General features: G+C 40.3%; 1 protein-coding gene across 4 annotated transcripts; it reads left to right on the top strand.

Annotated features, from left to right (window-relative positions):
* Window positions 1–40,868: 40,868 nt before the first annotated feature.
* kita (KIT proto-oncogene, receptor tyrosine kinase a) lies at window positions 40,869–66,239 on the top strand. Of its 4 annotated transcripts, none has more exons than XM_008407472.3 (21): window positions 40,869–41,214; window positions 44,608–44,862; window positions 46,128–46,412; window positions 46,518–46,657; window positions 46,936–47,107; window positions 51,229–51,415; window positions 51,948–52,063; window positions 52,317–52,431; window positions 54,404–54,582; window positions 56,309–56,409; window positions 56,536–56,662; window positions 57,229–57,333; window positions 57,632–57,742; window positions 58,246–58,387; window positions 58,487–58,650; window positions 58,755–58,885; window positions 59,240–59,362; window positions 61,481–61,592; window positions 61,687–61,786; window positions 62,044–62,149; window positions 63,889–66,239. In XM_008407472.3, exons 1-21 carry the CDS (start codon window positions 41,160–41,162, stop codon window positions 64,069–64,071), a joined length of 3,009 nt encoding a protein of 1,002 aa, XP_008405694.1. In that variant the 5' UTR covers window positions 40,869–41,159; the 3' UTR covers window positions 64,072–66,239.
* Window positions 66,240–67,102: the final 863 nt, after the last annotated feature.

Here is a 67,102-nt window from a genome sequence, read left to right as displayed (position 1 = left end):
TGTATCAGGGACACAGACTTTCTGTACTTTGGAGAATTTATCTAAGAGATCCATGATCAGTTGAACATGTTGGCCAAAATATGTTGTAACTTTCAAATTAACTTAACGGTTGCTGTCTATGTGTCAAAACTCATAATTACTTCCAAAAATGCACATCTTTTGTTATATTTTTCAGCTATGGAGGTCGTCATTTTGTCAACTGCTGGGTTGATGACGTGGTTTGTCCAGTTCTGTACTGGAATAAGGAGTAAATACAGGAAGACTAACTTTACCCGAGTTGTCGTCTTATCATATTGCGTTTGACTGGTGTAATTTCAGATAATGCCACATTGTGTCGCTGTTGCCTGTGATTAAAAAAAAAAAAAAAAAAAAAAGGATACCTAGGTGAGACTGCATCGCTTCCCACATGAAAAAAAGAAGAGCGCAGGAGAGAGCCCAACACAACTTCTGAAGGATCTATTTGTGCTCTCAACATTTCTCTCCAGAAGACTTTGAGTCATTTGTAGAAGCAAAACTAATGAAGGATCCAACAGCTGGTTGTACCTTCACAAGCTAAAACCAAATGCCAGCCGACTGTCTTTATCCACAAAGCGCCTAATCTGCTGCCGCTGGAGCTGCAGAACTACTTAGCGGCTCACACTGAGGTACATGTCATTCATTGTTTAAAGTTATAAAACTAAAGGCGGCAGCAGAGGCAAAACACCAGCTTCTTCAGCTATTTCTATCCTCTTCCTCTGTTTGGTCCTCCTCGTCTTCATTACCTCTTGTGATTTCTACATTCCCATTAATTTCAACTGGTCCCAGTTCAATTTGAAAAGTCTTAACGTTATTCTTCGCTGTTTTAGCTGGACGGAGCTAGCGACGTCGGAACTAGCGTAGGTCTTTTATCCCTAATGCATTGTGGCGTAAACAACATGGCGTCGTCTGTGTGACAATAATAACATTTTATTAAAACAACTAAATAACCTACAGTGTTATTCCTGTATTGTTTTTACATCTAAATTAAATATTTATCAAAGTCTATTGTTATTGTGGATCCCAGAAAAAAAAGGATTACATGCACAAATTTAAAATGCTCCATTAAATTGATCATATTTACATTCATGTCACTGAAGATTGTTTGTAAACTGACTGGGATTTTACCTTATACTTTCTCTATAAAAGTCATCCATCCATTTTCTTTGCACCCTTCTCCCTTGGTGGGGTCAGGAGGTGCTGGTGCCCATCTCCAGCTAACATTCCGGGCGAGAGGCGGGGTCACCCTGGACAGGGCAACACAGAGACGGACAGGACACACACTCACACCTAGGGAGAATTTAGAGAGACCCATTAACCTGACAGTCATGTTTTTGGACTGTGGGAGGAAGCCGGAGTACCCGGAGAAAACCCACGCATGCACAGGGAGAACATGCAAACTCCATGCAGAAACAGGGAATCGAACCCAGAACCTTCTTGCTGCTAGTCAACAGCTCTACCAACTGTGCCACTGTGCAGCCCCTACATAAAAATAATAATCCGTTTAATTATAACTCATGTTTTATAAGCTCACTATGTTTATTTATGATTAATGCAATTAAAACACAAAATACAAGTTTCAGATAAATGTAATAAGGTATTTGTCCTATAAAAACAACATCAAATTTTTCTATCAACAACTTTATCAAAACTTTTCCAACATAACAAAACAGCACTTATGTGGAATAAGTTTGTTCCCTTCATCTCCTCAGTAAATGAAAGCAGAAGAAATTGCATTTTATCTGCATGTCAAGGTTGCCTTTGCAACAAACTTCAACACAAAGATCATCATTCTTTTACAGCAATTAGCTTTGTGGAGTAAACTCCTCTTCTGTGGAAATTTTAATATTTCCGATGCATTTTTCAGACCCCCAGAAAGCAGATCTTGTTATTACGTGCTACCTCCACTAGAGGGAGACAGTATACAGATAATGCTTACTCGGGGGTTTGGCAAGAAAGGGGATTTGGCAGACACAATGCAGAGATGAAACCAGTGGTCCCCATTCATTAAGCAGTCTCTTAGTTTTGACCTTTGTGCTGTGATGTGGATGAAGGAGGATTGTGAAGATGTAAGTTGGACACCAAAAACCAGCTAATCATACAGCTACAGTCTAACTTTACACTGTTTGCTGACATTAAAAGTATCTCATAACCTCTGGTTATTTTTCTAACCTTTCTTGGATTTTCAGCATATAAACATTTTGTTTATTTGTCCTGTTTATTTGCTCTTGCTGGGATGTTTTTGCCACGTTTTCTTTTAGATTAAACTCTCTGGTAGTCCTGGAATTGAAACATGTAGTGCGCTCTAAAGCATAAGTATTTCCTCCAAGCAACAGGTGGAACTCCGAAAAACAAGTAAGAAATCATCCAAGGCTGGATAAACAAGTAATAATATTCAATAGAGATGTGCCTTAGGGCTGTATTTTAAGCAGAGTTGCGCCTGAACAAAGCAGACGAGACGAGAAGAAAAAAAAAAGATCAGGTTTGTCTTTTATGTTTTCATAAGAAGCATCTACAGATGGGTTAAGAAAGCAACAAAAATCTTCACATCTGGCGTCCAATTACAGGCTGTTCAAAGTACACCTGGTCTGGACTTTATCAGCATGTACATAAAAAGGGAAGAAATAAATGTCATATCACCCAGCATTATTTCTATAATTGTCAGGAGAATATTCTGATGTTTTTTTTCTTTATTCGCAAACAGATAACCATGTCCAGATTAACCACAGAGAAAACTTTGTGTTTTTTTTCCCCCCCTTGCGGTATGCATAGTGGGGAGGAGTGTGGGTGTGGATGTGGGTATGGGGGGGTAGTAGTCTCTCCTCACCCCATAATGATAACAAATGTGGCATTCACTGAACTTTGCCTAATACGAGACGTGCATGCAAAGTGTTCTGGTGAACATAAAGCAATAAAATAACTGAAGCTTTTCCAGCGCGTTTAAGGCTATTAAACACGCAAACAACCTCCTTCTCACGTACCTGGTCAAATAAAACCCTCTAATTCCTCCAGATTTATTTCAGGAAAACAAGAGCAGATGCATTTTCTAAACATAAGTGGGATTTTTTATTACAAACCGGCTTCACTTTTAACATAAAAGCACCTCTGTGAGTGTCAGAATCGGAGTTAATTTGTTTTGGTTTCAATGTTCGCGTCAGCGATCATAACTCACAGCGGGGAGCATATTAAAATGAAATGTAAAAACAGCCACTGTGTTTATGGCAATTTTTCAGGTAATTTCAGGTAAAACAAAATGTAAGTTTGAATTTAGAGTAGATTTATTTTACATATGTCCGCTCTTGTATTTGGGAAAAAAATGTCCCTAAGTTGCAGTGGAACCACGTTTTATTTTTGGAGTCACCAGCGAGATCTGACTGGATATTTCACAAATCGTCTGATGAGAAATACCTGAGTTTATTGAAATTGGTGCTATTTCGTTGCACAGAGAGAAATTTTTAATCAGTCAATAAATAGAATAAAATAGAAAAAGACTTTATTGTCCCACAAAGTGGACATTTAGTTGTAACAGTGGCAACACGTTGAACGGTTCAGTTCTTGAAATGTTAACAGATAAAAATTTAGAAAACAAGCTCAACAGTAATAAGAATATACCATAAAATGATGTACAGTTATTAGAAATAGACACATCATCAATGGATGTCCAACCCAGTCAGATCAATCAATCTTTAATCAAGTCAAGATAAGAGCCATTATAAAAGCTAAATGTTTAGTCCACTTTATGCTTTCCAAAACCAGTTTTTATCTGTATTCTGGATCATTGTTCTGTCCTAAACACATATTTGCATCTCAACCTCTGACCCAAACTGCCTCCCAGATATGAAAAGGAATCGGACAGGATGTTTAGGAACAACCCGGGAACAACGCAAGCCGATTGGAAACTGGAAGTTTCTGACAGTGTTACTCTCCACCGTGCAATACTTCCACTGACATGGACAGAGATGGTGCAACAACAACAACAAAAAGAAATAGAATAAATTTTCAGCTGCTAATTGTCTCCTAGAGAAATATTTTATGGTCAGGCAAGAAAAATTTGGGGGGATTTCAGCAAACTGAAGCCAGGTTTATGTGGAGGCCATCAAGAGTAGGACTTATGTGATGCAAATGGTTTGCTTTGTTGCTGGTGGTACTGGTGTGTCACCAGCATATGATACATGGAGTGATGAAGACGAATCACCACATCCAAAATCCTCGACTTCACTTTAAATCCCACAAAAGTCGAACGTTTGACACAATTAGACGTTCCAAGAGGACAGTGGCCCCAAACTCTCATTAAAACTGGTTTTAAAATAGCAGTGGGTGAGACTAAGAACCTGGAATGGCTCTGACCTCCACCCTTTTTTTATTTTTATTTGTGGACTGTGCTTAAAAGCCATCCATGTTCCAGGAAACAAGCTAATTCAAATTATCTCTATTCTGGTCATTTCTTCCAAATACAACTGAGGCTTGTGTTTTGGAGACCATCAACGCTTTCTTTTGAGTTCTTCAAACGTCTTCTTTTGTCTAATTGGAGGCCACAACATTTCACCACATCATATTTAATACGTTTCTGATGAATGTGCTTTCAGAGCTCTCCAATTCTCTCTAATTACTTGTGTTATATAGAAGGCATTTTTAAAAAGTACGCGGTGAGCTGGATCCAAATAATTAAGGTAATCTCTTCCAGCATCGCTCTGCATTACTGTTTACACATATGCCAAACAGACAAAAAAACAACAAAACAACAGTCGGATGTATTGAGGCTAAGCAGATCCGCTGAACAGCGTATCCTAACCTGACCAATGTGCTCTAACACGCAACGATATCCATCTCTCTGAGAGGAGAGGGAGACGGCACAAAGACGTGCATTATTAACTGTGTCAACATTTGTTTATTTATTAAGCTGCTGATGTGCTTCACACTGTTTTCTTTATTTCCCATGGAAATTCAGAGAGCTTCTCAGAACTTTTATAGCCCTGCAGCACAATAATCTCTGTCAACGCATGTCAGACATACCTTGTGCACAACTGCCGCGCACGTTAATATGTCACAGCAGCGTGTAGCGACGCAAAGGACTTTTGGATGATCCTCCTTCTCTACCACTACTGCTCCTTTCTTTTAACCGGCAGACGAAGTTGTCAAGATTAGGGAGCTTATCCAAAGAAACGCAGCTCTGGGAAAAGTTTCAGTGAACCCCGTTGAAAACCTCAAAGATTCTTCCACCAAATATTGATTTCTGAACTCATCCTGAGTGAAAACAACAGTATTGTTGTTTCTAAATGAATGAATATTTCTTTGCATTATTTTGATGTCTGAAAGCACTGCACCTTTTTCGTTATTGTGACCATTTCTCAATTTCTGCAAATAAATACAAAATTTTTGCTTGGAATTTCAGAGACATGTTGTCAGTAGTTCATAGAATTAAAAAAAAGAATGTTCATTTTACTTAAACATAAACCTATAAAAAGTAAAATCAGAGAAACTGATCATTGTAAGTGGTCTCTTAATTTTTTTTCCAGAGCTGCATGTCACCATGGTTGGAGGAGAGCATTTCAGAGGTCAGGCACTGATGTTGGAAGAGATGTTTGTCAGGACAGATCCATCAGAGTTCCCCATCGTCAAACGTACGTATCTTGCTTCGTGCCGCCATTTTGGCGGTGACAATTGTTCCAGCACCTTGGCAAAAATAATACATGTTGTGGTAAACAAAAAACAACCCTATGAGAGCTTGATTATATGCTCTGAGAACCGCACTGACAGGGGATACGATTTACCACATCAAATCAAGATATCTTTAGCAATTTGAAAAGACTCAGCGAGGCCTTACCAGATCATAAGTCACAGAAGAGATTGAGGAAAATTTGATTGCGTTAGGTTTTACTTTGCGAGAGTGAGAGGGAATCTGATTTTGATATATTTGGCTGCGAGAGTGAGTGTGGGACAATTGGATTAGCAATCTCTTTGGTTTGTTTGATATGTAACATCAGTCTCCTTCGTGAAACCCGACGCCCCCGTTGCCGTCAGTGTGGTCTCCATCCAGCGCTCCTCTGGGAAATCGGGTCCAGGAGCAGCTCAAGGTTTGGACATATCTGTTGCGAAAGATATTTTCCTCCCCGGCCGCCGCGTGTCCTCAAGGCTGGTGTCTTGTTTCAGGTTCTCCGTGGAGCTCGCCTCGTTTGTGCTCCCCACGAGCTTTTTGTTTGACAGGCCAGCGTCATATCCAGATTAAAACGCCATCACTGAAACAGATACGGCCATTGATCTGTCTGCGTGGGATGGGAGCAATAAGCAGCAGTCACGAGAAAGTAGTTTTTCTAGCCTGACCAACGCATGCCAGACATATAGAACACATGCATCCTGCGTAAAAACCACAAACATATTGATCTCCTGGCCTCAAATTTATAGCTCTGATCACATAGGCCTTGTTGTTGGGAAATTGCTGCCAGCCAGCAAAACATGCTAACTCATGACTATGAGAAGCATTTGCTCTCAGGAATCATATGAGCCTGCTCTAGGCTGGGATAGTACAAGATCCCAAACAGCGTTTTTAAGAATTCCTTTTATATTTATTCTTTTAAGTAACCAAGACAATTTTTGTTTGCTCCCATTTTCCCCCCTCAATTAAAAAGTCTGAGACTGCTTCGTGTCATATCAGTCCGTTTAGTTCTTAACTGACACCAAAATATCCCTTTTATGGATTTCACTGTTTTTTATTTTGCACTGCTTTAAGTGGAATATCATGTGCCCTACATTACTGTAAGAAGATGTACATATTTAATGTTTTTCTTGTTGCCTTTGAAACATGGCGGCATGTATTTTCTTTAAGGTTACACACTTCAAGTCAGAGGTTTGCACGCAGAATCATTGCCGTCTCTTTAAACGATGAGAGAAAGTGTGGATGATGATGTCACGGCTTTGGAAAGTTCTGATAGGTTAACAGACACGTTTGAGTAGATTGCAGGCTCACCTGCAGGTGTGTTTAAGTCACACCCAGACCACACTGCTGTCTTGCTTGAGACAATGGGAAAGTTAAAAAAAATAAAAAATCAGTCAAGATATCAGGAAGATAATTTTTGGAGAGGTTCAAATATGGATCATCTTTGGAAACGGTTTCCAGATGCTTGAGGGCGTTCATCTGTTCAAACATTGTGCGAGTATGGACATGATGGGAATGTCCGACCATCAAACCGCTCAGGAAGGAAACAGGTTCTGTGTCCCAGAGATGAACGTGTTTGGGTCCAAAATGTGTAAATCAAACCCAGAACAAAAGCCAAAGACTGGCAAGGCAGTGTCATTATCCACTCTCAAACATTTCCTGTACAGATATGGACTAAAAGGCAAGAGAGACGTTATTATTTCAAAAGAAACATAAAAAAGCCGGATTGTAGTTTTCAAATGCAAAGATGGTCGTTTTTGTAGACGAGTCGTGTGGCCTGATGAAACTAAAGTGGAACCGTTTCTCCATAATGATCATCGTGACATTTGGAGAGAAAACAGGGAGGCTTGTAAGCCTGGAAACAGCATCACAACTGTGAAGTATGGTGGTGGCAGCATCATGTTCTGGGGCTGTTTGCTGCAGGAGGAACTGGTGCAATTTATACAACAGAAGGAATTATGAGGACAGAACATATTGTTCTTGAAATATCTAAAATCAGCAGCCAGAAAGTTAAAGCTCGGGCTCAAATGAGTATTCTAAATGGACAGTGAGATACAAGTCCAACTAAAATCTTCAAACTGGGTAAATGTTTTAAAGCCTTGGCCCAAGAAAACCCCAAGAAAGGCCTAAACAGTTGAGTAGTATGTTTCCTTCGTGTTACTGTGTGATTTATTTGACAGTTTGCTTCGTTGCAGTTGATAAAAGTGATTCCTGTGGGGTTGTAGAAACATTTCTCCACGTGGTGAAAATGGTTTCACCATCCACTCTCTGGAACTTACAACTTTTAACATCCAGTTCAATAAGTTTTAATAAGTTTTCAAAAAGCTGTGCAGTGGTGTCCCCTTGACAGACGCAGCCGTCAGCACACAGTCGATCCCTCACAGTCGGGAGGAATTTAACGTTTGGACCAAAAGAAAAGAGTAGAAACGACAGATTTGAGTAATCAAAGCCATCTCTCTACACTTAATTTTTTTTATGTGTGCAGCTTTTAATTGGAGTAAAACAATAAACCATATTTTAACACTATGATGCTTGAGTAAATATAAAAAGTTTTTTTATGGCTATTTAATCCAACTCACCAATAACAAGTAACAAGCCTTTCATAAACTCAGACCTTTCATGCAGTTTGTGCACCTAAAAGATTTAGTTTCAGATCATAAATTTCATTTAAATGGACATCTTTTCAGATTTCAATCACCAATGAGATCCATTTTAGTGTTTCCTGGTAACCGGTCTGAATTACAAAAAATAAATAAATAAATAAATAAATAGGATCCCAAACCACACAATCACCACATAATTTTAAGTGGGTTTTGTGCTGCATCCCACTGCTGCTGTTACACATATAAATGTGATTGTGAGCCATCTCAGTGCTCAGCCTTGTTTGCTCCTCAGCCATTTATAGCGAACAAGCAATCTATTGATGCTTCTTGCCTCCATACTTTTTTTTTTCTTACAAAGGAACATGTCCTGGGGCATCTGTATTACCCCCATCTCCTTCCCATCAACCCAGAACACACCCAAGTATCTTGGAAGTGCCGGACAGAGTGATGATTGTTTTAGTTGTTTTTTTATTTATATATATATATTTTCATTTCTTCTCAGGCCCTCCCTCGCCCCCTTCTCTCTCTGTGTTTTATGCCATTCAGTATGGAACATTGTGCCTCTTCTTGCCTCCCGGTGGTTTGACCTGGATAAATCAATGTTTACTCAGAGCAATTATTATGTGTGTGTATGTATGTGAAATCTTGCTTGTGCACAAAACGGTTTTTTGTGTTTTGCAATATCTTTAGTTTGCGTCGAGTGTGTCTAATGAGTGTTTGTGTGGACCACTGTGTGCTCGCATGCTACCAAACGACAGTAGTAGTCATGTGCTTGCTGACTTGTGGCCTTGGCCTGGGGATGATATCCTTCTGTTCATGTGATCAGTGGCAGTGGGCTGTAGTGGGATGTATTTCTAGGCCTTGGGCCTCGGTGGGCAGACATTTTATTTTATTTTTTCATGTGCCTGACTGACTGAAGTCTCCAAAGTCAGCAGAGTTCATTCGTCTCCCAGACTGCTGCAGCCTTAAACGCCCTATCTGACACCGGGCTTCTCCACCGGATCTGAAAGTGAGAGGTTCTCTTCATCTGAATGCGATGCAGAGACGGCAACTTGAGTGGAGGACCTGGACTTGTTACACGCAAAAACGAAGACTTAACAGCATAAGCAGATCTGGGAAAAAAATGAAGAGCCCACTTCACTGGACCCCACTGAAAACCTTATGGTTACTCCACCAAATGTTAATTTCTGATCTCTTCCTGAGTTACACTAACCAACACTAACATTAGTGTTGTTGTTTCTAAATAAATATGAACATTTTTTCTTTGCATTATCTGAGGTCTGAAAGCACCGCATCTTTTGTGTTATTTTGACCAGTCCTCATTTTCTCCAAATAAATACAAAATTTTTGCTTGGAGTTTCGGAGGCATGTTGTCAGTAGTTCATAGAATAAAAGAACAAAGTTCATTTTACTCAAGCATATATAAAAAGCATAATCTGAGAAATTGCTAATTTTAAACGGTCTCTTCCCAGGTGAAAAAAAAGTATACTTTAGTATATTTCAAACATACTTAAATTTGTGAAAGTACACTTTAAGTATACTAAGTATTAAGTGTACTACCTATAAATATTTCTGATTGGTACAATTTTGAAATTGTACCAATTTCAAAATTAGAACTTTAAACACACTTAAACATAATTGTACCAAAATACATTTCACTTTTCATATATTAAATACAAGTATACGTGAACAAAATATATACTTGCTCAAGTGTAAATATACACTTTCTCAAGTATATTTAAAATATATATTTGTGTATATTTAAAAATATATGCTCAAAATAGATTTTTTTTTTATTCACTTAACACTACTTTTGATTATTAATTTCAGTATGTTTTAAATTACATCTCAGTGTAAATTTTAGGCTAATAAAGTATGCCTTTTTAAAATTTTCTTTATTTAACCAGGTGAACCCCGTTGAGATCCAGATCTCATTTTCAAGAGGGACCTGGGCAGAAGTCTGCATCACGCAGCAACCGGATTATAAAATAAATCTAATTAATGCATATGCTGAAGTAGGTCTTTTAGGCACCTTTAAAGTGTGTTTAATGTAATATGTAGGCATACTTTTTAAGTACCTAAAAAGTATGAATTTTTAAGTGCCTTAATAATCTTTTACTATTTATTAAAATTGCATACAATAAAAAAATGATAATCATGATGTAATTATTAAGAGAGTACCCAATCCATTTTCAGATGTGTGATGTAAAACCTTATAATCAACGGCATTAGCTCCAGTTTATACTCCAGACCAGATGGTGGCGGTATTGCACACTTTCATTTATTTAAAAAACGCCACAAAGAGAAGAAAAAACTTGAACGCAGCGAAGATAACCATAGACATAATATAAGAGTAGACGCCTCATGGATCGCTTTCGCCTATTGTCGCTGACGAGATTTAGGGCGGCCATCTTGGAGCGGTCCACAACTCCACTCAGCGTTATGTGTTTAGCAGCACAATGACGTATAAGCGCATTTAATCGATCATAACACGCTTTTTTGTTACTGGAAACCATATTCAAACATCTATCAAAGCTACATTTATAAACAATTGTATTTTTAAAGTATGTTTTAATTCATAGTTCAGTATATTTAAATATGCTTAGTGGCTATAACAATAGAATAGGAATGGAATATTCTGATATTGATGTATGATGAGCATATTACAAAGCACAGCTGTTCATAATTTATTATTTAGTAATATCAATACATATTTATATAACTACACAAACACAAATAAATAATGATTAATACTGAATAATATATATTGGATACATGTATGTATGCATGTATGTACATATATATAGATATATGTATATGGTTTTCAGCCGACGAGTTAGAGCTTCAGAGTGATTCAGCAGCTGAGATCGAGTCCAAAATCCGATGTGAGATTCATCCATGCTGCAGTGAATCCGTCTCTCTTTAAAAATATCTCCCTCTTCTTCCTCACGTCGTGTCTTTAGGAAACCTTCAAAACAAAAACGGAAGATTTGGGATGTATCTTACTTTTGACAGAGTGAAAGAATTACATATAAATAATAGTCTTTACCACCTGTGTAAACTTTGCTGGTGAATGTTATAACACATAATATAAGTTTTATAATATATGTTACATTGTTTCATTTCTAATGTAGGCTCTTGTGTCAGATAATCTAAGTCAATGTTAGAGAATAATACATTTTTTTAGATTCACGGAATCTCAGTTAGCCTTCATAGCCAGGTTGAACCTCGGTATTAAACCAAGCACTATAGCTAATAACTGGTATTTTGCTGGTGGACATAAATACATAAAGTAATATTCTAATCACAAAATATACACAATAATATGTCCATCTTACTTGTGAAATGTTGTTTGTGGAGCCCTGACATCAATAGACCATTTATCCTACCAACAATATCCCTCAGTGCTGAGGCATCTTCTGCTGTTTTGGTTGAGCAAAGTAGGAGGGACGACCGCTCAATGATGGTCGCCGTATTTCCTGCGCCGGAGCAGCCAATGCGAGGTCTACTCTTATATTATGTCTATGAAGATAACAAGCGCTGCTCAAATTCGCCATTTTTACTAGCATAATATTGCCTTAAAAGTAGAGAGGGCCTTGACAATAGTTACTAATTTTGGTAAATTCAAGCTGGTGACGTTCTAGTCCGAGTTAGACGACAACACAACGAGACAACAACCGATAGAAATGAAATATATGTCACAAAAGGAGACTGGAGGGACAAAGGCTGCTAAGTGTTGCTAGCTGGTGGTAAGTTTGCTTATTAATTATCTTCATTTAATTATAAACAGTGCAGTAGAGATATATAACTTATGTCGGTTTCATAAATAATTATTTTATAAATTTTATTGTGACTTGTATGATTATTACTATAGCAATCATTCAGCTTCATGTAATAACTGCATGGAGGCTGTTTGTTGTGACTTATACTTTAATTCATAAACTTAACCTGGTTTTAATTAAGCTCCATAAGACAAAGAGACATTGATATTGTGAGGTTGTTGTTATAACTCGTTCATCATTGTTGTCATCTTCAACATATGTTTGCAGTCTAACTAAGCAAATGAAGATGAAAGAGGAAGCCAGAGAAATTAGGTGTTAGAAAACCTAAAGACTTCTGTCTCAGAAGAGGCTTTGGCTCCACCAGATCACCAACCAGCTCTGAAGATGAACCTCCACATTGTCTTCATGATGTAAGTTTGTTTTTGTTTTTTCAATGAGGAGAGCTAGCTACATTTTCAACAACAAAAACTGCTGTGTTACCAATGTGACCAATATGGCCCCACGCTTAGTTCGCGATACAAGGGGAGCAAACAACTCAAAAAGCCCAACCAACGGAACAATCAAATTTAGAATATTTTATTACAAGAAAAGGTCCCTTTCCAATAGTGACAATAAAAACAGTCCTTTTCCTCTTTATAAAATCCAAAGTTCAATAATTGTCCTTAAAAGAAAGTCACCAATTCGAGGCCATCAGTTGGGTTCCACTTATCGGGCTGCCCAAGGTGACGGCAATCTGCCTACAAGGCGCTCACTTGCTGATCCTCAGCTGACTTCTTCGACGCTCCTGTACCATTCCACTCTTTGGCGTACCACGCCCTTTTCAGTCTGACCCAGAGGCGCGGGCAGGTTCCCTTCTGCCCCGATCCTCTGCAATGAGCCATCGGCCCACCTCTCGGCGCTCCGCTCTTGGCGTGTGGATTCCTTCCGCCACGATCCTCTACGCCGTCTCTCCCTCGGTTACAGGATCAGTCTACAAACACACACTCCTTTCTCCTTCTTTCAGGCTCCTTTTATTCTGGCTTCAATCAGCCCCACCTGGGCGCACCGATTACAGAACACAATCAGTGGGCTCCGCCTCCTTAAACTGCCGCTTTCAGCCCAGTGTGTTTGGGTTGTTAAAGGGGAAAACAAAACACAAAACAATCCAAACATGCAAAACGCATCAAAAAATAAAATTAAAGAAATCAATATTTTCCACTGTGCAACACCAACACTAAGTGCTTAATAAACATGATTTGAATTAAAGGTAACTGGAAAGAATTTTTCTCTTCTTGTTAATCTAACATTTATCTTTCTTTTTTTTTATTTGTTGTTGACTTTCAGGGCCCTGTGATGGACTGGTGACCTGTCCAGGGTGAACCCTGCCTCTCATTTGATGGCTGCTGGAGATGGGCACCACCAGCCCCCCTCACCACCCTGCAAGGATCAGTGTGTTCAGATCATGGATGGAAAGATTTTAGGGTAGTTTGTCTCCTTAAGTCCACACTTAAAACAGCTTCATAGTTAATGCCAACATCAACTGATTCTATGACATTGCTGACTATTTTTTCTACTTCTAACATAAACAGGCAAAGAAGACACCCAGAAATGTTTTTCCACCCCAGGCATTCGGTCCCAATCATCATCAGTTCTTATGATGTCACATACATGGCGAGTCCGCAACGTCTTAAAATTGTAAGTATAATTTTTGTATTTGCCATTTTTCTGTTCTCTTTAAAATACAAATGCTTTCTCTGTTTAATTGCTCTATTGTTCTTTTTTGTAGGTTTCTGTAAAGTGCAGTGAACGGGAATGTTCTGTCGTTGATCCTCAGTTTCATGTTTTATTGTCACACTTAAATTTTCATGTTCATGTGTTCACTTTTGATGTGTAAAATGGTTAATTTATGTAAAGTTCATAAAGTTGTGAGTAAAATAGGACAATTTTAAAATGCTGGTAATAAAACAAAATATTTGAATTACCTTCGGTATCTTGTGTAATTAATATTTCCATGTAATTGTAGCCTAAAACAATGTCAGTACTGTAGTGTAGTTATGCATGTAATGTACAAAGTATGAATAAAGACTTACGAGTAATTTAAATTGTACTTTATTAGCAATAGCAGTAAATCAAAAATAAAAATTAAGTGTAATTTAAATGCATTACTAATATATTAGTAGTATATTAAAAATATATTAAAAGTATATTTTTTATGTAATTCTATAATAGAATTAGTACACTCAATATGGAATACTTTTGGAATATTTCTCTTGAATACTACATAAAAAAGTATACTTAAAGTACACTAAGTACAACTTTAAGTTGTTCCAAAAAAGTACATTGAGTATACTAAAATATACTAAAAGTTGTAATTTAATACTATTTAAATACTACTAAAGTATACTAAGCACAAAACAAGTTGTTCCAAAAGAGTACAGTTTAAGTACATCAATCAAAGTATGCAAAAGTATGTAAAAATTTTGTATACTAAAGCATACTTTTGTTTTTTTTTTACTTGGGTTATGTAAAGTTCATAAAGTTGTGAGTAAAATTGGACAATTTTAAAATGTCGGTAATAAAACAAAATATTTGAATTACCTTGAGTATCTTGTGCTGTACAGACTTGACTTTATCTCCAGTTCTTGCATTTGAGGCTTGAGATTATATTTTTGTGCATACCAGGGTTATGCACAAAAATCTAAACAACTATACACTTTGACCAAGACTTGTTCAGAAGGTCTTCATCATCACCATGGAGCTGCTTTGTCCTTGTGCGACTGTCTCCAGGTTGAAATGTAACACTCGACTCTCTGAGACACAAACACAAAAGTCTTAGTAGAGACTTGAAACTTGATTTGGATTTTCCTTTCAAAAACTTTTGGCTTGACTTGAGTTTGGGGGGGGGGAAAGCAAATTGCAAGTGTCTCACTGCGATGAAGGAAAGCCTACGGACATAAAATGTATGTTTGAGCAAACCCAAAATTTGGGTTTGTTACATTTGGACGTAACAAAATCTGTCACCAAAAATGACTAACAGGAAAAAGACACTGACATGATGGTTTCAAAATATACATCTCATTCCTCTTTTCCAGTTTATTTGTTTTCTAATTTGTGCCAAAATTTAAAAAAAAACTTATCAAAAGATTCGTCGCCCCAAAAGCTGCAGCATAATTAACATAATCTTGATTCTGACATCACAGACAAAAGCAATATTGTCAAAATGTTTCAACTTTTTGTTTTAAAAAAACCCCCAAAAACCTTAAATTATTTTGTGTAAATCGGCTTATTAAAAAAACAAACAAAAAAACAAGTATCATCTAATATTTGTCTCACAAAATCCCATCTGAGACGTTCAGTCAGAAACAGTAGTCAATAAAATTCAATCACAGTGAAGAGGAGCCCTGAAATTGTTGGGATATCAGTGTTATGCATCTCGTTTAGTTGCAGTCAAGGTCAATCAGGAACATAACAGATGAACCTTTTTTTTCCTGTCTTCATGCTCTCATTTCATTCATCCATTCATTCATTTATTTCTCCAGCCCAGCGCACTGTTTCAAAAAGCAGCGCAAACAGATGACTACTCCATATCGGCGTGACTTTTATTCTGTCTTTAGTATGTGAATGACAGGTTCCACACATTCAGAGACACGTTTATCGTGTCGAGAACATCACAGATGAAGCATCCTTAAAAGGTTTAGTTGCGAGTGCTGGTTTTAGAGGTTCTAATAATTGCAATTGTCTCAGCCGGATCACTGGGAGCGAAACAATAAAAAGTGTGAAATGAGCAAAGAGAAAAATCGTTTTCAGGCTTCGAGGATCCAAGCGTGACGATTGTGTCAGCAGTGGGGACAGAGATAAGTACTTTATGTTTCCCTGCAATCATAAAAGTTTTTTATGAGTGGAAAAAAAAAGTATATGTATTTATATATATATAAAATCATCACGGTTGATCTCAGAAGGAGTTGATTTGTACTTGTCTTTCAAGGCTTGATAAGAGGGATTTTAAATAGCACCACCTGCTTTCCAGTTTCCTCAATTTATTATTTATGGAAAGACGACTGAGGGAGCAATTTGCTGTGATTTAAGACTTTGTTTTTTTTTTGTGGGGGGGATCAGGACCAGTCGCAGAGAGGAAGCTGCGAATAGCCACATGTATTTTATGTAGAATTTTAAATGTACATTAATGGAAAACACTGCTCAACAACTGCTCCACTAACACTACCAGTTGGTCAGCTGTACTGTGAAAGAAAGAATAAGTAAATGTTATCAGTTACATTTTTAATTATAAGCAGAGAAATGCAATGGATCTCATGTTAATAAGCCCACATTAAATGCACTAATTTGTGTCCTATGTTGTTTACCTGGATATTTAGCAGACCTTCTGAATAAAGGGAAGCACAGTTTTGCTGTCTGCCAAGTTTTAAATGCATTATGCTTGAATTTTAGGGACGCGGTTTGGGTTAAATGGGGATTTCAAATAGTTTTAGTTACATAGCTGAGTGTCTTTTCAGAAGACCATTGCAGTATTTCACTTGCAAGCTGAGAAATCTTCCAGGTCCTACGTGACAGTGAGGAGAAAAAGGTATGTGTAGCCACTGAACGGTTGCAATTTTATGTCAATGTTCGCAGTGTTGCATTATAGCGTTGCAATTTAAAATGAGATGTTCTGCAGGCATTACTGTCCTCTGTGTTGCAGACCAGTCCATATGTTTTCACTTGAATAAAACTGGGAAAAATGAATAAAAACAGTAGATTTTTTTAAATTTTATTTTTGTTTAAGCAAACAAATTATGACAGTGAATGTAGCATCTTGCAGTTGTTAGTCACAGATTTACGGTCTGACTGGGGAAGTCACGCTACATAACAGGAACGGGGCTGATCTGCCCATGGAAGGAGACGGGTAACGCCGCACGCTTCCTCAGACCCGATCGTATTGGAGGAGACGACGGTAAAATCTGAGCCACAACAAAACTGTTGCACAAAGCCTTCGTTTGAGCCAGTGGAGATTTTTATTAGGTGGAGTTGAGCGGGCGGTGAAACACGTCAACTCGTCGCTTCGGCGAGATCGTCAGAGTTGTCGTTCTCAAAAACATGCAATCAGTGCGCGGTTGAAACCAGATGTGTTCATACAGTCCGATATTCGACCAGGCCGAACTGTTCTTCTTTCGCCTGGGTCAGTTCGAATAAAAAATAAATATATTTCCATTTACTGGATGTCACAAGAAAGAGAGAAGGGTTCTTCCTTCCGGGGCCTCTCAGCCATCATAGACTTTTGGTTTTTCTAACTGATCGAACACAGGCAAGGAAAATCACATTCAAATTTAGATTTAAGAGGTTTTGTGTTTTCCTTACAAGTTGCACGTAGGAAAAACTTACAACAAGTTGCATGCTAGCAATGGTCAAAGTCATTGACCATTGCACAGATTAGAGCATCTGCAGGTTGTGCCGTTACTTTCTTGTACTTTATGAAGACAACAAGCCCCACCTATCAGACATGTTGTTTTTAAACACAGTGCTCAGAGACTGCAGTCGGAACCTCAGGACGGACTCTGGTCTTAATGCTATTCTTTATGATTCTGGATGGTGGGAAAAGAACAGAAATGTAAGCAGTCTTTCAAATTCATGAATAAAAATGGTTCAAAGATATTTGCTGTGCAGCTTTTGGCAGGAGGTCAATGATTTTTTCCACAAAGTGTTTAAGAGTTCCTCTCATTTCCCACAAGCCAGCAGCTTCATCATACCGCTGTCAATCACATTAAGCATCGCTACTGAATCTTTGCCTTCCACGTCTTTTTGGTTTTTTTTCCCAAAAAGAAAATGAGAAGAGAAAGCGTAGATGAGGATGATCAAGTCCAGTTAGCTGTAAAACTGTGACCCACATCTTCTCAGAACGACGCAGTCTTCTCCTCAAATCACCTTTGCACTGTGTTTTCCTAAGATTTCGCACCTGTGACGACACCTTTAATGTCAAAACGAGATTACTGCACGTGTTGTTGTTCTGAGCGGGGCTGCACAGGTTCCACAGTGGGAGGAACCGCCACACCTTTGTAAACTGCTGCAGGTAGATAACAGCGTTATCTGCAGCAGGGTCGCTTTACTGGTCGACGAGAACACGGCGATTTTCAAAAGTACCGATGCGCCTCAACCTTTTTCACAGTTTGTCGCACTACAACCTCTGATTTACCCACTTTCAGTGATAGGAACACAGAGTACATGCAAAAAGGAAGAATCAGAGATGACTTTTAATATGTTTTACTACGAACTTTTTTTTTTTTATGACAAACAACAGACCTCCTCAACTTCCTGCTCAGAAGATCAATTAAAGGAAAATCTTTAAAAAAAAAAATCACTCCATCTTTGTCTCATTTGGGGCTGTAATGTGCAAACACAACAATGAACCCTGCAGTTTGTGTTTATCATCTTTTTTTTTTTTGGCTGCCTGAACTCGGCCAATACGTGCTTGAGTCAATAAAAACATTGCGGTGGGGATCGTAAAGCTGCGCGACCTTCTCTGAACAATACCTGGAATTAAAAACTAGAGCAAATAAACTAGCGGAATAAATAATACTTCCACCATAAAAACGTCTCCTTCCTCAAAGCGCCCTGTTCCAGTGCATGTCAATATTGTAAACGTGTCAGGGGCCAACGCGCTCTCGCTGGGAAAAAACAGATTTTTATTATTTACATCATGACAGCTGCGCCCTTGTATGAAGTCGACTGCACTGAAATGTACGGTTGTGTCAGGCTCGCAACTTCCTCTCTTGTGACTCGGAGGCTTGCTGCAGCCTGTTTGTTTCATGTTGATAGTTTTATGGCAAATAACAAACAAAGTATTATATTTGGAACAGATTGCAACAAGTTCATGTGATGCATATAAAATTGAAGGAGTTCACTCATCAGAGGAGGAGAAAACGGCAGAGGAGAGGAGTGGGGAGGGGAGGAGTGGGGAGGGGAGGAGAGCTTCATTTTAATCTATAAATGTTTTTAAATGCAACCTTGTGGCGAATTCCAGGATGTGAAAGTTACCCATAGAAAAAATAAAAAAGACTTCAAGTGATAAAGGGGGAAAAAAAAAATCACATGAGCTGTACATGTGAGGTGCAGAGTGTGTGTGAAAAGCCAATTTGGTAAAGTAATTATCTAAAAGACAATGAGAAGTAAAGAACTTCAAAGCTGATCAAATATATAATCTAAGTTGGGAACTTTGGTGGGATGATTTTCCTCTCACTCACTAAACCTTAACCTGATGTATAACATTTGATCCTCTACTGACTCATAAGAGAAAGTTAACATCGCTACGCTAACGCTGAAAGAGCTTCCACAGGATTTCAGACAGAAAGTGAGATCCTGGTACCGAATCTGAATAAATAATCACCAGCAACTCTTTTACAAGCAAACGTTTGGACAAAGTCACCATGACAAAGTCATCATCAGACCTAAAAAATGAAGAAAAAAGTTTTATTGCAAACTTTGCTCCAATTTTCAACTGAAGATACCAAACTCACAAGTTGACTCATATATATTGTTCAGAAGGGTTGCTAGGAGACAGCTTATTGTCTCTAAAAACGGCAGAACAATCCGAGTTTGACAACTTTTACAGCTTCTGGTATGACGTCTTTTGGCAGATGAGAGGCCAAAGTTGCGATGTTTTGCCCATGATTGGTGGTAATCTGATTGGAAAACGCAAAGCGCATCTGGACAAAAAAACAAAAACAAAACCAGCTGTTAATTGTGATGGTGGTAGGGTGATGATCAGGCTTATTTTCCAGGCACAGAAACTTTCACTTTCATTAACAAAATTGCACAAACATTCATCCCAGGAACACAAAACCTGCTTCACTCCTCAACGGCATGACGGCCCCTTCAGGAAAAAACAAACAAAAATACCCCCAGACTTCTAGAGGTAGATTAATCTTAATAGATTTGCATGATGCAAAAAATAAAAAAAAACACACACTGTGTTTTTTTTTATTTTTTGCAGTGTGTTTCTTCATAAATTCACAGGTGTGCCTCAAATGAAACATTGCATATCAGCCTATTTTACATTATCGTCCGGGTTTCTCCGATTAATTGAAAGCACGACAACCTTAATGTGTGTGTGAAACCCTGCATTTGGAGGAAGGAATAAAAACACCTAATATTCTGGCGTTTTTGCAAGTTGAAATAATTGTGGTTGTTTGATTTGACCTACAAAACTATTTGATGCCAGGGAGGGAGACGGATAAAGACAGGCCTGTGTCTCTTTGGTAACAGTGGATGTAAACGTTTCGTCTCAATGTTATGCTGCTCAGAGGCTTCCTGCCCCTCTGGTGCAGAACAGCCAGAGGTCCCATCACACTTTGTGTCACATTATGGTTTTTCAAAGCCACTTTTGTCTTCGGGTTCTTCTCCCAAGGCCATTCTCCATCAGCTCTTTTCCCAGTGTGATATGGACCAAATATTTAACTTTGGTTTTCCTGTGTGTGTGTGTGTGTGCACGCGTGTGCGCGTGTGTGCATGTACTCGCATGTGTGCTTTGTCTAAACGCCAAAGGGTTTCTGCCTGTACCCTAACAAAAAACTTCCATGTTTTATTTATTTTTAAAATCTTTTTTGCTCTAAAGTTAAACTGCCGGCGCTCCGGCGGCCGTAGGTTGACCTTGCTGTCGACTCAGACGCTCCCCCATCGTCGGTCGCCGTGCCGTCCTGTGGGGACCCGTGGGAAAAATCGTAACATGACTGAAAAATGTAAAAAAAAAAAAAAAACTTTTTTAAATGTGCACAATAGGAAAACTTTTTCTGTTGTTTCGACTTTTAAAGGACGCCTAGTTTTCTCTGGTTGCACCACATCCTTCTTTTGTGCGGCGCATTTGATGCGGCGCGTATCAGATGCGAGCAGACATTCAGTGAGATTGGTTTTATTTATTGAGCCCCCGCTCACAGCATGAATGCAGTCAGAGTAAATTTAGACCAGTTAAACTCTTTCGTCCTGCTTTAGTATTTTTCCGCACGCTGTAAGCTCTTTTAGTGTAATCTATTCCAATTCAACCAACTAAATTATAACTAATCGTTTGAGTTAAAAACAGCTAAATCGACTACAATGTCTATGAAATACCAATTTTAATAAATTGGCTAAAAAAAACCAAATTGCCATTTCAGAATATGAACAAATTATTAGCTGCAGTGTTTGGGACCGTTGTCCAGTCGCATGAGCAGGACAGATTGTGAAGCACTTTAATACACAGAGCCCAAAGCTGCTGCTAAGTTTGATCTCGTCTTTACTGGGGCTTTTACATAATCGACACAATAATATTCAAATGACCTGCCAGCCAAAAACGACATTAACCTGTGGAATAAAATTCATTGGCACAGTAAATTCAGAGCAGTTCGCATAAAGATAATAACAAACATTAAAAAAAAGAAACAAAAGTCCTGGCGACTTTGTTTTTCTTTCAGCCAGAATTTCACTTTCTTGACGCTTCAGTTCAGAAGTTGATTTTACTAAGTTGCATTTTTCAAAGTCAGCAGCCCCTTATTAAGAAAGCGAATAAAGTTCTTCAAAGCGATATTTTACGTCTGCTGTTCAACATGTTCCTGGCTGTTGTCTGTTATTATTTGCCTGGAAAGATTTTCTTTTGTTGGACTTTGAACACTTAAAATAAATTTGTGAAAACAGAGATAAATGAACAGCTACGGTGATGCTAGCTAATTTTCAGAAATCGACTACACTGAGCTGAGACTCATCTGGTGATGGACCTGTTTGCTCAGGCCATTTTTTAAAATGTATTCACTACACATCTTCTGTGTCTTACTGAAATTGAGCTCTGTTGTTTTGTTTTGTTTGTTTTTTTGTCTCGGTTTGGCCTCGACTTGAATTTAAAGGAAGATTCATTCCAGGAACGACAGTCAGTTATGCACTTGTGAATTATCTTTTAATAATTATTTCAACTGGACAGCATCCAAGCGGCCAAAACACCTCCTTTGATACAGGTAGTAACTTTCTGACAGTTGGGTAAACAGGAGGGTTTTTATTAGCAGCACCTGCCTGGTAGCAGCCGCTCCGTATTTTTTTTCCCCATCATGCGTTGGCAGTAATAGGAACTTTTATTTTCCCACGACTCCAGCGACAGAGACGGGATTAAAGGAACAAACTGTTAAAGGATGAGCTGTTGTGTAAAGTCAGGGTCGTGTCCGCTCCCGTTTCAGATCACTTCCTCAGCTCCCATTCAGCCAAACTCTGGGGGCAAAAGCAACACTCGGAAAAACGTTTTAGATTCTGCCACAACATCTGCCGACAGGCGCTAAACTGGCAGTGGTTGTTTTACAGTGTTGGGGAGAAATTTGACATTTATATTTGCAAAATTGTTTTGAATTCAGTCACAGTAAGGAGTTTTGAGGGATATTGATCAGTGATCATTTCGATCAGTGACCATTGTCTGATTCGTATTGCTGAACAACCATAATTGAACCGTTAAATCATTTCTCTCCTTGTCGTTGTTGGCCTCTGGAAATAAGCATTAATATTCTTTAGTAATCAATTCAGCATTACTTTCCCATTAACGCCATGTTTTCTCAATCTCTTTCTTATTGTTAAATCATAAACACTAAATGGGGCTTTAAGTCCTGCGTCGGTTTAGATTTTGATCTTTCTTCTTTTATGAGTTTCTGGACAATTTTCAAAAAAGTGAGACTAATACTTGAAACGCAGATCGCCTACATGGGGAAAGCTGATTGTTTTCAGAAAAAAAAACTGTGATCTTTGTAAAAAATTATTACTTTACAACTACTATTTTTTCCACTTTGTAGAGAATCGTTACCACTGTGGGAAAAGATTTTGAGAAGCGATTCAGCGCACAAATACCTGAAGAGAACGTCAGAGAACTTTCCATATAGGTGGGCTCCAGTCGCCTTTCAGCTTTCCAAACACACAAACACACACATATCTTTGCATAACAAAAACTCAAGAGCCAAAACATAAAACCTAAACCATCTTCAAACAAGATAAAAGAAAAAAAAATGCTATCTGTATCTTTCTGCCGAGCTCGGCTGAATGTTATCTGTGCTACAATCCGCTGAACTGTTACTAGCAAAACAAAACTACATTCATGTTGATTTAAATCGCTTTAGAACATTTAGGCAGCTTCTCTCTCTCTCTGGACTTTTGGGCCCTTTTCCTTGCATATCCTACCTTACTCCACACCACACGGTTCTTTGTCACAAACTTTAACGCTGTACAGACACCGCAACATACCGTTCCTATAGCGAAGTCGACAGGAGGCCTATGGTTGCTATGGCAATCAGCTGAAAGGACAACTAGCAGTTTTGACAAAAACCATTGTCGACAGAAAGACAGAGGGGCTTTTTGAAGGAAAATAACAAACAGAAGTGTTGTGGTCCACATGCTGTGTGGAGAAACATGATCCTGCTCAAATCGTATAACCGCAGTGGCAAGCTGCCAGTGGCAGCATCATGCTGGAGGACTGATTTTCCTAACAAGAAAACCTGTTAGGAATTACTCAGAAGTTGAGAACGGGGACAGCAGATCACCTTCTGTCGTAAAAATAGTTAATTTCTCAGCCGGAACGACAATGAGATGAGTTTGATCAAAGCATGTTGGTGTGTGGAACAGTCAAAGTCCTGATTTAAACCTGAGATTTTGTGTTTACAAATGCTGCCGTGTCTCGGCTAAATGAGTTTTGGCCAAACACAGTAAGGGTGAACTGTTCAGTCTGTAGATGTTTAAAGCTGAATCTGAAACTGAACCTAAACTTAGATCCCTTTGCTACATTGACAAGGGAGCTGAATAAGAAAACGCAACAAAAACAGGTTTTAACTTGTAAATGACTTTAAAATCATTTAGAAAATATGTAAACATTCATGGGGTATTAATACCTTAGCAAGGGACTTTCATTAGGAAATTTAATGATGTTTCCTCTCAGATGGTTATAATATTATAAATACCCAATTCACTGCAAGACACAGGGAACTGTGTGTTTCTTAGATGCTTGCATATTGCTAACATTTTATCTGTCATTAAAGTTTTGCAAGTTTCTGTACAGTAACCTTGTTTTTTTTTCACTGTGTACCTCTGAGGCTGCACTCGAAAATGTAAGTCATGATTATTTAGTGTTTATGACTTGTTGCCAGAAAAGCAAAGCCCAACATCTTCTGGTGTGTGCAGCTCTGGAATCGCTCTGTTTACTGAGTGAATCCATTCTCTTTCCCTCTAATGACACATTGTAAATTATAAAGATTTTTTATATATATATAATCTCAGTTATGTTATTTATTACATTATAAAGACAAGTTCCTTTTTTTTTTTTGCAACACCAGCAAACGGCAAATCTTTCAAAGCCTTTTAATTTGAACTTTAAACTAGAAATTTTAGACTCATCTTCTCCAAAAATGTTTTTTTTTTTTTTTTGCATACATCCTGTTTGCACATTTACACAGAGGTTTTATCGGAAATTAGACCCAAAAACCTGCCAGAAGTCTGAGGGCAATTATGAATCAAGGGTGCACTGGGAAAAAAAATAAAAATAAATAAATAATAAAAAAGAAGACTTTTATTGTGAAGAAGCTGCAGGCATGTGATGGTCTACATGGAAGTGTTTAGCTAGCCGGAGGTCTAACTCAGAGTTTGACAAAAGCTGGTCTATTTTTTATGTCGTTTTGAGAGATTGCAGGAGCAGCATCGGTCTCTCCAATGAACAGAGCCTGTGCGCTCCGTTTATCTGCTTCTTTTTTTTCCCAGCAGGAAACACATTCTGCTGCCAGAAAGCATAATGCAACGCTGAACGGACAGCTCTCTGTCACTTCCCGGTTTGGTGAAGTCCTCTTTGTTAGACATGCAAACCGCGACTCCCCCCCAAAAAAATTTCTGAGGTCACAACTCTTAAAACGCACGAGAGTGGACTGAAACACTTCTGCCACTTACAGTTCTGAAAGTGACACACATGTAAGCACTTATATCGGGTTACGCAACGCTTGCCTTGACCAGCGGAGAGTATAAAACATTAAAACTTTTGCGATTTCACAATGCAGAACGAATAACGTCAAACTTAGAGGAGACGCAAAGACGTGATAGGATGCGACTCAAGCAAATTTATGGTGCGTGTCTGAAATCATGCAGCATGCGAATCTGGGAAAATCGAATAATCACATCAAAAGTTACTGAACCAATCAGGCCCTTCGCCTTGGAAAACTACTAGCTTGACCCCTGTTTGTCCCATTTCGTAATCATTACCTGAGAGGCATTCAGCCCCCATGCGTGAAGACTTTCTGGACATTTAGCGATTATTGTTGAGATGAAGCTCGTTCAGATCGAACAGCTGGGAGAATTTAAAGTCCCAGCACGGATCCTCGACTGGCTTTTGGTCCGGATGTCCTACTGGACCCCTCACGTGGTTTGAGCGGCATCCCGTTCAGAGCTCAGGTTCAACTTTTACAGCCACACCCAACTTTAAACTTGTTCACCACTTTCTCTCCGCCCTGGCTGCTGTGCTCCTTTGTCTCCACCATGTTTGTTTAGCGATAATCTCCAGCAAACCGCCGAGGCTTTTTCACAAGGCGGCTTGATTTATACCGAGATGACGTCACGCATAGGTGGGGTCTGTTTACTCAGGAGACACGGTGATTGCTACCACTTACTTGATTAAGAGTGTTGTACAGTAATTTATTTGTGGTATCAGAATAAAGGGGGCTGAATCCAAAAGCGCGCCCTATTTTGAAATGTTTCCACTTCTTAATTTTCGCTCTAGTTTGTGTCGACCTATCAGACTAAATCGCGGTAAACTGTGTTGATAAAGTTTCTGTAACATGACAAAATGTGAAAACGTAAGAGTACAGAGTCAGAATCAGGCTGCTGAAAATTAAATGGTGCAAACACCAGAAAACACACATCTAAAATTAAAAGTAAGAGTAGAGCTGCTCCAAAGCAACCAAAGAGGAATCACTGATGTGTTGGTGAGTCACACTTGCTCAGAATTGACTTTTATTCTATTAAATTACACAGCACAGAAATGAAATGTATATAAAACTAAAAATTATAACAGGAGCTGGACTCGTTCTCTGAATGCTTCAGAAAAATGCTTCAATGTGCGTTACTTAATGTTTCACAGAATTATTCTTTAGAAAAAGTGTAGTGGATACATCCATCATATTTGTTAATTGTGACAAATTAAGCCTCAGTTCATTCAGATTGCTATTGTAGCAAACAGTATGTCCGAATAGGTCAACACAGAGCAGAGGAAATGACGGCAGAGAGAATAAAGCATAAAGCAAATCTCCAAATACTAAAAAAAAAAAATCCATCAGAGACAGTAAGGCCAAAACAGAGAAATCAAAAAGGTTCAAGACATAGAAAAGAAAAGTAGAAAAAAAATATTGCAAACACCATAAAATAATTTTGTCTGCTCTTCAGAGAACATTTTGTACGGTCTGCATTGAATGCTCAGCCTGTAAATACTCAAATGTGTGTACAAAAGTATAAAAAAACTAAACTAAAATCATATTTTTCATTCAGACATGCTTTGCATGCACTTATCTTTCTTTGCAAAGTTAAACTGTAGCCAAGATGTAAAATAGAAGGAGTAAAGCTGATAAGAAAATAAACTCTTTTAATCTCCTCCAGTCCGTTAGAAGTTTTGAAAATCTGGGATAGAAACACTTCTGATGCAGCATTTAATGTTTGTTTGCTTGTTTTAGTTTTCCAGCAACATTAAGTTTTATAAGCTTCAGTGCAAAATGGCTTAGAGAAATGGATCAAGCTAAACTACAGGATAAGACGGAGCCACATAATTTGCATCTTGAGTTCTATTTCATCCCTACTGACCGCAACAGGGCGGTGCTGAAAGCACTGAATGTTCTCTTCGCACATGCGCTGTTCGAGCAATAATATCAACAGAGTCACACCTGTGAGCTTATGACCATTGTGTTGGAGTTAGCTAACTGTATTAGCCTTTCTGAGTTTTGGTAGTGATTGGTGAAGGCAGCGTTTGCGCGCCCTCTCCCGATCTTGACTGGACGTCGCTGACCGCGTCTGCCTGTCGTTGGTCTGCTGGTTTTTTCTGTAACTGGTGATGGCAGCGTCTCGCACTCTCTCCCAATTTTAATCGACCCTGTAAGCGGTGACGGGACCTTTTTTTGCCTCCTCAAAGTTTCATGTGGAATTTCGTCCTGTCCGGACGTGGCTGACGCAGCCTTTTGCTGTCATTGGTGACGGCAGCGTTCGTGCCCCCTCTCCCAATCTTGATCTGTTTTCGTCTTATACTGGACGTCGCTGACTGCATCTACCTGTTGTTGGTCTGCTGTTGTTTTGTTTTTTTTCTGTAATTGGTGATGATAGCATCTCGCACCCTCTCCCATTCTTCAGCCGATCGTAGCTTTGTGCTGTTCTTACCTGACACTCTTCGTTTGCTGCTTTAATTGGTGACGGCAGTGTTTTCGCTCCCCTTTCCCAGTTTAATTTTTTCCTTTATTCTGGGCATAGCTGACGATGTCAGCCCCTTTGTAGCTCTTTTTTTTGTGATTGGTGACGGTAGCGTTCTCTGCCCCCTTTCCCAATCTAGTCTGCTCTGTCTGCCTGTAGTGGGACTTGCTTCAGTTTTTGGACATGGATAGCTCCCACTGTTGATAGCTCCCACTGTTGTTCACATTGTGAGGCTGTGCTTCAGGCAGATGATGGTTATGACCTGTGCCCTGCCTGCCTCGGGCATGATCACCTGGTTGAGGCCCTGTCAGGTAATCCCTGCATGAACTGCAGCTACATGCCCCATGCAGTGAAGGTGGCTCGACTGGCCCAATTACGCCCTGAGTGTGGAAATGACCTTCCACCTTCTGGGCAGGTGGCCGCGCCTAGGCGCTCTAAGCGCAGAACTGAGGCCACAACCTCTGTGGCTCCTCCTAAGAAGAGGCGAGCTAAGTCTGACCAGGGTCTTTCCACAAGGGTTGAGCAGTTGTCTGCAGAGCTGGCGGAGATGAAATCCCTTTTTCAGGCACGTCAGGTGGATGCTCCCCTGACTGGGTTTACTTCCCCACCTATGCCAGAGTTGACTGTGGAGGATGATGTGCTGTCTTTGGCTGCCTCTGCCTCTCACTTTGGGAATGTGGAGGAGGAGTAGGCCTGTCGCGATAAACGATAAATCAATTAATCGCACGATAAATTAAACCTATCGACCTAATTTTAATTATCGGCTTTATCGTCTCTTCCTGCCTTTTTTCTTTCTGTTGATGACACGGAATGAAAAAAGACTCAACTTGGGTGCTCTCCACTGACCCTCCCTTCCCATTTCCTTAGTGTAATGTCCAGCGCACACTACAAAGGTTGTTGCCGACTGTCAGCCCATTTTCAAAACCTGAGAGACCACACATTAGCCGACAGAAATCCTAGGTATAACGGTTCGATCAGGTTCGATCGTTCCGTGTGGTGTCCAGCCACCTGGGCACAAAATAATGGCTACAAGTCCGTTTAACTGGACTTGTAGCCATTATTTTGTTAACTGGACTTGTAATTTTAAAATCAGGCATTAATCAATGCTTTACTAGAATCTACCTGTGATGCATGTGGCTAGATTCAGCGTTAAGTCCTGACTGAATGAAAATCATTGTAACCTATTTATGCCACGTTAACAAAGAACAGCTGAAAACTTGCTGGGTTTATCAACTGCGGTAACAATTTGGCTCCAACTCCTCTCCTTATCATTTCTATATTCTTTGCACAAAATGTTGAATAAATATTAATGTTGTTTCCACATATCATCTCCAATGTCCGCTGGACTTCGTGTTGCACCGTGTCAGCTGTTTGGGATTCCCCTCGTTATTTCCCCTCAGAAAGCACGGAGGAGAATCCTCGCTGATTGGCTACCTGTCACATTCAGCGTTAACGGAAAACCCCTGATTTAGATCGGAGCGGCCATGACAATCTAAATCACCCTACAGGATGATCAGTTACGAAATCACCAGGGACAATCTTAGATCAGCCAACGATCTAAGATTATCGTAAGGGGAAAATACGGGCAAAAAATCGTGCAGTATGAACTATTGCATTAGGTAGTCGGATGTGCCGGTCTTCTCTATTTAAATCTAGTGATTACTGAAGGGCAATATAGTATACAGACTTCATAATCTGCACTCTTTTGGTTGAATGGAGAATTTATTTCCACTTTGACTTTATGTTGTTTAGTTTTTATTCAAGTACGTTTTTTGTTAATGGACACTGAGAATCCGTTAACTCTGGAACTTATTTAGTTCATCACTTCATCACTTCCAGTGTTATGTGTTCTTTTGAAAATAAAGGGTATGGCAGGAAATGGCATAAATTATTAGTCATTTCCATTAAATCAGTGTCAAAAGGTCTTGAAACAATATTATCGTTTATCGCAATAATTTTTTAGACAATTAATCGTCCAGCAAGATTTGTTATCGCGACAGGCCTAAGGAGGAGGTACAGTCGTCTCGTGCTTCGGACACTTACTCACGCTCTTCGTCTCAGAGTGTGGCTATTGGGTCTGGTGACAGCTCAATGCGGGACATCATGCGTATGGCCTTGAGACAGCTGCAGCTGGATGTCCCGCAAGTGGTGGAGTCCACTCCTGGCAGTGCCTTTTTCAGGCAGGGACAAGGCCCTTCTCCCTTTTCTGTCCCTCCATCGGAGGAGTACCTCAGGGAGTTGCATGCCTGTTGGCGGGACCCTAGAGCCCTTACACATCTCTCCACAGATGGTCAGGTGTTGGCAGCAATGCATGAGTCAGGCAAGGCAGGCTTGGATCGCATGCCTGCGCTTGAACCTGCTGTTGCGTCACTCATTGTGACACCAGATGAAGCCCTGCGTGATGATGTTCAGTGCCCACAGGCTCAATGTCGTATTACAGATGACTTCCTCTTAAGGCGTATACTGCTGAAGCACGTGCCGGCCACCTTGGCCATTCCTTGGTGCACCTCATGTTTGCCCTTTCTGCATCCCTTCAGGATACCAGTGGGCCAGATGCAGCTATTGGCTTTAGCGATGCAGCGCTTCAGGCCTTTGCATTGATGTCCAGGGAGCTTGGGCGTGAGATGTCTTTTCTGGTCCAGGCTCGCCGACAGGTCTGGCTGGCTCAGTCCATGTTGGCCGAAACATGCCGCAGGACCCTTCGCAGTGTTCCGATGGTGCCAGGGGAGTAGTTCGGTTCCGCTGCCTTGGAAGCGCTGGAACGAACCGTTCAGACGCGGCAGACTAGACAACAGCTTTCAGGCCTCAGCAGAGGTATGCCCCCTCCTCATCGTAATCCAAGGCGCCCATCGGCTGGCCCCAGCATTCGGCCGCCATCTCGGGGTGCTGCTCAGCCTAATAGGTCTTACCCTCATGATGTAGAGCAGAGACCCAGCAGGGACTTTTGTGAGTCGGACCACCAACCAACACACCCGGGCCACAGACTTTGGCCGCCGCCCCCCCAAGGCCCCTAGGGGTCATGAGGAGAGAAAGTGAGGCCACCAGGCCAGCCATCGGATATTTTTCTCATCAGCAGCTCAGTTACTGGGCTGCTCTCACTGTGGATCCATGGGTGGTTGCCACTCTGACCCATGGTTACTGGCTACAATTCCGATGGTGGCCTCACATCTCACACCGGGTCAGGGTGACCGTCATTGCCGACCCGGTGAAAGCGCAAGCCCTGGACCAGGAGCTTTCCGTCCTCCTGGCCAAGGGTGCAATCGAGGCAGTGGATCCTCTGCGGCAACCCAGAGGCTACTATTCAACGTATTTCCTCGTGCCAAAGAAGACAGGCGGATTTCGTCCCATTTTAGATCTCAGGGAACTCATTCAGTATTTAAAGGTCCTGCCTTTTCACATGCTCATGACAGCAGAGGTTCTGCGGGCTGTGACAAAGGGAGAATGGTTTACATCAATCGACCTTACAGATGCGTACTTTCATGTACACATTGCGGCGGAACATTGTCGCTTTCTCAGGTTTGCCTATCAGGGTCGTCACTGGCAGTTCCGTGTGCTCCCGTTCGGCCTCTCACTCTCCCCGAGGGTGTTCACTCGGTGCGTGAAGGCGGCCCCCTCTCCTCTGCAGGCCCGCGGCCTGAAGGTTCTGCCATACCTCGACGATTGGCTTCTCTGCGCCCAGTCTCGAGAGCAGGCATCTCGCGATACGAGTCGCCTGCTCACTCATGTGTCCCAGTTGGGCCTCAAGGTGAATTTGAAGAAGAGCTGTCTGATTCCATCGCAGACAACCACTTTTCTTGGGGTGCTTTTGGATTCTCCCTCCATGACAGCCTACCCATCTGTCCAGAGGGTGGACGACATTCTCCGACTGGTGAGTCAATTCAGGCTGGGCAGGCGGCTTACTTACATCACCTTCCTGCAGCTGCTGGGCAAACTAACATCGGTTACTTGGGTTGTGCCCTTAGATCTGCTGTCACTGCGCCCTTTGCAGAGGTGGATCAACAGCTGGCGCCTGGATGCCAGGCAACACAGGCATCGCAAACTTGTGGTAACGTGGCCATGTCTTCGTGCCCTGAGTCCATGGAGAGACAGAGCCTATTTGTCCAGGGGTGTGTCCATGGGGGTGGTTGTGTATCGCAGAGAGGTGGTCACGACGGATGCCTGCTCCATGGGATGGGGCACTGTGTGGCAACACAGGGCGGTTCAAGGCCGCTGGTGTCCACAGGATCGCTCCAAGCATATAAATGTGCTGGAACTGCATGCTGTGCATTTGGCTCTCAGGCACTTTTTTCCCCACCTGCAGGGGAGGCATGTCCTGATTCGGTCAGACAACTCCTCTGTTGTCTACCACATCAACCACCAAGGTGGCACCAGGTCAGCACAGCTTCTGAAGGAGTCCCACGATCTTCTGGAATGGGCATCTGTTCACCTATCCACCCTGCGGGCGGTGTACTTGCCAGGGCTCCACAACCAGGTAGCAGACTCCCTTTCCCAACGGGCACCAGCTCCGGGAGAGTGGTCCCTCCACAGCGATATAGATGTTGATGTGGGACCTTTTCGGTCAGGCAGAGGTCGACCTGTTCGCCACAGAGGAGTCAACTCATTGTCCTCTATGGTTTTCCCTTACAGGGGCAGCAGGTGCACTGGGCCAGGACGCCTTGGCCCATCCTTGGCCCCGGGTCCTCCTATATGCCTTCCCCCCCTTTCCATAATATGGCCAACTCGTCAGAGAGTTCTCGAGGAGGGCCACAGGATGTTGCTGGTGGCTCCGTATTGGCCGGCATGGCCATGGTTCCCACTTCTACGGAGTCTATGTCACGGTGTCCCATGGTGTCTTCCGACCAGGAGGGATTTACTGTCTCATTTGGGGGTCAGATATGGCATCCCAATCGTCAACGCCTCCGGCTGTGGGTGTGGTCACTGGGAGGCTTGAACAGCAGCTGACTGGGTATTCAGGTCCTGTCAGGCACACTATTTTGAGTGCCATGGCATTCTCCACTCGTCAGCAATATGAAAACAGATGGCGTCTGTTTTTCCGGTGGTGTTCTGCCCGTAATGCTGATCCGGTCACCTGTCCGGTACCCACCATGTTGGAATTTCTTCAGTCTCTTCTTGATAAGGGACGCTCTCCTTCGACGCTTAAGGTATATGTAGCAGCTATGTCATCTGGTCATGCTGACATTCTATATTGCAGCCACTGCTGCTATAAGACGCTCAGACCAGCTTTTCTTGTGTTATGGGGGTGCTAGATTAGGCTGCGCTCTGTCCAAACAGCATCTCTCCCATTGGATTGTGGATGTCATCTGCCACGCCTACGCTGCAGGGCATCGCCCCCAGCCAGTCGGCGTGAAGGCACAATCTACCAGGAGTGTTTCCACTTCCTGGGCAGCCTTGAGGGGAATTCCACTGGAAGCTATATGTGTTGCTGCATCATGGGCTTCTCCGAGCACATTCACTAGATTCTACAATGTGAACGTGGCCTCCTCTCATCCTCTGGACCAGGTTCTTTTGCAAGGGTCTTCTGGGTCTCCTCAGTGAGGTATGTACACAGGATTCCTTGTGACTGGTATTAGTCATTCAGTGCTTTCAGCACCGCCCACTGGCGGTCAGTAGGGATGAAATAGAACGAAAGCTACGTATGTAACTACGGTTCTATGAATCCCGGATGACCGCCAGAGATTCTCTGTCACTCTGTCCTTGCGTTTCTGTAGGAACAGAGCCTCGGATGATGTCATGCTATATAGCCTCTGATTGATCATCCGATGTGTCACAGGTGTGACTCTGTTGACATTATTGCTCGAACAGCGCATGCGTGAAGGGAACATTCAGTGCTTTCAGCACCGCCCTCTGGCGGTCATCTGTGATTCATAGAACCGTAGTTACATACGTAACTTTTGTTTTATTCCATTCACTATAAATTTTTCCCCCCCTATGAATATCATGACCATTGTGGATTATGTTGTAGTAAATACCCATTTATCATTTTATTTATTAACTTGCAATCTATGAATTTAATTAATCTTTACCAATTTCTTTCTTGTTTTTGTTTTTTTTTGGGAACGTCAGACATCAGGCAAACAAAATCCTTACACAAATGCAGACACAAAGAACGTTTGTTCCTTCGGTCTCTCCGCTTCTGAGGTGAAGGTTCCTTTGGGTTTGTCGACTCAAATCACATGCACTGCTTCTAGCAACCAGCAGGACGCTTAACGGAGGACACCCACACCCCACTCCCCTTTCATTTTTCTTCCACTTCACTTCTTCTCTGCCTAACATGTAGTCGACATGCAGCATCACGTCGTCGCCGAACCGTCACTCTCCCCGTCTGGAGACTGGCACAGGTCGCCACGACGGTTCACTTGGCGTCGACTCCGCCTTTTATCAGAGGAAATGTTTTGGGCGGAGAGAGACAGTGAAAACTTTGTTTTGGCAGCTTAAGGGGAGATCCTGATGTCTTCTCTTCACAACACACAATAGACAAAACATTCTTTTGTTTTTACAATCATGATTTTTATCTCCCGAAATGACGTTCTGCCAAAAACGAAACAAACAAAGCAAAGATTTGCTATGAGCCCCGAGTACTTATGGAGCCTTACAGAACCTCTACTGCGAGTACCGGCGGCACACCTCATCTCTCTTTTCCTTTATTTTTTTCACTTTGAAAGGCGTTATTAAAAATTTATTAAAAATTTATGCTTGCTATAGAACAACGTGTTCTAAACTATTACATTTCCTTGACTTCTTACATTAATCTTTGTCCTTTCGCCTGCAGCGAGAAAAACTTTCATTAATAATGTTTGGACTGAGCCGCTTACAACAAAGTGTGGATTATTTCTCATATATCCCCCCCCCCAACACAAATCCATTGACCACTGTGTTGCGTTTGTGCATTCGGTGAATTCAGTTTCTCTCAATGAGGAGAGAGAGAGAAAAAAAATCAATGTGTAATAACTGATGGATCTTTTTTTCTAGGAGCTGATGCTTCAAGGAAGTGAAATTAAGAGATTTGGTTTCAGCGCGTCGGCCATCTGAGACTTTTCAAAGTGGTCAGAGGTGCTGGCTGCGTCCAAACGCTATTGAATAACAAAATGAATCTATTCCAGCTCCTGCGAGGGTCAGGCTGTGGCCTTCTGATAAAAGATTAAATACAAAACACGAAGCACGCAGAGAGCAGGCGCGCCTGCAAATACAACACGCAACGTCGAGACACCTTTTTATTTATTTTTTTTTTCCAAGGTAACATGGAAAATTACAGTAAACAGCCACCTAATTTAAAAGCCACAGGTTTGCATTTTGAGTCAGCAGACAGGTGCAGCGTAGCTTGCAGGTTTGGGTTCACTGTGACATTTGTGGTCTCGGCTCATTCAAACAAGTCTGACATATTTTCCATAAGCGTTGCCCACAAACTAATAATGCTGCAGCCGGTACCACGTTTCTCGCAAAACGTGTCACGCAACATGAAACGTTAAGCTAAGGTATGCAGTAGTAGCAAAACCAGTGTGCTCACTAATTCAAACATTCACAAAAAAAAACAACAAAAAGAAAACAACCTGACTTTTTTTAGATACTGAACTTTATAGTAACATGAAATGTTACAGCTGTTCATAAAAGCAGTGCAAGTGAAATTTCCCTCAACTCTAATAAAAAAAAAATATGCACACACACACACACACAACTCCCACACACAGACACGCACACACACACACACACACACACACACACATATATATATATATATGCTTCTATGCACCACAAATCTGGAAGAAAATGTCCGGAAAACCGAAAAACTGCCGAAATACTGAGCTCCTTTCAATCAAGACTAGGAATCCACCTGCTTAGAGTTATCTACATTATAAATGAAACATTTATAATGTACATCATTATAAATGATGTACATGCTCATGCCATGATGATGATGATGCCATCATCTTCATTTGATGGCATTTGACAAAATGCAATGCCTCGATTGTTTCCTATGACTTTGTACTTTTGTGTTTTTATGATGTAAAGCACTTTGAACTGCCCTGTCGCTAAAATATGCTATTCAAATGAACTTGATTGATTGATTGATACACTCAAACTGAACTCGGTGTTGCTTCAGAGATTACAGACTAGAAACACATTTTCTCAGGCGTTTGATGTGCAGATGGGCCGTGCAGTTAGAGGCTTGTGTAACACTCTTCTCTGAAGAGCGGGTCTCTCACTGAGTTTTGTTGTGTCACTGTTGTGGCGCTGCGGCACCAACAGATGGCCACAAACAAATTGTTCTCCGCATGAATCACTCGCGAGCGCAACAACTTCCCACAAAGTTGACGGATAGACTTTAAGTCTTGGACGAGGAGAAGTTTCTGTTCTTCTTCCTTCTTGTAAACGTTGCTCTCGGACTCCGATCTATCGTCTGTGGAGACATTTGTTACATGGAAAAAGTCTTTGACCCTTTGCGTTTTTCTGAAGACGTCATTCATCTCCGTTTCTGGCGTTCTGTCCGCCGCTGGTGGGACGCTGTGGTCGTGATTAATGTTTTGTTGAGAAACAAGTATGAGTTTCAAGGTTTCCTCGTCTCCTCCAGTTTGGCTATTGGAAGAAAAAGAAGACGACGACGACATTGCGCTGCTTTAGGAATCTATTCTAAATTTCATCATCTACATTCTATTAAAAACCTTCTCTACATTTCTTAATTTTAACTAAACCTGAGACTAATAAATTGACAGATGGGCTGATATCTAAATCCCTAAAATCAGGTGTTTGAATCACTTCCATTGTTCCATGTTTTAAATCACGTTTTACGATTGAGACAAGCGTTGGAGACTCTACCTCCAGTCGAACTTAAATTTGGAAAGAAAAGACTTGACTTGCTTTTAGTTTTATTTCAGCCTATTATTTAATTTCCCTTTGGGATCAATAAAGTGGTTTTGAATTTGAATTTTATGATCAAACTAAATATGGTTACATATTTTGGATACATATTTTGTTATTGGTTTATGACATCTGCAGCTTTATAACAACGGATGTCCCTCAAATTGAACTCTTTAGTTGGTGAATGTTGTTTTGGAACAAAATAAGTAGAAATAAATTTACTTCCCGCGTATTTTTCTTCTCACTGTTAATGGCAAAAAAAATAAAAAATCTGCCAATCAAAACAAAAACATTTACTGCTCTTAATTTTTTTTTTTTTTTACAGTGCAGTAAATTGTAAAACAGTGGGCAGTATGAACACAGCCATTAACTACACCATTACAAAAACCAGCTAAAAAAGCATTTCATTTGAATGATTTAGAAATGTATGGATCTTCTTCTGATATTACTTCTTTAAAAACAATAAATTTAAAGCAGGTCATAAAAGTTTCTCATATTGAATGTTAGGTGTTAAAGGATTAAAAGATAAATGGTAAAAACCTGTTTTTACCAAATAGCATGTTTTTATAAGAAGAATCTTTCTGTCATTAGCTGCTCACTGATGAGAATATGTTCTTCTGGAACTTTTATGTTGTGTGGTTCAAAAGCCACGACGTGAAAACCTGCACAGCAGATAACAGGAATCATAACGACATTGTGAGTCTCCATCACAGACTGAGCTTGAATGCTCATCCAAACAGGTCTGTCAGGTAGTAAACAGCCCACATTCACTGAAACACATTTGCATTTATTTTTCTATGGAATCGGGCTTAAAAGGAGTTTTCATCCACGCTCACAAAGAACGCTCTGTTAAATCGTCAATAGCCACCGTGAGCAAACGTTCACACCCCTAATGGGATCTAAAAAAATACAAAAGCTTCCAAAGACTTAACAGATTTGGTTAAGTTTGATAATTGAATTTCCTGTCTCATAAAAGGCTACGCGTTAGCCTGATCTTCTTCATATGAGTTGTATTACTGGTGATTTTTTTCCAGGATTGAAAAGGCTAACTTTCGTAACACTTCAGGCTGAGCAATATTCAGGAGTTTCATTTATTCAACTTGATAATGAACAAGTCAACGCTAACGCTGAAGTCAGAGTTGCGAGCAGAGCCTCCTCCGCCTGAAGCAGTCACTGTGACAGCAAGTTAGTGTTTGTGTCTCAGTCGTTTCATATTCCCATTGTTTGTGGGTTATATTATTATAGTTTAGATGCATCTATAGCAATTCATTCATTTTTGTTGATTTTTCTAGTGATCAAATCTCTAGTTAGGTTGTTTGGATTCCTGTTGTGTTATTTCCATTAGTTTGAAGATTTTTTTTTCTTTTTTAGCTTTGACCAATTATTTCTTGTGTTCACACTTTATTAGGTTAATATTTCCTCATGCCGCTCTGCTACACATCTGGAGTCAGTATCTCCAGAAAACACTTCGAATACTCAGAACCGTCCCCTTTTACTTCAGATCTGTGAAATTTGAGGGTTACATAACCCCCACTTGTTTTTGATGAACTATTTTAGAACTCATGTTTAATGTTTGTCGTTTTCCACCACTGTCTGAGTTCACCGATTGAACTTAGTCCTGTGTTTTTATGTCAGCCAAAACTTCGTAAAGTCTAAGAGCAAAAGATCTGAGCTACAATCATTCTTGGAAAAAAAAAACATAGATCAATAGCAAGATTTAGAATTTTCTATGCAGAAGTTCACAAAAACGTAAAAAAAAACACAAAAAAAACACACACACATTAAAAATGTCACCGGCGCAGTGACACCAGACACAGGAAATAGCTGGAAAAACAAACGTGACGAAGAAAATTTCAGGAAAATTTCTTTGCTTTAGTAAACGCTGACTCCTGTCTTTGAATTGACAAATTCTGACATGAAGTATTTTCCATACAGTCTGATGGACGTTTTGTGCAGCTCGGAAATATGACATAGACCAGCTGAAAGCTTGATGGTTGCAGGAAGTTTAACCTTTCATGTTGGAACAAGAACGCAAATCTTTTCATCTATAAGCCGTGATAGTTGCTGATGTGGAGGCTGAGAACTAAGCGGCAAAGATAAAGATAGTAAACAAACCTTAAACTGATATGAATATAGATTTACTCCTTGCCTGGTTGATTGCTGTGCATGCTCATCACTTTGTCTCAAAACAGTAAAATGCAGGGAGGAGGCAGAAGTCAATTTATTTAAAAATGAGGAGAAATGGAGGGGGGACGGAGAGTGAGATGTGTTTATGCAGAAGAGTTGATTGCTGAGCAAAGAGCAAGTGGTTGATTAGAAATTGGGTGCAGCTGTGAGCAAATACAAGTAATCTAAAGTTTAACCGAGAAAAAAAAAAAGAGAGAAAGTACTGAGAATAAACAGAGAACATGGGAAACAAGGAAAACAGATGCAGCAAAGCGGAGACATTACCCAACAGAATAATAAATCAGGATTCAAACCAGGAGGTTTGAAGAGAAGACAGAAACAAGAAAGATACAATAGAAAATGCAGGTTTTCAATATAAACCTCAACAAAAAACTGCCATTAAGATCTTAATAAAATTACACGCCAAGGAATAAACTGAAAAAGTGAAGTCTAGACTACACACCCATCCATCCGTCCATTTTCTTCCGCTTATCCGTGATCAGGTCGCGGGGGTAGCAGCTTAAGAGGACTACACACATTTACAAAAAAAATAAAAATCACAAACAGAAAATCGAACCCAAACACCCAAGAATCATGACATTTTTAGTTATGTGACATGCCAGAACAGCAGGGTTCAGACAAAATATATATTCCAAATCAAAAAATACAAGAAACTTAAAGTGCATAAACAGAGGATTTCACTTTCTGACTTGTGCTTAAGTAAATCAGGTGGTGCATTGTGAGTGTTTGCTTAGCTGCTAACTAAAAATCAGTACAATCTGTCTGTTCTTCTTCATCGTGGTTTTTCACAAACCAATTCTTTTTACATTTTAGCCCAATTACAAAGTGTTTCCACATCCAACAGAGGGATTTTGGTGCTGCCATGTGGTAGATTACACAAGAGCACAAAACTAATGTGATCAAAAAGTGCAGAGAAAAGCAGATAAAGTTGGGTTTGAAAACACTTAGCAACTCTCCGTTCCATTAGCTTAACACACACCGTGAAATACAAGAAATGTTGAATTTGGTTTTTTTAGGTTCAGTTATAAATCATTGTTTACAAGAAAATATTAACTCCAAACAAAAAACAAATTATACGCAACACAACTTTGTTGGTGTTGCAGTTTTGAAGACGAGGCTTTTTGTAGTACAGATGAAATCACAGCACTCATACAGCCCTTAGTGGAAGTTTAATAAATCACACAATTAGCTTTAAGTAATCCAGATGAGGTTTGAGGTAGCAAAGCTAGTATTTTAGTTAGTAAACTAGGGCAGATTAAAGACTCTGAGAGTGATGACAAATTAAGCGGAATCACCCTTTAGCCATTTTCCGAATCGGAATCTGCAATCGGAAGCCAATTTCAGCTGCAGCTTCCTCCACGTTATAACAAACCAGTTTGTCGACATTTGTATGTATAAGTAGAACTAACTGTAACATGTTTTGTTATGTTGCAAAGAAGATAATAATAAAGTCAGGTGTTACAGAGTTGTTTTCAAATAAAATCACCAAATGCCCCAGTTCTATAAGACCTCGTTTCAGGCAGACATCACAGCCTGTAAACCAACCAATAGTCAAGAGTTGACGCCTTAAGGCACAGTGGCTCCTCAGTGGCAGAAAAGCATACGGTAAAGTAAAAACAGAATAATTTTTTATTTTTTGTAAAGGACACTAAGAGTAAAGAGACGAGCGGGAAAAAAAGATAAAAGAAATTACAGAGACATCAATGAGTAAATGGAAGAACATGAGAAAAATTGAAACAGTAAAATAATAAAATAAATGCAAAAAAATGTGCTTAAATATATATGTGTCAACTAAATTGAGAAAATAAACATGACGGTCAATTAAGGTGAACTTCTCCTTTTTGAAATTAACTGGTCCATTTTAAGTGCTGATTTATTTATTGGGCCACTTATATTTTTTTGCTTTAAAAAAAAAAAAAAAAGAAATTCTGTCAGGTGCGGTCTTCCATATTTTTTACGTCGATGATAACCATTGGCGGTGAAAACTGAAATCATTTGGAAATTTCTGTTTTTCATTTATGTGGAGCGATTTTTACCCTCTGAACTTCACTGTAGATTTGTTTTAATCCATCCACGAAGGAGGGTCTTCACAGCGCGAACAGAGTTTTTAAGGTCATACTACAGCGGATAAGTTGTATTCCACGTCCAGACTTTGAGTGGTCCACTAGTGAAACTTTAAGTTAGGAGGACCTGCAGTGGCTGGTGGGGGTAATTTGGATATATGTCTCTTTTCTTCCTGTCTGTCTTTGTAATTTTTTTCCGCGGGGAAGCAAACAAGTGGCCACAGACACCAACCCCACCCCCCTTCCTCCCTCTCTCTCTCTCTCTCTCTCCCTCTCTCTCTCTCTCTCCCCCCCCCAGTTCCGTGTGAGTAAAATAAATAGGCTCCACCACTGGGCTCCTATAAACATGCTCTTGACTCTCCTCCTCAGGCAGAGCCACCTGGTGGGCCCGCACCGTCCCCTCCTGTCCGCTGCAGGACAACAGCATGCTTTCAGACAGGCTGCTGAGCATCTGTGCCTTTAAAGCTCTGTGAAGCGCGCGCGCCTCTGTCGAAACCCCGCAGACAAACTTCCCCCTGAAGCCCGACGCGATCGGCGAAGTGCGAGCGAGAGCTACACCAGCTTGACCACTGCGGCACTGGCTCACCCTCACAGCTAGACCCATGGAATACTAACTATGGAATACCTCTGGATACTGCTGTTTGTGTTTTTACAGCTAAGCTTCCACCCAGGTAAGGCTCGCGGAGCGTGTGTGCCTTCACGCGCAACTTGTTGCTGTTCACTTACGCGGGGAGGGTGGGTTGAAGTTTAACAGGCTTCTTGTGTGTATTTTGTAGATTTCGCTTATTTTATTTTATTTTATTTTATGTATGATTTTGCAACAGTGTTGTGATGCTTTCTCTTCGTACGGGGAGTCTGTAAGAGAGGACAACCTGAAGCCACACAGAAACCCAATGAGGGAAGCAGATACTCTGACGATTTGAATGCGAGACTTATTTAAATAATTCACGCTTTAATCAAGAAACAAGGCGCCATTGATGAAAACAAACGAACAGAAACAAAAAAGAAGACGAAGAAAAAAAACTGTCGTGGTGAAAACTGGCTCTCCAGTAATATTAATAAGATGCAAATAATCCACCGGCAGCGCATAACAGTCAACATGTAAAAATATTGGTTTGTGATTCCTAGGAAACATGCAAACGACTTCTATCCGCGACCGTTTCACTGGCTTGTTTTTGTCTCTCTATGTGCGTATGTGTGTGCGTGTTGTGTGCGTGTTTTTCCCAGTTCCGAGATGATGTGTTTGACTCAGTGGGACGCTTTAAAACCTGTTCTCACTCTCAGTGGGCTTTGGCTTAAAAACACATTGCAATTGTTATGACTTAGCTTTATCTCCAGTAGCGTGGACATGAAGGTCAAGGTCCACAATAGCCGAATGGGAGCACTTCATTACTTGTTTATATAGTGAGAAAGAGCCACCTGTAGTCTCCGTTGAGCGATTTAGAGTCAGGAAAAGTAGATAAATGCTCTTTATCAGAGGGATATTCACGGGGATATTGAAGTATAAGGCGGTTGGAAATTTCCCCCCTGAGAGATAACAGGTAAATGTATGGAAAAGGTGTCTCGGTGCCTCAGCCGATTCTGAAAGGGGGGAACTGAATCAGCGAGGTGTTTTCCTTTGCGCCCTGTAGCCGTGCTGAGGCGTTTCAGGGCGGCGTCAGGTGGACTTCGTGGCCTTCTTGCCTGATCGGACCATTTCAATCAGATCAATTGGGAGTTTTTTTTTTGTCTTTTGAATGAATGCCACATATCGAGGCAGTGTGCGCTCCGGCTGAACCGTCATGTGATGCAACAGGGGCACGCCGCGAAGTTTCCTAAAGCCCGCTTGCGCATGGTGCACAGATAATAAGCCAGGTTTTATGATGATGATGCTGCTGCTGATGATGATGCCGGAAATAAACACGTGACTGGATTCGTTTAAAAACAACATGCATTCATTTTCTTTCTATTTCTCGTCTCCTTTGCGTGTTACCAAAGCTTTACGCTGAATGTCCCAGTTGTTCTCTGAACTACCTGGAGTCTCTGCTGACGTAAGGTCTCGAGCAGAATTAACTGAAGAAGTTATGTTTTAAAGATTTATAGCTGCTTTATACTGCCGGGGGTCTCCTTCCCCGTCCCGTTAGCCCCCTCTAACCAGATAGTTTTTTGTAATGCACATATATTGTATTCAGTGGCATGCACAGACATTTTGGGGGTCAGGTGTTCAGGTCAGGTGATACTTCTGTTTGTGTTTTTACACAAACAGGGTCAGGTGTTCAGGTGTGCTGGCTGTAGTGTGACATTTATTACAGGCAATCTGGTAATTTAAGCTTTTAAATCTGCAAAATTCTACACTGGACTATATACACTGTTAATAATAATAGTAGTAATAATAATAAAAGATTTCAGAAGGACACTTTTTTGTGAGGGTCTTGCGCTCCAGCTCCATCTAGAGTTTATCTGTGCACATCCCGGATTGTGTTGACGTCATTTTAATAGGAAAAAAATGACAAGATTTAATGAGTAGAGGTTTTTATGCATTTAGTTCTGCTACTTTTAAATACCCATCCCCCGGTTAAACCCCAAGTAAAAATCTTGCATGACTTTCAGCTGAGGTGGGCCACCCAAAGGTTACTAGCAGCCCTGATCTGCCTTTTCAAACCCGAGGGTGCCCTCGATTATCTCTTCACTGATTTGTCAAATCCTGCATTCAAATTGCCAATCATTCCACTCGACAGCGCCTCCCTTTTGTCTCTATCTCTATCTAATCTGAGGACTTCGCCAACTGAGGGCGTATCTCTATCAGCAGCTGCCTGTTCAACACTCCCACTGTGGTTTCTTGTACTGATCATGTAAAGTGGGTTTGCTCTGTAAAAACAAAAAAGCAAAAAAAAAGCATGTTTTCTCAGAAGACAAAGAGCAGTTATTCACTTTGTCCAATTTTTTTATTTTTATTTTTGCAACGTCTGTGAAGATTTAAAGCATTGGGTGACAAAGACACAAAATATGGTGAGAAGTTAAATGTTTCAGATCATTTCCACCAATGTTTTCTTTGGTGTTTTGCTAAATATTTCTGCTCATATAATCTCTAGTGTTTAATTCTAACAATTTAAACAAACTTGTTACAGTCCAAAAACTGTTGGGTCATCTATTATATTAGATTCAAGAGGTTAGAGTTGAAGTTGGGTAGATTTTGAACAAATGTTGGATCAAATATTGTGACCTTTGTTGTTAGGGGGGCAAAGAGTCTAAAAAGACTCCTAACATCGTATTCTGCTGCAGTGATGACGTCTAGTTATAACTGTACATGTTAAAAGGGACCAATTAAAACACAGTTTATTCTTTTCTGATTCAACTTCAATGCTGTCTTTCCAAATTATTGCATTATAAATTACAAAGTGACAAATATTAATGCCAAGAGCTTGTGTCAATGTGATCTATAGATTGGGTTTGTTCCCTTAGCATTAGCCATTGCCAGCTCTTGTCTTACGTGTGTTTCCCTGTTATGAAACAGTCGGCAATCCACTCTTCTCATCGCACTTTTTGAAAGCTTTGAACATTTCTCATTTTAGCAAATGTTTTTGGTTGAAAAACCATGCTAGTACATTAAATGAATCCCATTTAATCAAACTTGTGGTGGAAAATCATCCCAGTTCTGGATCTTTCCGCCATTGATTCAGGGTTAGGGTTAGTAAAATAACCCAGTTTGGGTTTTGTCCTGCATTGTTTACAGTGTGTACCAACTTAAATCTCTGAAACACTGCAAGAGATTGTTGTTTGCTTGTATATTTAATCCTGTGTGACGTTCTAGTGGAAAAAATAGGTATTTGGTTTCAGATTTCATATGAGGCAAGATGGAAGTCCAAAATCTTCTCATTTTTATTTGTACGTTGTGTTTCTCAACACACGTCAGTTAATGACTGTTTGATGTGGACCTTATTAACCTTTTAGACAAGAGATTTGTTGTTAAGCTTTTGTCATGCACGGGACAGGCATGTTGGGTAGCGTAGATGCTAGAACAGGTCAACTCAGTTGTACCGAGATTACCTTCCAGAATCATAACCCTCTTTCCAATCCCATTTCAGGCAACACCAAGCCCACTATCATCCCCAATCAGACCCAACTCGTCGTCCCACTCAACCATCCCCTCGACCTGCGATGTAAGAGTGAAAACAAGACACAGTGGTGGCGAGAAAGCCGACAGAGACCTCTTAAAACATCACTAATCGATGGGATGCGGAGAGTATTTCAGCTCAAAGCTCTGAGTGTCCATAGTGGCCGCTACCTGTGCCGGGATGAGAAGTCCAGTGAGGAAGCCTCCATCTTCGTCTTCGTCAAAGGTATCTGGGTGACCAATAAGTGTGTGTGAATCTGTACTGGGTTTGTGTTTGTGAGACGAGACGATCTTCAATTAGGAGGACATGGAATCAGACTCCAGGCTACAGCAGTCAAAGGTTGTTTTATTTATTTATTTTTTTGGCAGTACTGTCTTTACTGACAGGATGCTGAGGCGCGTGGGTTTGTTTTGCATAAGAAGGTGTGTGTAACTCTGCCCCGGACAGGTGAGGTAGATTCTGGAGCTATTTATTGAGTGCATGACTGAGTTTTACTGTATTTCCTTTCCTGTCATCGCATCCCTCTAGCCCCGCGCCATCACTGCAGGCTCTTATCATGTGCTGATCATTCGCTCAACAGTCCCGCATCTATCTCAGAGGCAACAAACAATAACTACTTTTTAGCTCGGATGTATGGTTAAGTAAAACAATCTTGTTTGTTTGGGATTTTTACCAAAAGTTGAAAGGAATACTGTGAACAGGATGGCTAAGATTAAGGCGCTAGAGTTCAGTTTCGCCTCAGAGGCTGGATATTTTAGTGAACATGGTAAAACCTGAATAATAACAGTTCAAAATCCTTAACTCTGATTCACCTGATTTAATTATTATGTGCAATCGCTGCCTCTGTTGGCTTACATTGTTGAGTTAATGCAGTAAATTATTTTCAAAACCTGAAAATTTTTGATTAAAAAGTCATAATTACTTAGTAATAATAATGTTTTACTCTTGGTTGTAAAGGGATGGTCTTATATATTTCCCCCAGTGCAACAGAATGGGGGAAATATATAAGAAGAAACAGAGTAACTCATGACAAGCATGAAGCATCTGACTTCAACATTCCCCGAAGCTGCTGTTTTCCTGCACACAATAGCAGCAAAGGAAGATTTCATCCAAAATTACTCTGGAGTTCCTTAAACTCAAACTGTTACTGGAACCGCATCATGCAATATTCAAATTTTTTTTATTGTTTAGCCATGAACTTCTTTGAAATCACTTCCTGCTTTTTTGTAAAGCGGCATTTGATCGTGACTTAGATTCTGAAGTTTTCAGAAAGGCTTGGAAACTTGGAAAAAACAACTTTGCGTAACTTCTGACATTCTTTGGCTGTCAGAGCAAAAAGTGCAGAGGCATCGTTTTTATTCTTCACATTTCCAGGGCCTGTCGGTCTGCCAAGACGTCTGCACAACAAAACATATAGCCATAAAGCTTCAGCAACTCAGTGTGAAGTCCCGCTCGCTCACACAACCTGTGCAATTGCGTTTTCTTGGCAGATCCGGAGAATCCCTTCAGAAAATCATTGTTAAACAGCATTCTTATTCGTGAGGGACACAACGCTGACATCCCATGCCTTGCAACTGATCCAAGTATGCTCAACTTAACTTTGGAAACGTGCTCTGGAGAAGCCCTCCCCGCTGGTCTCCATTATTCTACGAGCCTGGAGCAAGGGATCATCATCCAGAATGCAAAACTGACATACGGAGGATGCTATGTGTGCACGGGGAGGCTCGAGGGAAGAGCCGTCAAATCAGAAAAATACTCCCTGACAGTAAAGAAAGGTAAAAATGTGTCTTATGTGTTCAATGCGTGTTACTGAGCTTCTTTATTGTGATTCGTTTCTGTTGGGGTCGAGCTCTGATCTGGAACAACTTGTTTTATTTCAGTCCCTTTAGGTCCTCCTGAAATTCAGATGCAGCATCCCAGGAGAATCATTCTAACTCGAAATGAAAATCTGTTGATCACCTGCAATGCAACCAATGTCAATGGAAAGTTCTCAGTGAATTGGGTGGCACCACCTGGCTCGGTGAGACCCGTCAGCTTTGCCTTTTGCTGTAGAGCGTGCTTTAGACAGTTTGCATGTCCAAAAAATAAATAAAAAAGGGCTTAACTTTTCTGCGCAAGTGGCTGGAGGGTCAAAGGTGTCTCTGCATGTGCAATAGGATTTGTGGAGTTTGTGTCTGTGGTCATATTGCATGCATTTGTGTGTCTTTGCTAGTATTTGCTTGGCAAGGATAGACATGCCTTCGGGGTTAATCTCTAGAGATCTCTGGGCGTTGACAGGGTGCCATCTGGTGTCCACAGCAACCAGCAAAGGTTGATGTCGATGCACGCATCCTGACGAAGGACTACACTCACGCCAGCAGTGTCACGCTGCAAATAGAGTCCGTGCGTCCACAGGATGCTGGGAGTTACAAATGCGTAGCCGGAAACGACAAAGGGAACAGTACGATGTCCGTGTGGCTGGACGTTTATGGTGAGTCTGGAAGATAAATATTTTCCACATCTCCTCCTGGTGATGAAATCAAAATAAGTTCCGGTGAAGTTCTGATTACCAATCTTTGCCTTTCACATGTGACTGTAGTGTGTTAAAACTCCTGAGTTTTCCCAACAAGCTCTTGGTTTCCAATTGTACATGTTTGAAAACTGTTCAGCATTTTGGGAATTGCATATTTGTGTCTACACTCAATGGAAGCATTACAGTCCTTTGCAAAAGTAGATACACTCCTCTGTCTTCTCCACATTTTGTCACAACATAACCACTAAGATCAGTGTATTCAACTGGGATTTTATCTGGTAGATCGACATAAAGCCATGAAATGATTTAGTAGCTAAACTTTGTGAAGTGAAAAGGAAATGATGCATGGTTTTCAATTTTTATCCACGTAGTGGTTGTATGTTTACACCTAAATTAATGTGATGTAATGTAACAAAATAGAGAAAGACTTCAGGGTGTCAATACTAGTGCAAGGTCCAGTGTTATTACCATATCATGCAACGAAATACCAAAGGTTGTTGATTGGGGCTGAAATGATTAATCAAGATAAATCTATTATTCAAATAATCATCAAATAATTTAGTAACTGATTGTTAACTGGAGCATACAGACTCAAAAAATTGCCATTTGTGGAAGAACAATACATTCAGAGCATTAAACCAAAACTGCAATAAACATATACATTTGACTTCAAGATAATAAAAAAAGACTTTGTAAATATCTTCTACCCAGAACTTCTCAAGTTTTAGCTTATTCTGGTTAAAATTCTGTAAAAATAAAAACTACTATTTACCACCTATTGCTAGTCAATTATTAAGTGGTTAATGCAAAAATTAATCAATTAATCTACAAATGATCGAGCTGACTGCATTTTTTTTTGCCAATTAAATATTTACATTATTTAAAAAAGGAATTGATTTTGTTTGTTCTGCATCTTTTAACATATTTCTAATATTGTTCAAAATTAACAAAAACATGCAGCATTTACGTTTATATGAATATCTGCGTTGTGCAGTTTACCCTCTTCCTCCCAACGATCGCTGGAGATGAGCACCAGCACCACTGAGATCCTGCAAAGATAAGAGGGTACAGCCAACGGATTAATGTATTTCATTTTTAAATGAGCTGCCACACTCATAGCCCAGGTAAAAATAAAGTATACTTTAGTATACTAAATTTTAACATACTTTAGTACACTTTTATCGATGTACTTAAACTTTACTATTTTGGAACAACTAATTTTGTGCTTAGTATACTTTAGTATTATTTAAATATTATTAAATTACAACTAATAGTATATTTCAGTATACTATACGTACTTTTTTGAAACAAGTATACTTTTTAAATATCATATTTCATAGCTTTTATATTTCGATATAATTGTTATATTTTGAGTGTAACAATTCTCTCAAAAATATATACTTAATATACTTCAAATATAATTTAAATATACTATTAATATATCAGTAATGTATTTAAATTACACTTAATTTGTATTTTTGATTTCCTGCTATTGATAATAAACTACAATTTTAATTACTCGTGAAAGTCTTTATTCCTACGTACCTATTTTGTACATTACATGCATAACTACACTACCATACTTACATTGTTTTAGGCTACAATTACATGGAAATATTAATTACACAAGATACCAAAGGTAATTCAAATATTTTGTTTTATTACCAACATTTTAAAATTGTCCAATTTTACTCACAACTTTATGAACTTTACATAAATTATCAGTTTACACATCAAAAATGAACACATGAACATGAAAATTTAAGTGTGACAATAAAACATGAAACTAAGGATCAACGACAGAACATTCCCGTTCACTGCACCTTACAGAATCCTACAAAAAAGAACAATAGAGCAATTATACAGAGAAAGCATTTGTATTTTAAAGAGAACAGAAAAATGGCAAATAAAAAAATAATAAAATTTTAAGACGTTGCGGACTCGCCATGTATGTGACATCATAAGAACTGATGATTGGGACCGAATGCCTGGGGTGGAAAAACATTTCTGGGTGTCTTCTTTGCCTGTTTATGTTAGAAGTAGAAAAAAATAGTCAGCAATGTCATAGAATCAGTTGATGTTGGCATTAACTATGAAGCTGATCCTTGCAGGGTGGTGAGGGGGGCTGGTGGTGCCCATCTCCAGCAGCCATCAAATGAGAGGCAGGGTTCACCCTGGACAGGTCACCAGTCCATCACAGGGCCCTGAAAGTCAACAACAAATAAAAAATTTTAAAAAAGATAAATGTTAGATTAACAAGAAGAGAAAAATTCAAATCATGTTTATTAAGCACTTAGTGTTGGTAACACAGCAGTTTTTGTTGTTGAAAATGTAGCTAGCTCCTCATTGAAAAAACAAACTTACATCATGAAGACAATGTGAAGGTTCATCGTTAGAGCTGGTTGGTGATCTGGTGGAGCCAGAGCCTCTTCTGAGACAGAAAAGTTTTTAGGTTTTCTAACACTTGATTTTTCTGGCTTCCTCTTTCATCTTCATTTGCTTAGACTGCAAACATATGTTGAAGATAAAATCATTGATGAACGAGTTAGAACAACAACAACCTCACAATATCAAAGTCTCTTTGTCTTATGGAGCTTAATTAAAACCAGGTTAAGTTTATGAATTAAAGTATAAGTCGCAACAAACAGCCTGCATGCAGTTATAACATGAAGCTGAATGATTCCTATTGTAAAAATCATACAAGTCACAATAAAATTGATAAAATAATTATTTAAGAAACCAAGGTAAGTTATATATCTTTACTGCACTGTTTATAATTAAATGAAGATAATTAATAAGCAAACTTATCACCAGCTAGCAACACTTAGCAGCCTTCGTCCCTCCGGGCTCCTTTTATGACACACATTTCATTTCTATCGGTTGTTGTCCCGTTGTGTTGTCGTATAACTCGGACTAGAACGTCACCAGCTTGAATTTACCAAAATTAGTAACTATTGTAAAGGCCCTCTCTACTTTTAAGGCAATATTATGCGAGTAAAAATGGCGAATTTGAACAGCATCTGTTATCTTCCCTGCTTCAAGTTTTCTCTTCTCTTTGTGGCGTTTTTTAAATAAATGAAAGTGTGCAATACCGCCACCATCTGGTCCGGAGTATGAACTGGAGCTAATGCCGTTGACTATAAGGTTTTACGTCACACATCTGAAAATTGATTGGGTACTTTCTTAAAAATTACATCATGATTATCATGTTTTTTATTGTATGCAATTTTAATAAATTGTAAAAGATTATTAAGGCACTTAAAAATTCATACATATTCATTCATATTTTGTTCATTTAAAGTATACTTTTATTTAATATATTAAAAGTGTATTTTGGTACAATTATGTTTAAGTGTGTTTAAAGTACTAATTTCGAAATTGGTACAAGTGTATTTTCAGTATACTTCAGATATACTTATAGGTAGTACACTTAATAGTTAGTATACTTAAAGTGTACTTTCACAAATTTAAGTATGTTTGAAGTATACTAAAGTATACTTTTTTCACCTGGTAGAGCAGAAATGTCCTGGTTTCAAATTGCTTTTCAAAATAAAGCCTGGTAAAAACCCAAATGTCTTTTTTATTCTGAATATCAGGAACACTTTTCTTTTAAATCAAGCTGAGATGAGTTAACAAATATTAGTATGCAGAGTTTTTTCTTCAAGTTATGGAAGCAGTGTGACTGTTCTCATCTAACTCCTGACAAGACCGCAGCTAAGCTCAGTCTTTAATCAGTCCTCAGGCTAATCAAAAGCTATTTTGCTGCCCATCACTGCATGAAATTGAACTTTTGGATATTGTCTAATTTGCTGGCAAAAAGAAAACCAGTCTTTCCTAAATATCAAAATTTAATTGAAACTGCTCATAACCTGAGAGAGTCTTATTGTACTAGGTTAGGTTGACACAATAATGTCATTTCTAGCGGTCAGGTTTTCGTACGCAAACTGAGTTGACGTGACGGGTCAAACTGTCACGTCGTTGACCCATCACGTCAACCCATCCTCACGCATGTAAAAATCTGGAGCGTTTTTTTTTTTTCCCCACCAGTGTTGTAAACGCCTCCTATTTTCACATTTCAGAACGGGGGTTTATCAGCTCAGCAGAAATCCACAACAGAACCTTCCACGTCCGCGTCGGCGACAGTTTGTCTCTGAACGTTAGCATGGAGGCGTATCCAAAGCCGCGCGCCGCCTCCTGGAGCTTCATGGGCGAGAACCTCAGAAACACCAGCGACCACGTCATCACCACGCACAGCAGGGACTACAGGTGTGTGCACGAGGCAAACTCGCTGAACTGAGTCCACGCAGAGTAGGAGCAAGCGCTGCTGGATGAGCGCTGGAATTTAGCGGCCTTGGCCTAGCTGCAAGGTCAGCTTCCTGAGAGAAACAGCTGGGGCGAAAAGCGTCGCCCCAGGGTTTCTCGTGAAGCATTTGCAGCCAGATTACAAATGTAATTGGTTGGCGTTGTCGGGAAATAAAGCCAGTGAAATGCACATGTTTTTGATTTTTTTTTAAAAGTCAGGTGTTATCCAAAATCTCTGTTAATATGGGAAGAATAAAGACGTTCACTTCGATCCTCAGCTGGATGTGGGTCAGTAAAACAAATGCTATGCAGATGTGTGAAAGGGAACACATTACTCAAATAAAGCACTGATTATCTCTCCATGTGAACTTCTCTCTCAGACAGGACTTGATATCCAGTGATTTTCAGTTTTATTTTCCTATATTTTTTCTTACCTTAAAAAAAAACAAAAAAAAAAAAACATCCTTGATTAAAATGTATTTGTCTCATTGTTCAGCTACATCAGCGAGTTGAGGCTGGTGCGGCTCAAAGCGACAGAAGGTGGCATTTATACCTTCGAAGCCTCCAACGGCGACGCGGCGGTAAAGCAGAACTTCTCCGTGTTTGTTATCAGTAAGTGAAAGGTTTTCTCTCCCCTTGAGCCGCATCATGAAAATGCATTTCTCCAAGCAGCGTTCACGTTCGGCAGCTGACGCGAGGGGAGGTGACCTTTAGGAATTGTAATTTGATGAAGTCCAATCCCTCTGTCTGCGCCTCACCGAGCTCACAGCTGTGCCTGAAGGAGTGCAAACACCCTTTTTTCTCGACAGCCTGTAATTTATTACTTAACGGTCTCTCAGTCTGACGTCGGCTTTTTGTTTACCAGGTAAGCCTGCGATCATAGATCATGGGGGCCCAGTGGATGGACAGGTGCACTGTGTGGCTGAAGGCTACCCTGCCCCCCAGATCAAATGGTACTACTGCGAGAAGCATGCTGTCAGGTGAGGCTTTTAGAGGCTGGGGTGGGGAGAAACAACAAAGTCTTCAGTCAGTTATTGTTATCCACACAAAAACAAGTCTGCTTGTTTCAGCCGTTCTTCTGTTTTCTCATGAGGGTAAATTTGAGAATGTGACAACCTATGTCAATCATTTTATGACCAGGTATTAGTAAAAAAAGAAAATGGAGATGATGAATTTTAAATCTTATGATTTCAATCAATGATGAACGTCTCTGCCTCATATGGTGGCAGAGCCTCTCAAAAGAAAAGCAGTGAGTTATTGTTATGCAAACCAATATTTCATGATGTGCTCTAGGGGTGGGCATTTATCGTGTCAAAACATTTGTCATGATATAAAATTTTGATATATTGTTGTCAATTGTTAAAAAAAACTGACTAAAATGTTTATTTTACTATTTTCTTCACTGTTTTTTCTGAGAGCACCAAAAATATCAGTAAATTCAAAAATATGAGTAGACAAAGTGCCTATGTGCAGCTTAGTGACATAAATCTCCTGAAAAAGCTTATTTCAGATAGGAACGAATCAAGAGTAGAGTTGTTGGTGGCACTATGAATGCTGCGCCATGCAGGTACCTAAAACAATAAGTGATCAATCATTATCATTTTTATAGTTATCACAACAGTACCATGCTCTCAGCCCATGCTCCCATACTCCATATTTTTAATATGCATTTGCTAATTTAACTTGTTTTATTTTTCTGACGTTGGACCTTTTTTTTTTAAATGTGTGTTTTCTCTCCAAGTGATACATTTACCCCACGACCAACAGGCTGCTCAGTTCAGATCTGGTTCTTGTGGTTTGATTTTTATTATCAAACTTGAACAACAACCTATGAAGTTTAACCCAGAGGGTCCTAAAGGTCACATAGAGACGCGCTGAATCGAGTCAGGGAATGATGATGACGGTGGAATGTGGGATTTGCGGTTGCGATTGGTTGACGTGATGAGACGATTCCCCCCCCACCCTCTCCCACGTGACGGGGAGATTGTTAAGAATTCACTCGCTGATTGGAGACGGACGGCCGCGTCTGCTTGGCTACAACTTGTCAAACATACATGAGGGAGGAGCATGTGGTTGCCATGCCAATAACAATCCCGAGCAGCACGGCCAATGAGTCAGGCTCGATAATCCCGCCCAATCACTTTACTAAAAAAAAAAAAGAGAAAAAAGAAATCAAATCCACTTGATGCTCATTACTTGCACCACCATGACAGGTGTTTTAATGTCTAAACAGGAAGAGCGGGTATTGTGAGTGCTGATTTATGCGCCGCTCTCTGTGGAGCACAGCTGGGATCGGTGGAGCCTGGATGCTAGTTTTACACGCTCAACTTTTGCTTTATAAAAACAGAAATGTCAAGTTTTCTTTCCCACACAAGAGGGAAGCAAGAGGTGATTTAAATAAGAAAATAAAGATGCGTTTCAGCCTTTTCTTTAAAACTTTCTCAGTCAAAGACAGTAGATGAAGTGATCAGTTTAAAACAGATTCCCGTTTTTCTTTGCGGTCAAACCTCCTAATTCAAACTTTGACTGATTCCATTTATTTAATAGTGCATGCAGCACTTCTTTGATTTGTATCTTAAAAGGTGCCATTTAAATATAATGTCTTACTTACTTACTTAAAAGAGAAATAATGCAAATAGTAGTTTAAAATGTAAATGGTTCAAAGCATTTGCCTAAAAAATTAATCCAAGTATGCTTTTTGTTAATGATCAGCTTATAGACTAAAAAAATTGTAGATTATTTTAAAATCTGATTTACTTAAAAGATTTTAAAATCAAAATTTTCCATATTTTCCTTTCCGTTTACCAAGCAGAAGCCGACCAAAGGAGGATTTGTCTATTCTGGTCACTGACCAGCTCTTTGTGGGTTTTGTAAAGTGAAGCTGTAGATTTGCTAAAATTTTTTTTAAAAAGTATCCGATGATGAAATACTAACAAACAGATATGCCTCTAGGTGCTCCCTGCAAAAGAACGCCACCCAGGAGGAGCGCAGCGTCATGACCGTCATGTCGGGAAGCACCAGCTTCGGGAAGAGGGTGGAGAGCTGGGTCAACGTCAGAACACAGTTCAGTACTCTGGAGTGCGTCGCCACCGGGGACGGAGAGCAAGCCTACATACTGTTTTCTATCACGGGTAAATTTGCATCCAAGTTCATGCATTCACATGAAAAAGAAACTGTTTTCACCGATGGGGTGATGGGCGGTCTCAGTGCAGATCGATTGGGTTCATTAGATCTTCTACACACTCGTTTTAAGATTGAGGCTTTTGTTTAATCCTGAAAGCATGGATTAAACAAAACCCTAATAAGTATGCTTTTAAATTAAAAATTGTAACCGAATTTGTTGCATTTTTAAAATTAAATTAAATTAAATTATTACGGACAAAGTGAAATGAGCAGAGACATACACAGAAGTTGGAAGTCTCAGTGGTACATTTCTCATACAAGCAGCCAATATGGCTAATTTAGCATTTATGTAAGAAAAAACACCTTATTTATACTTCTGATAATTTATATTTCATTAGATATTTCATACACACACACATGCAGTACATTAAAACCTATTTTAGTAAACAATGTTGCCACAGTGTTTGAAAGCTTATTGCTAATATTATTTACCTCATCTTCTTGACTATAGTTGTGTATTTGCCATATTTACTTTACTGTTTTTTCCTCCAATAATGATTGGCAGCTTATACTTAAGAATTAAAATGTATTCTTTATTAAAACAACAATCCTAATGCAAACCCACCAGACTCTGTTCTACGTTATCTCGATCGTCCCGGTGGGCTCGCCCTCCACAGTAAATCTTAACAAGCGATAATTCCTGAGCCTCAACCTGTTTCCTGAAAACAAAGATTTTTGCCAAAGATTAACCCCGAGCTCCCTGCCAACCCTCGGTTGGTTCCCATCCATTTGGTAAACATTAACAAAGAGATACTACCTCAGAGGCGATTGGCTGCAACAAGGCGCAAAAACAGGAATTAGCTCCAGCCCTTTGTGTACGTTACGTCTCTAAATCCCCTCTCCTGCAACGGCCGCCCCATCTGCTGCGCAATGTCCTAAAAGCGGCGGTGCAGCAGCTGAAAGTACACCAAAGTTCTCCCAGTCTGAGCCTGCAGAAACTGCTTTGTGCAGAAGGGGGATGAAGGGTATGTGGGTGTGCATTATGGGGACAGTGCGTGTTTGTGGCCAGGCAGGACATGCTTTCGGGAGCCAGTCCCAGGATTCGTTGAGCACAGAGTAGCAGCAGGCCAGGCGGAGGCGCGTGAGCGTGTAGGAGCGCAGTGGGAGCCCCGGCGCTGGGCACTCGGTGGTCTGTGGGAGGCTTGTAGGTGTCAGTGAGCTGCAGCGAAGAAAACAGAGCTTTAGAACCCACTGACAGGTTTACAGGGGATTAGTTCCTGCAGACTCGGCATTCTCAGATTTGAAGTGGAGAGAAAGCTCCTTATCGCTAAAGAGCTTATTACACCCCGGCGTGTACAGAGGAGCAAAACAATGAGGCATCACAAGCGGCCAGACACAAAGGGGACAGAACAACGATTGCATGCACTTCTCGCCGGCGCAGCTGCAAAAGTAGCATGGGACACTGGAAACGAGAGGTGTGAAATCACGGGACATTAGAGCAGGACACGAAGAAAACAAAAAACAAAACGTGGATAAATTTGTGTATGCGCACACGAGTAATGGGATTAGTTTGCTGCTATTTGATCAAAGTGTGCTTCATTGTGGCTTAGCCTTCTCTGGCTTACCTTAATGCCCCTTTGCAATGTCATCTGCAGTGCAACCACAACAAACCAGCGAACAAGTCACAGATTGGGCCTTTGGTTATCTAACATTATCTTTTCCGTCTCCCTGCAGAGGAAAGGCATGGTCTGTTCACTCCTCTCCTAATTGGCTTCATATCAGCAGCAGGCATCCTCTGCCTCATTGTTATCCTGCTGCTCTACAAGTACATGCAGGTAAGACGGTGATGCATTTTTCCCTGCGTGAGGCACACCCTGCAATCAGGCGTACGAGGTGTCCGTCACGAATTCATGAGTTCACACGTGCCTCTGTTGTCTTTTCATTTTGTGTGTGTGTGTCAGAAACCCAAATACCAGGTCCAGTGGAAAGTCATTGAGGGAATCCACGGCAACAGCTATGTGTACATTGACCCCACGCAGCTGCCCTACAATCACCAGTGGGAGTTCCCACGGAATAACCTGCGTTTCGGTGAGCACGCCTTTATCGAAGTCCGTTGGCGACTAGTGGGCGTCCTTGAATGACCGCCGCAAGTCATAGCAAGCTGACCCACCCCAGCACTTTTGACCCGTGTTTATGCTGTTGGGCTGTTATGTGTTGGGTAGGTAAGCCTGGAGGGATAAACGGGGTTCGGACGCAGTAACAGTTATAATCATAAAGCCCAGGCCGTACTGTCAGGCGTGACAATAACACCCTCTGGCTACTTTACGCTGATTTACCATTTTTTGTCTTTGTTCCAGTGATGTATGCATTGCATTAAGGCATTAGCCGCGTCTGTGTTTCTTACTGACCAACTCGTTCCACAGCTCAAAGAGAAAGAAACCGCACTCCTCCTATGCAAACACAATATTGTTGACATATTCTGGGTGTTGTTTTCAACAGCTCTCTTCAAACAGGATCCTACACGTCCTGGTGACTGCACACACAGCCCCGGGGCTCAAACTGGAAGCGCTGGTGCTCGGTCTGTTTGGGAAAAGAAAAAGAAAAAAGAGGACAGGGGATAACGATGTTTTGTGTCTGACCTCTGTTTTTTCCAGGGAAGACGTTGGGATCTGGGGCGTTTGGGAAAGTGGTGGAGGCCACAGCGTATGGACTCTCCAACGCTGACTCAGTCATGACGGTGGCGGTGAAAATGCTTAAATGTAAGTTCTGCCCCAGCACACCCAACGAACGAATATAATAAATGTGCACAGTAGCTGTCAGATATGCCTACAGGTGCTCAAAACATGTTAGCTGTTTTTTTTTTGTTTTTTTTTTGAGCTGGCATTTCAAGCTTTGCATTCTGATTCTAAAGCAATACATTTAATATTTACCCTGCAGTGCGACTCTATTTATTCAGCCCACAAAGCAATCAGATAAGAACAACTAATCATATTTCAACGTGAGATGACTTTGCTTCTAACCCTTTTGCAAATTCTTATCTTGTTGCTTTTATTACAGCAAGCGCTCATTCCACAGAGAAAGAGGCACTGATGTCAGAGCTGAAGGTCCTCAGTTACTTGGGAAACCACATAAACATCGTCAACCTGCTGGGAGCCTGCACTGTGGGAGGTGCGGCATCCACGTTGTCTTGTTTTATTTGTTTTAGGCGGTGGATTGAAACTGGAAGGGTCAGATTTATTTAGTTGAGATTTGGCGTGGAGTCGTCTAACGTAGCACAGCTCTGGTGCCTTGCAGAAATATTCAAACTCCCAACATCACGTGTTAGAATCACGAGTCTGAATCTAGAGCTAGAGCCAGCTAGATCAGAAAATTGATTTTAAAAGATGCCTCTAATCCAATGAAGAGAGTTGTCAAAAAATTTCTGACTTTTAGATGTGCATAGATCCCCACAAGACCTTACAGCTGTCAGTACAACGCATTGTTAGCAATGTTAGCCAAATTGCTAATAATAATTTAAAAAAAAAAGAATACTTGCACTTTACAATCAAACATTATGTCACATAAAATCCCAAGTGAAATACACTAAGCTTATGGCTGAAATGTGAAATAGTTTTGCTCATGTCTTGGATTCTGGAAGCTCATTTTGATGAGACCCGATTCTCCATCTTTAGGACCAACGCTGGTCATCACAGAATATTGCTGCTTTGGGGACCTTCTGAACTTCCTGCGGAGAAAGAGAGAATCTTTCAGCACCTGTGAGCTAAAGGAGAACTATTTCTACCGCAACTTCATACAAAAGAGAGCTGCAGATGGGTGAGGCTTTGCTTTAAAAGTGATTTGTGATGGGAGGGGAAAAAGTAAAAAAAAAAAAAAAAAAAAATGAAGATGAGAGTACTAGTATTTTCAATACAGATCGTGCGTGGGAGGGTCTTTGGACAGCAGGACTCAGCTCAGACCAGACTGCTCCTTTCCTCTTCACAGTGACAGCTTGAACGGCTACATGAGCATGAGGCCTTCTGTTGCTGGCAACTCACCGTCGATCTCGTCCTCGGAGCGGAGACAGTCACTACGCAAAGGCAAGCCGGCCAGCCATTCATCAAACTTCAACCGTCCAAAAAAAAAAAGCTTTGAAAACAGAGATGAAACTGTCATCTCTCTTAAACCTCCCCTTTTCCCCCAGATGGCCTGTACCTCGAAGCTGACGCAGACGGCGAGATGTTCGATGAGGACGACTTGTCTCTGGACACCGAGGATCTCCTCAGCTTCTCGTACCAAGTGGCCAAAGGCATGGAGTTCTTAGCCTCCAAAAATGTAAGCTTCTGCTTCTCACAGTTTGCAGATTTTCTATGAACAGCTGCCGAATTAGATTTTTATTTTTTTATTTTTTTTGGATAAAGCCCATCACATCTGATAAGCAGACGCCGTGCGCGTGTCTGTCATGGGAAGAGCTGATTGCATTTCCACAGCTAGTAAATGGATCTAAAACGCATGTTTGAGCATGTTGTTGAAAAATTTATCCCCCTGCCGAGGCGCAGATACTGTGTCCGGAGAGCTTGCATATCGATGTCGGCCTCTGTGTGTTAAACAGTCCGGCACGGAAAAAATATTCAAAGTCTGTTACAAGAAGAAGCTCATTTGTGATTGCTGTGGCGCGTCTTGTTTCAGTGTATTCACAGAGACCTCGCCGCCCGGAACATCCTGCTGACTCAAGGGAGAGTGGCAAAGATCTGTGATTTCGGCCTGGCCAGGGACATCACCACGGACTCGAACTACGTCGTCAAGGGCAACGTAAGTAGAGCTGTCATGAAGTTACGGCGGAAGCTGAAATACAAGAAACAAACAAGCAAAAAGTTGTGTATGCAAGTCAAATTCATAGCAGTATGAATTGGCTATTAGTTGACTAATTAGGAGACTCCAAGGCCTGATCACCATGTGAGACAAATGTTGGGTTTTTTTTTCTTTTCTTTTTTTTTTGTTTTGTTCAGCATCACAGAAAGATTGGATTGTGATTTATGACTAGGAAAATGCACACACAGGGACGTCAGCTACAATACTGACTTACCATTGCTGACTCAGCATTACTGTGCAGTAGATTTCAAGTCGAGACAAGATTTTTAAGAACCTTGAACTTCTTCACACTTTGTTTGCCAACATTTATGTTGGCAGTTTGATCCAAGGGTATGACACTTGAGAAACAAAGATGTGATTCTTCGCTTTTCAGATGCACTTATTGAAGAATTACAAATATAACTATTAACTCTCGAGTGCCTCGGAAAAAGTACTTTTACACCAAATGAATGTTTTCGAGATTTGTTATTGTACTACCACAGTTTTACTACACTTTATTGTGTTAAAACACAAAGTAAGCAGGTAATTGTGAAGTGGAAGTAAAACGGTTTGTGTTATATTTTTTTTAACTAAATTAAATAAAAGTGTGGCATGCATATGTATTTACCCCCCTTCAACTCAGCCACTTTCATAAACATTTTTCACCTAAAGCCTCTGATTTGGCTCTGGCAATTCATCAATCACAAATTTAAGTGATAAATTTCACATTTCTACTCTTCTTGTTAGAAATTATTTTTGAGTCCTGTTTATTCAAAAATTATTTTCTTTGATTTTGACAATGCAATGCAGACCCCTGACTACCTTCCCTGGTGAATGAGGGATTTGACAAAGGGTGTATAAGTCCTTTTACAGGAAATGGCAAAAGGGGTTTTTCATTGCCGTCTTGTAATTTAGTCTCTGTAGAAATTCAGCAGTTCTGTGAAGGACTCGAGAGTTTTACGACATTAGGATTTACCAAGGAACACAGCAGACAGAACGGGGATAAAACAGAGTTGGGTTTTAAAACATTATCATTAAGCAATATGAATCTATCATCTAGAACTGGAGAGAACAAGCACAAATCTACCAAGACCTGGCCATCCAACCAAAACTAACAGGCCAGGCGAGGAGAGAAGCAGCCAAGATCCCCACAGTAGCTCCTTTTATCAGATGAGATTAAAATTTCCCTTTTTGGTTGAGCTAAATGTGCTGAAATCCTCAAAGAAGGTCCTGTTTGAGAGTTCAACAGATTCAGACTGGAGTACACCCTCCAGCGGGAGAGCTACAACAAAAGGATTAAATACTGTGTTAAAATAGAGTAATTAAAGATCAAATCTAAAATTAGTTCAGAATCTGAACTGGTTACATTAAGGTCTATTGATCTATCAAATCTTTTAAATTCCAGATCCAAAGTCAATGAGAATATCTGGCAAGATCTGAAAATGTATGTCTGTTAAAAAATAAAGCAAAAAAAAAAAAAAAAAAAAAAGAAACAACACAAAATAAAATATGCATGAATCTATCCTCTAAAATTGTGATAAAATACATAAAAGTTTGTGGTTATAACTGAAGGAAAATGTTAAGATGTTCAACATTGTGAATAGTTTCGCAAGTAAGCCAGAAAATTGCACTGTTCTATGTGGTTTGGCTTTTCTAAATTGCATCTATGCGACCATTTGTTATTCTGGAGCATGCCTCTTAAGTACAAACTTTTTCTTTTTTAAAGTAAACAGTACAAGATGTTTTAGCCAATGTAGCATTTCCTTAAACCACTAAAAATGAATTATTAGGAACTGTGAGTTCCTATGATGCATGTTTCGGGTTGCTACATATTTCTGCTCCATTCTGTTACAGTATAACCTCTAAAGTAATAATTAAATTAGTAATTTTTTAAAAAAATTTTTCAAAGGTTCTTCTTTTTTTCTTCTTTTTTCTTTATTTTTTTTTACAAACTTCAAAGAGCCATGAACTTCTTTACACTTTGGTTGTTTTGCTTATTAAACTTTCTGTAAAATCTGTATTTGAGACGGAAAAAAAAAAAGATGGACTGCATTTATTCACTGAGGTATTCTGTTTCAGGCCCGCCTGCCGGTGAAGTGGATGTCCCCAGAAAGCATCTTTGAGTGCGTGTACACGTTTGAGAGTGACGTGTGGTCCTACGGCATCTTGCTTTGGGAAATTTTCTCACTGGGTATGTTTCTCCATGCATGTCGCCGCTTTTATCCCGGCTTATCTGGGTGCTGCCAGAACTGCACAAAGTAACCTGAGATTCCTGTTGAACGTAGGAAACAGTCCGTATCCTGGTATGCCTGTGGACGCCAAGTTCTACAAACAGATAAAAGAAGGATACCGGATGGACGCTCCGGAGTTCGCACCCACCGACATGTGAGTTTTCTGTTGAGGTGGAACGTGACAGTCTTCAGAGTGCATCATCAAACGGAGAGATGCTGCGGTTTGATAAAACGATATGCAAGAATGCAACATTGGGGAGTTGAGTCACAGCCCGCTCACATCCTATTGTGTTTGGCGGCGCACAAGAATAACAAATGATTAATGAAAGACCTTTTGATGAAACAGTACTGGACAGAAGACGCTCTGTGTTAGCTGAAGGAACATCGTGTTGTTTGTGTGTTTGGCTGCAGGTATCAGATCATGAGCTCCTGCTGGGATGCGGACCCCTTCAAGAGACCCCCCTTCACGAAGGTGGTTGAGAGCATCGAGCAACAGCTGTCACATGCCGCTAAACATGTAGGTTCACCTGTTTCTGCACTGTTATCTAAAACCGCACAAGGATCAAAATCACATTCCTCAACAATATCAGGAAGACTTCAAAGGATTGAAAGTTGGGAAAAGTTTTGGTTTTATTTGATGAACTGGAGACCAGCGAGGGCTGGACAACAGGGCTGAGAAACGTATCACTATACAAACCTTTCACATCAGTCGATATTAATAATTTTTTTTGTTTTAAATATCTGAAATAGCGCCTAAATGAGATTAACCTAACGCTCAAAATGCGTTTTGTGTGAACGCACCATTGTTATTTAAACATATATACAATATTGTACATGTCATAATTAAATATGTCATGAGAATATGCATTAACTACAAAATCAGGGGTCAATTTAATAATTTAACAAGACGGTTTCTAATGTGTTTCTCAATTGCCCTTTCCTAACTATGCAAATATATTGCACAATACATAAGCAGTATTTTTGTCCTCATGGCACACTGTACAGAGATGGTGGTAATTGGATCAGACCATCAAATTTACAGTTGCATGACAACCAATCTACATGCTGATCCACAACACCTACAGTCAATAAGAAACATCTCCCATTTAGCTTTAACGTATGGTTTTGTGCAGATGTAGAATCATTTTGAGTGTATAAAAACAGAAAAGGTGGACCAGTCGCAGCTCATTTTTTGCGTGATGCAAGGCAGAGCTAGTCACGATGACGGAAACGTCTCTATGACAGTCCAGCAATCTGTCTGCCTCGTGACAGTTTTCTTTTATTCCAGAAGCCTTGACGTTCCCTCAGGGTACGAGCTTCACATCAACAGGCACTTTGCTAAAAAGTCTTCCCTTACGAAATGTAAACACAAGCGAGATTCTTTGGCTCAATTATCACCATTCTAGACGACGGCCTGACTTGCCTTCGCTGTCGACGGCACGTCTTGGTCTGTAAACACCAAACTCTGAGCTAATGAAAAATGTAAGACCAGATGAGAAAAATTCATGTAAATTGTTTACCTTTACTCTCCCTCGTTCAAATATTATGTTACACGTTTGCCTGCTGGTGCAACATTTAGAAGATTTCTCCCACGCTCGCTTACAATGCAGTGTTGTCTTTGGAAAAAAAACTCCTTAAACTTTTGCAACATTTCGTAGTGTTGCAATAACAAATGTCGGTCTGTATTTTACTGGGATTTTAATGGATATGTAAATATTAAGAGGAAAGAAGATTAATAACAGTTCTCAACCTTTTTGACTAATCAAAAAATTAAAAGTACTGTGCAATTATCTTTCATTTTTGGTTAATTCACTGTTAACTTCACTCTTGGACGCCGACAGTTTTGCTCGTTCCTCTTTGCAGAATAGCGCCAGCTTAATCAGGCTGGAAAAAGTTTCAAACTGAATTGCCTTGATATACCAAAGAGGATTATGAAAACAAATGATGGATGCCACTGCTTTCCATAATTTTATCTGTTTGTATTATTTTTCTCCCACTTCACCATCATGTGCTACACTATTAAAAGAACAACAAAAAAAATCACAAAAATCCCAATAAAATTCACTTACGTTTGTTGTGGCAGTGTAACAAAATATGTAATCGTCAAAGTTCAGTTAATACTTCTGCAAATCTCTGGAAATATCTTAGACAGTCAGGCTTTAAAAAAAAAAAGAAGAAAAATACTGAGTTCCCACAAATTAAAGCATCTGAAAATCCATTCCAACAGATTTTTTTTCCCTCTCTCCTCTCTCTCAGATTTATTTGAACTTCAGTTCCAGACTCCCTGTGTTGCCTAGAGCGAGGGAGGAGTCCAGTTCTCAGAGCACAGCAACTCTCAGCTCTTTCTCAGCCAGCAGTAAGAGCGCTCCAACACAGCCCTTACTGGTTCAGCATGAAGTCTTCGTGGAGGGGACAATCCTTCAGGCCCAGTGGGTTTAAGGACCTGCCGGACTTGTTTGGCTGCCTCTAAGTGCCTGTGATGTTACGCCACAAATCATCCAAACCACTACTTTTCGACCTCAGCCCTCCCTCTCCCGAATCCCCCGTTACCAGCGAAGGTTGCTATAAGAGGAGTAAGCGCCGCCTCTCGCAGGAGAGAGCGTCCGTGGATAAACGGGCTTTTATCTTTGCGATCGCTGTTCTTGCCTGCTCAGTGCTGGGAGGACACTTGGACTATTGCTCCCAATCTCCAGAACTCTGAAGGCACCACTGAGGGTGGGCGGCCGTCACACATTACTCATTATGTTATTACACTGTTACATCGGTTGGTTATTTTACACTTTTTCATGTCTCCTTTACATTTCATTAAAGTTGTTTCATCATTTTAGAGGGGTTTTTTTCAAGGGGAGGATGGGGGGGGGGACTAGTCCACATATAGCAAATGTCTTCTTTTTTCTTTTTACGTTTGGTGTTTTTTTTTTGTTATTCTTTGTTTTTTTTTCTGTCATGGAGCATCGTTTGCGTTTTTTTTTTTTCTTTTCTTTTTTTTGACTGTTTCAGTTGTTGGGTTGGAAAAGAAAGCACTTGAGGCACTTAAACTTTTCTTTATTCCATACATCACATGATGAAAATACTACAACTTTTTTTTTTTTATCACTTTCATTGTCAGTATTACGTTCCAACTTTGCAGATCTATGCTGTATGAAGAAGATACTTTTGGGGGCCAATTTGAATTGAGATATAATGGCACGGATACTTCTATATAAGCTATTAGGCGGCATGGTCGACGACGACATATCCTTAAGTGCTTCGAGTTCATTAGGAGGTAGATCCAGGACGGCAGCACCTAAAGGGCAAACGACTTTTGGGACTTTCGTTAGCAAATACCATGATCAGTGCATGACTGCAGCTACGGCATAGATATAGATATGGTATGCGACCCTTTATGCTTCGTTGCGTTGCTGACAGCTGGACTGCGAGAGGTGTCGATCTCTTGTAAAGATGTATATAACTGTTTTCTCCCGCTGTTCATATGTTTACAAGCGAGAGGTAGGTACTGCCATTTCTCACATGTGTTTTCACAGCTTTCCTCCAACTCTCCTTCAATCCGTCAGTTTGGAAATAGTTTTTTTTTTTTTTTTTTTTTTTTTACAAACTCAGATTGGTGTGTCACCCCATGCTAGCAGTGTAGTTCTCCAACTAAGACAAGCAGAACCTGATGCGATATGCCATTAAGTGGATTGCAGCATTCACTGAGGTGACAGGAGCGAGAGAGAAAAGAAGAAAACAATACAGACTCTTTCCTAGCGCTGCGTTCAGAAGGTGACAGTCTGTGCGGAACTTACTGTGTTTGGCCGTCTCATTGTTCTCCGGCCAGTAGCTGGTTTCCTTACCGTCCCTCTCATCTTCTTCTTCTTCTTCTTTTTTTTTTTTCTTTTTTTTTTTTGTCGTCCAGTTGTTTCCTCTATCGGAAGTGGGGGGTTTTCAGCACCTCTCAGCCAGTCGTCTGGAGTGGTCCCAGCATCTCTCCCAGCTGTGGGTGTTGTTCGGAGGAGTGGAAAGTGTCCTGTTTGCGTGTGCTAAGTGTGTCTGTGCGTGCGCGTGAGCGAGCGTGCCCGTCCTCCTTCGTGTGAATGAGCGTGCGCGTGCGTGAGTTTCAAAGAGTTACTGTCAAGAGGTGCCACTACTACAGATTCATCTAGCTTACTAAAGACCCCAGTCTTACTGCTCTCGTCTTTTTGTACATACATATGCGCGTATATTACAAAGTACTTTGGAAGATGTTTATCCTAATGAAGAAGCGGTACATTGATACAGAAATTATTATGCTTTATTTTCATATAGGTGCACAGATATCCCTATATAGATTCAACCAGAGAATCAGCATGTTGCTCTTCTTTCTATGACGTTGTTAACAGAAAGGATTTAATTTTGGCCAATTCCAGTGAACCTGCTCCAAATGTTCAGATTGGATCAGAAAACTTTGAATATGACAAAATTATACAATTGGGAAAGGAGCCTTATTGAAAACCAGAGACTATTTTTCATTCAACTGCTTGCTGCATCTCCCCTGTGTATTTATTTAATGCTTTAAAGTTACTGTGTAAATCTGAAATGTTGCTATTACAAGTGTCAATGTAAATAAAATTGTGTATATTGAACTCTCAGTTCTGCTTTTGGTCATGATTGAATTTGATCCATTTTCCTGATTTTGACATAGCTTCTCAAACTAAAGTAAAAATCGTGGGCGGCAACATTCTGCAAACATCAATTTAACTTTTTTTTTTTAGATTTAAGTCTGTGCTTTGACAGGGCCATTCTGACATTCTAACATGTGGATGCTGTGTTTTAAATCACGTAGCTCTGGCGGTACGTTTCGGGTAATTGTCTGTGGCTGCACCACGTTCTCATGTCTTTCACATCCTCTCACAGGATTACCCTGCATTTCACTGCATCCATGTTTCAGACCAGTTCCCTGACACATGTACCTGCTGAAGAAAAGCATCTCGTTGCACAATACTGCATGGACTGTCTCTGCTCTTATCTCCTCCACATCTTATGACAAAGTGACTTTCCAGGTCGGATTTGTGGAGAGCAGGAAGGAATAACCGCAGTATTGTGTACTTTTTTGAGCTGTACATCACGTTATAATGTTATTTCCTCATCAAAAACATACATGGAGTGTTGCTTTGATTCTTTCATGCATGTTTTAGAAATACCTTAATTTCCTATGGCAACCATGCTAGAAGCAACAAAAAGCAAGTGGTGTAACCAAGCGCTGCCTCTTCGACATCCTCCTGAGCTCCTGCCTTACAGAGAATACATCCTCTGTCTCCCCTCCTTGCAAATGCACACCACACTTTTAAGTTTTATTTGTAGAAATTTTGAAAACCACATATGCATTGCCTTTCACCTCACACCTTGAGTTAGTCTGTCAAACAAAATCACAGCATTTGAGTTAATGGAATATTCATTATAAGTTATTAACATACAAAACGTTGCTTCCTGGTGTGACATCAGGGGAAAATAA

Source organism: Poecilia reticulata, chromosome 4, assembly GCF_904066995.2.
Source record: "Poecilia reticulata chromosome 4, P_reticulata-male-v2, whole genome shotgun sequence".
In the NCBI taxonomy this organism is placed as follows: Eukaryota; Metazoa; Chordata; class Actinopteri; order Cyprinodontiformes; family Poeciliidae; genus Poecilia; species Poecilia reticulata.
Note: the sequence above shows the minus strand (reverse complement) of the source record. Positions and strands in the feature narration are given on the sequence as shown.

Coding starts and splice junctions, on each gene's coding strand:
- kita (XM_008407471.3), top strand. CDS start 41,160: ATGGAATACCTCTGGATACTGCTGTTTGTGTTTTTACAGCTAAGCTTC. Junction 46,413..46,517: donor CTCCCTGACAGTAAAGAAAG/GTAAAAATGTGT, acceptor GTTTTATTTCAG/TCCCTTTAGGTCCTCCTGAA. Junction 56,663..57,228: donor ACGGAATAACCTGCGTTTCG/GTGAGCACGCCT, acceptor TGTTTTTTCCAG/GGAAGACGTTGGGATCTGGG.